General features: G+C 37.4%; 5 protein-coding genes and 1 long non-coding RNA gene across 10 annotated transcripts; 3 read left to right on the top strand and 3 right to left on the bottom strand.

The window, feature by feature from the left end:
• Positions 1-28,175: 28,175 nt before the first annotated feature.
• LOC104092915 (uncharacterized protein At4g14100-like) lies at positions 28,176-30,215 on the bottom strand. The gene is made up of 2 exons (XM_009598610.4): positions 29,195-30,215; positions 28,176-28,481 (listed from the first exon to the last, which is right to left on the bottom strand). Exons 1-2 carry the CDS (start codon positions 29,661-29,663, stop codon positions 28,309-28,311), a joined length of 642 nt encoding a protein of 213 aa, XP_009596905.1. The 5' UTR covers positions 29,664-30,215; the 3' UTR covers positions 28,176-28,308.
• LOC104092916 (uncharacterized) lies at positions 29,224-34,209 on the bottom strand. Of its 3 annotated transcripts, XR_011408880.1 has the most exons (5): positions 33,975-34,195; positions 32,447-32,705; positions 31,888-32,082; positions 30,787-31,282; positions 29,224-29,305 (listed from the first exon to the last, which is right to left on the bottom strand). XR_011408880.1 is itself a non-coding variant. In XM_009598612.4 (4 exons), exons 1-4 carry the CDS (start codon positions 34,064-34,066, stop codon positions 30,887-30,889), a joined length of 942 nt encoding a protein of 313 aa, XP_009596907.1. In that variant the 5' UTR covers positions 34,067-34,209; the 3' UTR covers positions 30,357-30,886. The 3 variants fall into 3 exon arrangements, 2 of the variants coding, with proteins under 2 accessions (XP_009596907.1, XP_009596908.1); XM_009598612.4 differs by lacking the exon at positions 29,224-29,305 and having other exon boundaries at positions 30,357-31,282; positions 33,975-34,209; XM_009598613.4 differs by lacking the exon at positions 29,224-29,305 and having other exon boundaries at positions 30,357-31,282; positions 32,447-32,771.
• A 3,335-nt stretch (positions 34,210-37,544) lies between these two features.
• On the top strand, positions 37,545-40,965 carry LOC104092914 (uncharacterized). The gene is made up of 4 exons (XM_018769713.3): positions 37,545-38,886; positions 39,270-39,425; positions 40,007-40,261; positions 40,534-40,965. Exons 1-4 carry the CDS (start codon positions 38,047-38,049, stop codon positions 40,654-40,656), a joined length of 1,374 nt encoding a protein of 457 aa, XP_018625229.1. The 5' UTR covers positions 37,545-38,046; the 3' UTR covers positions 40,657-40,965.
• A 7,649-nt stretch (positions 40,966-48,614) lies between these two features.
• Positions 48,615-55,940, top strand: LOC104111614 (calcium-dependent mitochondrial ATP-magnesium/phosphate carrier protein 2-like). Of its 2 annotated transcripts, none has more exons than XM_009621350.4 (4): positions 48,615-49,314; positions 54,211-54,996; positions 55,093-55,183; positions 55,367-55,940. In XM_009621350.4, the coding sequence occupies exons 1-4, from the start codon at positions 48,867-48,869 to the stop codon at positions 55,413-55,415; spliced, it is 1,374 nt and encodes a 457-aa protein (XP_009619645.1). In that variant the 5' UTR covers positions 48,615-48,866; the 3' UTR covers positions 55,416-55,940. The 2 variants fall into 2 exon arrangements, with proteins under 2 accessions (XP_009619645.1, XP_009619643.1); XM_009621348.4 differs by having other exon boundaries at positions 48,616-49,314; positions 55,309-55,940.
• Positions 55,941-62,019: 6,079 nt separating this feature from the next.
• LOC104111615 (small ribosomal subunit protein eS27w-like) lies at positions 62,020-64,481 on the top strand. 2 transcript variants are annotated; one of them, XM_009621352.4, is made up of 5 exons: positions 62,020-62,335; positions 63,663-63,702; positions 63,795-63,905; positions 64,014-64,042; positions 64,132-64,481. In XM_009621352.4, exons 2-5 carry the CDS (start codon positions 63,700-63,702, stop codon positions 64,274-64,276), a joined length of 288 nt encoding a protein of 95 aa, XP_009619647.1. In that variant the 5' UTR covers positions 62,020-62,335; positions 63,663-63,699; the 3' UTR covers positions 64,277-64,481. The 2 variants fall into 2 exon arrangements, with proteins under 2 accessions (XP_009619647.1, XP_070033953.1); XM_070177852.1 differs by lacking the exon at positions 62,020-62,335 and having other exon boundaries at positions 63,577-63,702.
• On the bottom strand, positions 63,929-65,300 carry LOC108947782 (uncharacterized). The gene is made up of 2 exons (XR_011408879.1): positions 65,078-65,300; positions 63,929-64,050 (listed from the first exon to the last, which is right to left on the bottom strand). It is a non-coding gene; the product is annotated as an uncharacterized lncRNA (long non-coding RNA).
• Between the last annotated feature and the right edge of the window lie 6,090 nt (positions 65,301-71,390).

Here is a 71,390-nt window from a genome sequence, read left to right as displayed (position 1 = left end):
GGCCAACATCTCGAGAAGCGCCCGAAAGCGAAGGCGATGAGGTAAGCCTACGGTTAATCTTCGAAATGTTGCAGGCTCAACAGGCAACGATAGCACAGCTACAGAATCAAAGCCACGCCCCCAGCAGGGTTGAGCCCGAACAATCCTGAGAAAACATCCGAAGGAACGAACAGATCACTGAGAGACCAGGTTAAGTTGAGCCCGGGGTCAATCCCAAAAAAATGAAGATGCTTGAAGCATTAACGAAGTGGGTAGAGTCAGGCGAGAAGAAAATTGAGGCCAATGACAAGAAGGTGAAAATATACAATTCCAGGGTCAATCATATCTCGGGAGCACCCCCCGATATTGAAAGGGTCAGATTCCAAGAAATTTATCCAGAAGTCTTTTCCTCCCAGCGCAACACCAAAGCTGATCCCAAAGAGGTTTCGTATGCCCGATATCCTAAAATATAACGGAACCACGGATCTGAATGAGCATATGACCTCCTATACATGTGCAATCAAAGGGAACGACTTGGAAGATGATGAAATCAAGTCGGTGTTACTGAAGAAGTTTGGGGAGACTTTGTCCAAAGGAGCGATGATATGGTATCACAACTTACCCCCAAATTCCATTGACTCGTTTACTATGCTTGCATATGCTTTCGTGAAGGCCCATGCCAGGGCCATCAAGGTCGCGACCAGAATATCAGACCTTTTCATGGTTAAACAAAGAGACAAAGAAATGCTCAGGGAGTTCGTGTCAATGTTCCAGATGGAACGGATGGACCTGCCTCCGGTTGCAGATGATTGGGCCGTTCAGGCCTTCACTCAGGGGCTTAACCCCCAAAGCTCCTTGGCTTCACAGTAGCTAAAAAACAATTTGGTAGAGTACCTAGTGGTGACTTGGGCCAACGTCCACAGCAGGTACCAGTCGAAGATCATGGTCGAGGATGACCAACTTGGAGCCTCTTCTGGGTCTGTTTATCCCATCAAGGACGATGACAGGTCTAAGAGAGGCGTTGATCATGAGCCAAGGCTAGTCAGGGATCGATACCAACCATAAAATGTGTACTGAAGGGGAAATAGGTCCGGGCGTCAGCCCACAAGGAACAAAAAGAGAGGTGATCGAGGGCCCAGTAGCCGAGGTCTGATGAGCAAAAATAGTTTTGACAGGCTGCTCGGGAGCAGGGAAGTAACTTATCAGAGTATAACTTCAATGTTAATACTGCCAGCATCGTGTCAACCATCGGGCGCATCAAAGAGACCAAGTGGCCCCGACCATTATAGTCTGATCCTACCTAAAAGATCCTTTTAATATGTAAGTGTTACGGCACTCATGATCACATGACCAGGATTGTCGACAACTAAGAGAAGAATGTCACGACCCAAACCGGAGGGCCGCGATGGGCACCTGATGTCTAACTCAATCGGGTACCAACGTAATGTATCATTCTAATCATACTATCATATGTAAATGAACGGGAAAGGCCGTCATGAGATAACTAGAATTAAACATAAGAGAATACTCGATATGGGATGACCCAACATAATATAGAAGCTTATGCATGCGACATACTGGACTATAATGCTGACATGATCATTTGTATACTCAAAACATAGGCCGACAAGGCCATACAAGTATCCATATACATGACATCTGTCTACAAGCCTCTAAGAGTACATAAACATCATAAAGGTCGGGACAGGGTCTCACCATACCAATTAATACATGTCCAAAATATACTGACCAAATAGGCAACTTCGGAGCAAGTGGAGTGCACCAACACCTTCCGCTGAGCTGATAGCCTACTAGGAGGACTTTCAAACTGTCTATCGGGACCTGCGAGCATGAAACGCAGCGTCCCCGGGCAAAAGGGACGTCAATACAAATAAAGTACCGAGTATGTAAGGCATGACAATAGTATATAAAAGATATGAAAGAAACATGGAGTAAAGAACTCAACTTGAAATTCTGAATAGCTATGTGAATCATGAAAAATTTATAATGTCATGCATGTGCATATAAATGCCATACCATACATAGGTATATGCGTACATAACATCATCAATCCTCTGAGGGTATCCCATCATATCATCTCAACCACTGTGGGAGAAATCATCAACGTATACCAGGTGATCAGGTGGTGGTGCGTATATAATGCCATAATCTTTTCCCATATCCTATATACATATAATATATGCATATATAATGACATCTGGTCATGAGTCAATGTACATGTATAAATGAATGCAATGCATAATGAAGTAAGTCAGTAAAAGTTTTCGGAATGTCATAAGATCAATATGCCTTCGGATAAACTTTAGCAACTTACGTATTTTTTATGATACTCATGAACAGAAGATATAATAATAGGATACATGGGAATCGAGAATGTAGGCACCCCTAGTATTATATGAATAGAGTCATTTATGAAAGTTTCGCGTTTGCACGTTTCGTTTGTATCATATGGATCATATCAAAGGGAAAGAATGGATAGCCTTAACATACCTTAACTCCATTGAATCTTTAATACCTTCGAAGCAATTCTTCAAACAACTCAACTCAATCTACCATAGCATAAGGAGATTCAAAATCAGTGTTGAGTAAAGGCTAAGTCCGCAACTTAAACTAGTAGCCCGTTTATGTAAATTTGGGCAGCATATCCCCTGTAACAAGAGCCTCCTCCAATACCATATACCAACAACAATGACCAGAGAAATCCATAAATATATAATTATCAATAACAAGACACCATATACAACAAGTCACAACTGCTTCACGACGAGCTACAAGCCCAATTGGAATCCGTATACCCCATAACACCCCTTATAGACTTCTTACTTTAACTTACTAGTATCATTAACAAGATAATGAAATCATTCATCAATGATTCCATCCTTATCCCATATATTTATAATAAAGAAAACAATCCACAACTCCAACTATCCTCAATTAGCAACTTTATTCACTAGTTCATATCTAGTCCATCCATTTAACTTAATCAACATCAAGATAACCTTAAGCACATGAAAGAACGCAATATAATTACCTTCTACAATGGATTCAAGTCGAGATACATGTTATATATAGCTTACAACATCCCAACACACCCCAATCACTCCATATCCAAAACGACAACTATAGTAGTGTCAAACACCCCGAAAATGTTACAAAGAACGACTAATCCACCATTTCGCCATTATGTGGTGTTTCTTCACACCATTTCTCCTCCAAAACTCCATTAAACAGTAGCAAAATAGACAGCCCAAAAGCAACACGAAACAGCCCACAAAACAGTCCACTACAAGTCACATAACTCGAACTCATGGCTTCCGATCACCGTCTCGTGAGTTCTAACTATTAGAAAACGAATTTATCAACCTTTATTGATATTTAAAAGCTTAAATACAGAAATTAGGAATATTCTTAACTATTAAATACATTCCAAAACTCAAACTACAAAGAAAAAGAGAGGCGATATAGTGATACTTACATCGTAGGGATCGTTTTAATGTTTTCTCTTCTTGATTTCGTGTATGGGATAATAATCTTGTTTGAAGACCTTGTAGAGAGCTTAAGGGTAAGATTAGGGTGTTATTTGTTCGTGCTCTCTGGAAAAATGGAGAAAGAGATGAGATAAGGGATATAAATATCCCATTTTTTAAAAGTAAAAAAGGTGCTACTTGGCACCCTACCATATAGCACACGAAATTTATTGCTCAAAAAGCTCTGTTACAAGGCAAATCCTTAGTCAGTTTTTTCGCAACTTTAATACGATTTTTTCCAAACTTTATATTTCATATCCAAACATCATATATAGTCATATCATGACTTTAAACTCATTTAAATCATGATTAACAAGTCTCATATTCATCTCAACTTACTTAAGACTTCGGTAAATCTTTCTTATCCTTGTAGAAGGATTTCGTCATTTTTGAGCTTACATTAGATAATCTTATAATGACAGTGACGTCCGAAGTACGGGGTGTAACAACATGTCCCCTTAGAAATATTTGTCCCCCAATGATAATTCTTAAAGGCTTGCGAAAATAGGATGTAACATCATTAAATCACTTTATATACCTTCAAAGAGGATCTCATTTTCAAGCTTACATCAATTGAATTACGGCGTACTTTCACGTACAAAAATAATGAGGTGTAACAAGGAAGTTGCCCGGTTATTCAACAAGGGGCACCTCCGAGAGTTCCTGAGTGATCGGGCCAAAAACCACTTTAGGAATGGGGACGCCAACCAACATGTCAAACAAGAAGAGCGTTAACACGTCATCAACATGATCATCGGAGGGGTCGATGTCCCCCAAGGACCAATGATAAAGCGCACTAAAGTGTCTATCACGAGGGAAAAACACACCCGAGATTATGTCCCGAAGGGAACCATTTAGTTCAGCGATGAGGATGCCGAGGGCATCATGCAACCTCACAATGACGCGCTGGTAATATCCGTACTTATCAATAAATCTCGAGTTAAACGTGTGTTTATAAATATAGGTAGATCGACCAACATTATTAGATCAAGGGTCGTAGAGCAAATGGGGTTGCAGGACCAAATAGTGCCAGCAGTCTGGGTGTTGAACGAATTTAACATGGTATGCGAAACCACTAAAGGGGAGATAACCTACCGGTGAACACCACCGAGACGATCTAAGAGACCAATTTCTACATGATCGAAGGGGACATGAAGTATAACGCTCAACTCGAAAGGTCGTGAGTTCACAACATGAGGGCGGTACCCTCGACCTTACACCAGGCATTGAATTTCCTACACCAGGAGGAGTCAAGACGGTCTAAGGAGAGAAACCGACTGCAAAGGACATATTCACAGTGGACAAGGTAATCTCGGTGCCTGCAGTTTCGACATCAAGGAACGCAGAGCCGACCATAAAGGAAGAAATTAAATAACAATCACTGATGTCGGTCTCGGTCGAACCGGAGGAACGAGGAATAGAAAAGGAGGATAATTACAGAGTCTTGAGATTGTTCATACCTCTCAATGACACCGATGCCACCAAATTAACGGTCAAAGATTTAAAGCAAGTCATATTAATCGAACACCTGTCGGATCGAAGGTATACCTGAGCACTGGGTTAACCCCCCGAGCTCAAGAAAAAACTCATTGATTTTCTTAAAACTAACATAGATTATTTCGCTTGGTCCCATCTTTACATGACAGGGATTCCACCGGAGGTAGCCACTCATAAGCTGAGATTGGACCCAAAGTTCCATCCGGTTAAGTAGAAGAGGAGACCACAGTCCGAGGTCAAGCATGCGTTCATCAAAGGAGGTATCCAAACTCCTTAAAATAGGGTCCATCCGGAAAGTTAAATACCCGAACTGGTTAGCTAACGTAGTAGTGGTACCTAAGAAGGAAATAAGCTAAGAATGTGTGTAGATTACAAAGATCTAAACAAGTCATGCCCTAAGGATTCTTTCCCTTTGCCTAATATCGATCGGATAATCGACACAACGGCCAGACATGAGATACTCTGCTTTCTCGATGCCTATTCCGGGTCCAACCAAATTCGGATGGACCCGGACGATCAAGAAAAAACTTCTTTCATCATTAAATTTGGCACCTACTGTTATAATGTAATGTTGTTTGGGTTAAAGAACGCTGGTGCCACCTATCAACGTCTAGTAAACCGGATGTTCGAAGAACAAATAGGAAAATTAATGTAAGTTTATATTGACGATATGTTAGTCAAGTATTTGTAAGAAGAGGACCATTTGAAATATTTGCAGGAGACCTTCGACATACTGAAGAAGTACAATATGAAGTCGATCCAGAGAAATGTGCATTCGGGGTCGGATCAAGAAAATTCCTCGGGTTCATGGTATCCAATCGAGGGATCAAGATAAACCCCGACAAAATCAAAGACATAGAGGACATCACCGTGGTGGACAACGTCAAGGCCGTTCAAAGAATGACCGGGCGTATAGCCGCCCTGGACCGGTTCATATCGAGGTCCTCAGACAAAAGCCATTGATTCTTCTCACTATTGAAGAAGAAGAATAACCTTTTCTTGGACCCCAGAATTCCAGCAAGCTTTGGAAGAACTCAAACGGTACCTATCAAGTTTGTCCTTGCTGCACACTCCGAAGGCAGACGAACAACTGTACCTCTACTTGGTGATTTCCGAGGTGGCGGTAAGTGGAGTCTTATTCTAGGAGGAAGAAGGTACGCAATTTCCTATTCACTATGTCAGTATAACTCTAGGCGATGCCGAATCGAGGTATCCTCACCTGGAAAAATTGACGCTCGCTTTGCTAAGCGACTCCAGAAAGCTAAAGCAGTACTTTCAATACCACCCCATATGTGTCGTGATCTATTAACCGCTGAGGAATATCATGCACAAACCCAAGGTCTCGGGCTGGTTGGCCAAATGGGTCGTCGAAATTAGCGGGTACGATATCGAGTTTCGACCCCGAACCACCATAAAATCTCAGATTTTGGTAAACTTCGTGGCCAACTTTACGCCGCCTTTAATACCCGAAGTCGAAAGAGAATTACTATTAACCTAGGGGCACTTCGGGAATCTGGACCTTTTTCACGGATGGTGCCTCGAATTCGAAGGGGTCCAGGATCGACATCGTATTAAAACTGCCTACGGGAAATGTAATAAGGCAATCTATAAGAACTATGAAATTGACTAACAATGAGGCCGAGTATGAGGCCATGATTGCAAGTCTAGAATTGGATAAAATCCTTGGGGCCAAAGTGATAGAATCTAAGTGCGACTCCCTTCTCGTGGTAAATCAAGTTAGGCGTTCGGAGTGAAAGAAGAATGAATACGAAGGTACTTGTACAAATTACAGGTAAACTTGCATCAATTCAGGGAATAGACCCTGCAACACGTACCACGAGATCAGAACAGCGAGGCTGATGCATCGGCTAACTTGGGGTCATCGGTCGATGCCTATGAATTTGGTTCGGGAACAGTAGTGCAACTAATGAAGTCGGTAATAGAAGAATGCCACGCTAAAGTAAACTCAACGAGTTTAACTTGGGATTGGAGGAACAAATACATAGACTACTTAAAGACTGGAAAATTGCCTTTAGATCCCAAAGAATCGAGAGCTCTGTGCACCAAAGCTGCTAGGTTTAGCTTGGTCAAAGGGGCATTGTTCAGGAGAACCTTCGATGGTCCGCTAGCCAGATGCTTGGGGCCGGGAGAAACCAAATACGCCATGAGAGAAGTTCACGAATGTACTTGCGGGAACCATTCAGAGGCAGAATCTTTGGTTTGAAAACTAATTAGGGCCGGCTATTACTGGACCGAAATGGATAAAGATGCGAAGGACTTCGTATGGAAATGCAATGACTGCCAGATACACGCCCTGATGATCCATCAACCGGGAGAAATGCTCCACTCGATTTTGTCCCCGTGGCCATTTATGAAGTAGGGAATGGACATCGTCGGTCCCCTACCATGGGACCCCGGTAAAGCTCAATTCATACTATTCATGACCTATTCTTTTTCCAAATGGGTCGAGGCATAAGCATTCTAAAAGGTCTGGGAGAAAGAAGTCATTGACTTCATCTGGGACCACATAATATGTCGATTTGGGATACCGGCCGAGATCGTTTACGATAATGGAAAACAATTCGTAGGCAGCAATGTGAATAAATTTTTCAAAGATCACAAGATCTAGAAGATACTATCAACGCCTTATCATCCTAGTAGGAACGGGCAGGCAGAATCAACAAACAAGACCATACTTCAAAACCTGAAAAAGAGGTTGACCGATGCGAAAGGGAAATGGAATGAGATCCTGCCCGAAGTCTTGTGGGCATACTGTACGACTTTAAAATCTAGCACCAAGGCCACCCCATTTTCCTTGGTCTACGGAGCCGAAGCCTTAATACCAGTCAAGGTGGACGAACCGAGACTCAAGTTCCAGTATCGACCGAAGAGCCAAATGGCGAGGCCATGATCATGAGTCTGGAACTATTGGATGAAAGGCGGGAGGTCGCCTTGGTCCTATTGGCTGCCAGAAACAGTGAATAGAAAGGTATTGCAACCGAAGAGCTAGCCTCCGACACTTTCGAGTCTGGGACTTGGTGTTGAGGAAAGTAATATTACACTCCAGGAACCCGAGCGAAGGAAAACTGGGACCGAACTCGAAAGGACCATATCGAGTTGTCGGAATAACCGGTAAAGGCTCGTATAAACTTAAATCGGGAAACGACGTACAACTATCGAACAACTGGAACGTGACACACTTAAAGTGGTACTTTATCTAAGGTACGGACTCAATTACTTTTTAATCATGTTATAAATCGGACTAGCGTATGGAGGTAATCGACTAAGTATGGATGTGGCTATTAGGTCGGAAAGCGTGTGTTTCACTCTTTTTCCCTTGAACTGGTTTTGTCCCGATGTAGATTTTTCGGCAACGTTTTTAACGAGGCAATAGTAAAACGTGCTAACTTAGATTTGAATACCGGTTTCAAAGTAGAGTCAATGATCGTTTGCTTCAGGTCAACAGTATCTAAGCCCTCACGAGTTTGACCTCGAATACTAGGGGGCCAATACCCTCAGATTAAGGTCTTAAGCAAGGGAAAAAGAAAACTTTATGTGCTAAAAGATAAGACTTGGTTGTTAGGATTCATTGTAAGGGCCAAACGGTCGTATGAACCATGCCCGCATAGTCCACTCTAGCCATGTCACAGGTTTTTATGCATTTTCGATCGTGTACCTTGCATACTAATAAAATGAAAGAAATTTCCACTTCCCTTACACTTTGTTTCTACACATTTTTGCTTTTTCCATTTCGGATCATACCCCTACTCGGGGACTGTCTCCCGATGAAAATTCGAATGACCCGGGCTACCGAATCTCGGAGGCACCAAACCTATTAGACGGTGCTCAAATATGAAAGGATACGACCACCCTAAAAAAGGCTCGGAGACGTTCGAAATCCTTAACCAGAAAGTAAGGCCTTTACAAAAATTTGAAACCTACTAAAAGATTACCCTCGGCAAAAATATTGTCTAAAACCACTTAAGCATCTTGAAAACCTCCGGTATCACCGAGGGTTCGAAGCCATAACCAAAAAAAGTTGCATCAAATCTGGGCTTCGTTCGAACCTCTAAAAAATGAATGCCCCAGAATGACATCTGATTCTCTGCTAAGGAATAAAAAATAATATACAAACAGAAATTGCAAGAAGATGCTGGAAAGTTAAAGACACGATATTTCCAAAAAAACAAATGTTTTTCTATATATTTCAAAACATATTTATAAAGTACCGATAGGACGACCTCAAAATAAACAAAAAAAATACATAAGAAAAAATAAAAACTGGAAAAATACAAAGGCATCTACGCCTGGTCTTCACCTGGGCCCGACTCGTCGCCTGAACCGTTAGAGCCCTCAAAGCCCTCGGAGCCTTCGAAACCCTCAGGCTCATAGAGCTCCTTTGGCTTGTCCTCGAGCTCCTAGCTTCTTCAATCTCGGCCGATATGTCAAAACCTCGGGCATGGATCTTTTCGAGGGTCTCTCTCCGGGATAGTTGCTTTATGTATTCAGTATTCGTCTTTTAGCGTGTCTCGGTTGCCTCCACATCGGCCTTATACTGGGACACGATTTCCTCGGCATCAGTAGAGGTTGTATCCAATTTAGAACTCAGTGCCTCATATTCTCTTCCGAGAGCATCCCGTTTCATGACGGCCGAGCTCAGCTGTGCTCGGAGATCATCATTCAGCCGAGACCACTTATCGGTTTTGTCCTTCGCCACCCGAAGTTGGTTCTCGACCGACGCCATCTCCGCCTTCATAGATTCCTTCTGCGAAGCCAGCAGGTCCATCCTTCACTTTCATAATTCGGTCGTGGCCATGACTTCGTCCATCTCAGCCCACAACTGGTCGATCGAGTCTATTTTCTGTTGGACCTGCGAAGTTGTGTTGTTAGTCACCACGACTAGCTGCTCGTTTTTAGCTTCAAAGATATTTACCTTCTCAACCAGGTCGGTGTGTTCCCGCTTCTGGGTCGAGGCCTCCTTCTGAGCCATTTCCAACTCGGCCTGGAGAATCGGGAGGTCTTTAAGGGCCTCGTCCTGTTGCTCACTAAGAGCCATGTATATGTCCTTCTTCCAGACATGCTCTTTGAGCTCGAACTCGAGCTGGCTAATCTCCAAGCGGTACCAGAGGAAGCTTTCATGGTGACGCACTGAAGCCTGTAAAAAATGAAATTAATAGGGGACATCAAAAAGAAGCCTAAGTGGGATTCACAAAGGGGTACAAAAGGGTTAACACCTGTTGATACCCAATTTTGCCCTCATATTTTTTCAAATAGTATATATACTTTCAAAATATCATTTTTTTAATCATTACTTAATCTACAAGAGTTATACAAGTATTTTTATAATTGTTTTAGGCTTAAAATTGATTTTCTTACATTTAAATTACTTGAATATGCATTATTTACCCCTTAAATTATTTTGTGATGACTCAATCATCCAAAGTTTTCATTTGCACCCAAAAATATGTCTCATAATATTTTACTTTGTTTATATATAATTATAGTTGTATTTTAAAGCTATTTTATACAATTTTGCAACAATAGCCTATATTTTATAATTAATTGCATTTATCATTTTGTTCAGGGTCAAAAAATAATTTTTATTTTTTTGTAATCTTCAACTATTATTTTAAAATATTAAGTCTCACAAATAGTACTTTTATATTTATTTAAATATTTTATTAAATTATTTTTTCCTAATTTCTTTTATTTAAAATTTGGCCCAAAACTAGGCCAATTTTCGAACCAAAAGCTGGCCCAATACTCCCATAACCCAAACCAAGCGTCACTTTAAGCCAACCTGATCGGACCCCTTCAAATAACCCGCCCCGATTCTCCTTTGATCCTGGCCGTTGATATCAAATAATCAATGACCCATAATAAACCAACCCCTTTCCATATATCCCCTCACCCAAACCCTAATCCCATTTTACCCTCAGCAGCCTTCTCTATACTCTTCAAACCCTTTCCTCACTTCACAAACCCTAGCCGCCTCACTCAAATCACAATCCTAATCCGATATCACATGGAAATCTTCCATGTTTCCTTTCCTTTCTTGCATACACGAAGATTTTTACCATCCCTTAAACATTACAATGTGTTTGGTACTTATTTATATATGGAAGTTCATCAACATGCGTTCATTCAACTCCCATTCTGTATTATCGCCATGTTCTTGACTTGATACATTCACCACCAGGATATATGGGTCTGATTCAGTGAGATTTTTTAACTATTTGGTTCTCCATCTTGAACTAGGGTTTACCTAATTTTTCTCCTAATCCGATTCTAAATCGATTCTCTATGCTATTATTTCCTTTATTATGTTTGATTGACCGTGTTTCCTTATTTGATCGTTCAATTTTACTACTATATAAACCCTTCCCCTAATCCCCTTTAAGGGACGGGGAATCACTGTTATTCTCTCATACTCTCACTCACTCGATACTATTTTGAATCTATTGCTCTTGGCCGGCTAAAAGCCAAGGCCGTCGGAACCCTCTCTAATGACCCCTTAGTGCGAGCACTGCTCAGAGCTCATTTGAGGCTCCTGTGAATTCTGACGCACTAGGATTTTGGTCTTCTGGTTGTTCACTTTGTTGGTGATATTCGAGCTGTTTCTCACACTTAGCCTTCTCTTTTATTTGTTTGTTGAATCTGCAAATTGGTGAATGTCTTGACTTTTGCAATTCTATTCACTTTTGCTTATTTCCAGTGCTTCGCATATCCATGTTGTTCTAACCAATATGACTCTAGTATTGTGTTGTAATCATCGGCAATTTTACTTGCATTATAGCTATTCTACAGTTTTGAATCTCCTAGTGTCACAACCTGCCTAATTCTTTAAACTCCTACATGTTCAGCTTGAATGACTTTGTATCTTTAAGTTTGCTTTGTTGTTCTGCTGTTTATTATTAGTTTTTCTCACGCCTTGTTTTGGATTCTCGCATTGAGATTCCTAAGGAATCGTCTCATATCCAGAATTTGCCTTAATGAACTTCTATTGATAACTCATTTTGTGAACTCTATTTTTATATCTGCTTACATGAACCATAATTGTGTTGTAATGTTTAACCAAACATGTGGCTTTAAGAATTGTAATGTGGTGTTTAGCAAACTCTGTGCTCTTTAGTATTGCCTAGGTTCCCAGTTGAATCCTAATATACTTGTTTTTCTATATTGTGCCTGGTTGACTGGTTTAAGTTCTGAAATTTGTCTGCTCTGCTTGACCTTAAGTTGGCAATAACTTCTACCATGATATTTTTGAACTTGGGAACCTCTATGTTACACTCATCACAATTAAGATTCTTATTAGCTGCTATAGACCATGCCTACTTGCTTGTTATAACGACTCGATCGGTCGTTTTGAGATTAAGAACCTTGATCCCTTATTTTCTATTTTCCCTGTATCATCTTATGCTTATGTGACTTGCCGGGAGTTTTTGTTCTTGGTTTCGGAGTGTTTTGGGACACTTAGTCCCTAAAACAGAAGCTTAAGTTCTAGGATTTTGATCGTAGTTGGAACTGTGTGAAGACGACCCTGGAATTGAGTTTCGTCGGTTCCTTTAGCTATGTTGGATGATTTTGAACTTATGAGCGTGTCCGAATTGTGAATTGGAGGTCTGTAGCTGAATTAGACTTGAAATGACGAAAGTTGAATTTTTAGGAAGTTTGGCCGAGAGTGGACTTTTGATATCGGGGTCGGATTTCGATTCCGGAAGTTGTACAAGCTTGAAGCTTCAAAGTTCATTAAGTTTGAATTGGAGAGCAATTCGTGTTTTTAGCATTGTTTGATGTATATTGAAGGCTCAACTAAGTTCGTATGATGTTTTAGGACTGGTTGGTACACTTGGTTGAGGTCCCGGGGGCCTCGAAATTTCGGATGGTTAACAGATCATTTGGAATTGTATTGGATTGGCTAAAGTTTGTTGCACCTGGTGTAATCGCACCTGTGCACTTTGGGCCGCAGGTACGACCCCGTAGAAGCGGCCATAGAGCCGCAGAAGCGATTATGGGACTGTAGAGGATGGAGCGTAGAAGCGGGCGCGCAGGTGCGACCGCAGAAGCGAACTTTGAGGGCTTAAGTGAAGTCCGCACCTGCGATGGTTTTTCCGCAGGTGCGGAACCACAGATGCGGTGATTCCCTCGCAGAAGCAAAATCACTGGGTAGAAAAGGGGAAATTACAAGGGTTTGATCTCATTTTCACTTTGGGACTTTGAGAGCTCGAATTAAGGCGATAATTTGAGGGATTTTTAGAGGAAGCTATTGGGTAATGATTCTTAACTCATTTATGGTTATATTCCACTAATCTATCATTAATTCCATCTTTTAATTAAGAATTTGGGTTGAGAAAATTGGGGAACAAGTTGGAAAGTTCTTCAACCGAAATTTTGGGTTTTGATTGAGAATTTGGTAGCAGATTTGAGTAATTTTGGTATGGGTAGACTCGTGGTTGATTGAGTGTTCATATTTTGTGACTTTTACCCGATTTTGAGACGTGGGCCCGGGTCGACTTTTTGGGGCAATTTTTGAAATTCTTGTTAAAGTGTTTATTTCATTAATTAGATTTGTTTATTATAGTTGTATTTATAGTATGTGATTGTTTTTGGCTAGATTTAGGCCATTCGGAGTCGGAAAGTCGAGGAAAAGGCGTTCTTGTTGATTGATTGGGCTTGGTTCGAGGTAAGTAGCTTGCTTAACCTTGTGTGGGGGAAATCCACTTAGGATTTGGTACTGTTGTGATACTTCTATGATATGTGAGTGTTGTGTACGCGATGTGATGAGTGTGTACACGGGCTAATTGTTATAAAACCCGATTTTTACTTAGCAGTAACCTGTTATATCTTAATTGAGTTATACCAGCATGTGTAGTTATCCTGTTAGCCTAATATCGCATGTCTACGTGTCTTAATTGCTTATTTGAAACATGTACAACATGCTTAGTTGATTTCCTATTTTTCCTTGACTTGTATTTAGTCATAAACTATAGGATTTCTTGTTGTAATTGTTGTTTCCATCGATTTCGAGAGGGACTACGAGGCGGTACCTCGAGATATCCCCCTGCATATTTACTTTTGGGACTACGAGGCGGTACCTCGGGAGATCCCCTTACATATTTACTTTTGGGACTACGAGGCGGTACCTCAAGAGATCCTCTGTTGAGCATTTACTTTTGGGTCTACGAGATGGTATCTCGAGAGTGCCCCCATTATTTATCCCTATGCACTGTGATGGTATCTTTCTGTAGTTTCTCCTCGTTAAATTTCCAGTCTCTTATTACATTGCTAATTTTTCTGCCTTAAATTATTATATACCAATAGGGCCCTGACCTGATCTCGTCACTACTCTACCTAGGTTAGGTTTGGCACTTACTGGGTACCATTGTGGTGTACTCATGCTACTCTTCTGTACATGTTTTGTGTGCAAATCCAGTTACCTCCCACCAACCCTGCTAATAGTTGCGTACTTGCTGCTGCTCCGGAGACTTTAAGGTATATCTTCCAGCGTCCGCAAACCTCAGAGTCCCCATCTGTCCCTTTCATATTGTTCCTCCTTTATTTCTTCTAGTTACTAATGTATAGAAACAGTTAGACAAATTCTTAGAGCTTGTGACTTGTGATTATTGGGTTTTGGGAATATTGTTATACTCGAGCTGTTGGTTACTTGTACATGCCAAGCGATATTTTTCCATTATATAGCTATCTGTTAAAATTAGTGGTTGTTTCTGTCTCTATTTTTTATTATTCAACAATTGTTAGGCTTACCTAGTCGTAGAGACTACGTACCTTACCGTCACGACATCTTACTGAGGGAGAATTGGGTTGTGACACTTGTTTACTCACCATTCTTTGACTATGATCGTGTTAGACCTTCATGCCTTAGATTCCTAGTTTTGAGTCTCTTTTAGGCTAATTCATGCTTTACTATAATCTTGTTGTTCTGAAAACTAAGCATGTATGCTTACTATGTTGATCTAAGTGATATGCCTCATCAACTTTGCTAATGTTGCACATGCTATACCCTTTCACTTGTTATGAACCAATATTGTCAGTCTTTATGCTAAAACGACTCTATTAAGTCGGTTCTCCATTGATCCTTCAGCTTTCATAATTAGATCCCCTACTTGAAATTGCCTTGAGCTATTTTTGACCATATTAATATTTGAAACTTCTTTAGAAGTAGTATGTTATCCTGTGATAATCAACCATGTCCCCTAAACTTGGAAAATGCAAGCAAGAACTTGTCTTGTGTGTGTCCTGCCAACATGTCACATGAATTTGTCTATACATCTTGGTGATAATTAGCTTTACAGTCCTAAAAAATAGGTGTGTGGACTTCATTACTTGTTTAGTTAGTTCAACATATAGTCTGTTGCTTGTAATCATGTGTGAATCCTTCGTTTGGGCTTGGTGTATGTTCTATGTGATGTTGGGCTTGGCTATTGGATTCAGACTTACTGCTGGTCTTATGAGCTGAGTTTTGAGTCTACTGGAGCTGTTGAAGGCCTAGGAAAAGCACTGGGCTATCTGTACCGGGCCTATCATTGGGCCTATAGTTGTCTTGTTCTGCAGCTATTCATATTTAATTTGTTCGGGCTGTAATAACTTGTCATAACGAATGATGAGGAAGTTAATGAAAGTGGCTGAGGTATTCTAATGCTTGCATAAAAGAGTAGAAAACATGCCTATAGGGTCTATGTGTTCTATTTGTTATTTCGTTCAACATGCCTTATATATTATTTAGTTTAGTGTGTTGTACACTGATAGAAAGCATGCCTATAGGAAATCACACACTTTACTTAACTTGTCTAATACTTGTACACCACTCAAAGCATGTTAGTTTAAGCATTTGCTGTACTTGTTTCTCATTGTGCACGTTCAGACAACATGCCTATAGGATGCAATAAAATGTGCTTGGCTAGTCTATATACCATGTCTATAAGGATCCAACTAATCAATCAACCAGTCGCCTCTATTGCTTTTAGTATACTGCTCGTCTAGATATCATGACTATAGGACCTTAATCAATCAATCGACTACTTCCGTTACTTTCACCACACTGCCCCGCCTTAAATGACGTGCCTCTAGAGATAAAGCATTATAAAATCAATTTTAACTGTCAATTATTAGAAATCCTGCCTATAGGATACTGTCACCTGCCTAAGAAACATGTTTATAAAATCAGTGTCGTAAACCTTGAGTTTTCGAACAGCCTTACTGCCTCATCGCACGAACAATATAGATGTCATGCCTATAGGTTTGTGATACTTTAATTTGCAAATTCGTTAGTTTAAAACTGCAACGCTGCCTGTACAACACTGGAAATCAGAATCAGATAGAAACTATGCCTATAGGACTAAATGACTCTAATGCGTCTGAAATTGTCTACTGCCTAACTGCCCGCGTGTATTTGTTATTTATGTGTGGAGGTTAACTTGAGCCTTTAATTGTACTTATGTGTAGTCCTACATGTTTTTGAATGTGTGCTAGTTTTATCATTTTGAGCATCCTAAGTGAAGTTTAGAACCACCCATATAGAGGTCCAAAACCTCCTGGACCATAGGTATGGGATGTGTAGTGGACGCATAGGGTACGACCTAGAATTGAATTAGAGCGCCTTTAGGTAAACAACTTTAACATAGTAATCGGGTAGCAGGAGATGATAGTATGTGTCTGCTGAATAATATGAGCAACCCCTACTTCAAAGGACGAAGTATTATTTATGTTTCACGGGGTGATCCTTTAGGCTAAAAAACATAGGACCTCCCCCCCCCCTCCCTCCCCCGCTTTTCTTTATATATTTATTATTTACACTTAGTCATTTAACATAGATCAATATAGTTATATCTTCGTAGTCATTAAGATTTGTGCCGACTCTCACGTGCCCTGATAAGACTTTTCGACTTCTAAATTTCTCTTTATTTATTTGATCACCTAGTCTAATTACATAATTCACATAGTTTAAAGTTCGGCCGGGACCCACAGTTGTGGACCTCGAAGAGTGCCTAATATATTATCTTTGAGGTAATTTGAGCCCTTACCCGTTCTTTGGTGACACGTACTAGTCAAACAGAGTTACTTGCAAATAGGTGCCCTAACGCATCTCAAAATCATTAGGTGGTGACTCTTCTCTTTTAATAACCATTTAAAAGAGTTTTCCCACGTCGAAACCCACTTTCGTGAGAAAATGGGGCGCGACAACGCCTTATCCGGTTCAACGCCTGTTGCGCCTCGTTGAAGAGACTTGACATGTCCATCTCGTTCATATTTGCCTGGTCCTACTCGGTCATAGACATCAGAGGTAGCTAACTATGCCCACCGGAGCAGACAGGACCCGGGCATCCTCCAGGATTGTGATAATGACTGTTCTCTTACGCTCGGAGCGAGAAATTGCTTCACTAGTTTTGGTCTCGAACTCAATCCACCAACCCCCGAGGGCACGTCCTTCTTTGGGACCTCCAGGTGACCAAGTTCGGAAAAATCCTCTAGTGTGGCCATGTCCATGCCATCGAAAAACGTGTTGAGGGCATCATCTGGGCCCTACGTTCCCTCACTTGACTTTTCTTTGCCCGCTTTGGCCTCTTCGAGCTGGACTCAGCATAGGAGGTAGTCTCCACGATGTCAATGATACCAGTCGACTCCTTCGGAAGAGAAGCGGCCTCTTGGGAGGCCGCAACCTCTATCTCCCCCTAAGGTTCCCGAGTTAGAAGGGGATTGACCTTATGGTCCTTTTTCTCGGTCGGTGCCTGCTCCCTCTCATTAAGGGTCGACCCATGAGCGACAAAGAGGTCGTCTTCTTCGGGCTCATCCCTGAGCCGGTAGAGAGTGCCAGGGTCGGGTACCCTGGACTTGGTGCTCTTCTTGGACTTCCGGACCCGGTGACCGCCCTCTTCTTCCTCTTCGCTTCGAGGTCTGGGGAACCCAAGGACTTTCTCTTTTTCTTCTTTTTCTCCTCCTTCGCGGCAGCCCCGGGCTGTCCCGAAATGGAGGGCTCGGCAAGCAAGGACGGATCCTCTTCCTCATCCAGTGGCCTAAGTTCGGTGGTCTTAGGTAGACCTGTAAGAATAGAGAAAAAGTTTAGCACTATGTAATTTAAAAGCATGGTGGTAACTATTTAGGGAAGAACCTCACTATGAGAACGGGCCTCCTATTTACCCTTCGAAAGTTTTCTCCATGCGCGCTCAGAGTACTACATCTGCTTACAGATCCCCTCGATCCAATACTTGAACCGGGGGATTGCATCAGGAACTTGGGCAATGGCTGCACGACCACAAACACAGGCAATGAGAGAAAGAATAAAAAAAAAAGAAATACCCAAGAAAGACAATACTTACGGGATGCGTTCCATTCCTCGGGGAAAGGCAAAAACTCGGGGGGGGGGGAGGGGATCAGGTCTTCAATTTTCACTCGAACGAACCTCCCCTGCCAGCCTCGGTCTCGATCCTCGTCAATGCTTGAGAAATAAGCCTTTCTTGCTCGGCGAACGAGCTTGATAAGTCCCCTTTGGAAAATTCGGGGATTGTACAGGCGGAGTAGATGGTCGAGGGTGAACTGAGGAGATTCAGTGTTTTTCACAAAATGGCGTAAGAGGATCACGATCCTCCAGAAAGACGGGTGAATTTTCCCAAGGCACACCTCGTACCTTTTGCATAAAATAAGAATTATGGGGTCCACCGGGGCGAGTGTGAATGGGTAAGTATAAAAACTCATATACCCCTTCACGTGAGTGGTAATATCATAATTGAGCCCATGAATGACCACGTCCTTACCCTTATATTCGCAGTCCGCTCGGACCACAGGTAGGGTTTCTTCGGTGATGAAGCATATGTATCTCCATGCTCCCTCGCCTCGGTCTTGTTAACTAGAGGACTTCTCGACCTTGAAGTCGTCCCCGATAAAGCAACCGCCAGGTATGAAGCTCTTCATGGGGGGCTCCCGAGCCACATCGGGAACGACTACCTCGGCATCTATGACCGGGTGGAAAGATAAAGGGGCAGGCTGTTGAGGCACTGACTTAGAAGTTTTTGCCACTATAATCTGGAGAGTGTGGATCTGAAGAAAAATATAAAGATTTGAAGATGGTATGAAGGTATGTGATGAAGGTTCAAAGAAGATGAAGATATGAAGGCTCAATGAACAATGTATAAAGATCTGGAGAAGTTAAAAGTCGTTAGAATGTTCGAAGGTAAAGTCTAGAGTCGGAAAGTGGAAGAAGTAAAGAGGGTTGAGGCTTTTATAGGGGAAAAAGCAATTAATGCGCGACGTTTCGCATTCGAAGACAGCCACCGGATGACTGACACATGTCGGAATTCAGAACGAAGCGACTGATGGGCGTTTCGATTTACCCAGCATTTCAACTATAACGTACGAGGGAAGAAATCGGGGTTCATCTATCGTTTCGGCAAACCTACACTCTAGAAAATGAGGTGACTATCTGTATACGGGTAAAATCGGGAATAGAGCATATCTCGATTTCCCTGTGAAGAAAACGGAAGAAGGGCATGGACGTACGAGACTGAAATCGAGGTTGAAAACCTTTCACATCAAGACCCACGAAAGAAGAACGATGTGTTCATCACCGGGCGTGACAAAGCAATGTTCCCCGAACCCATAACGAGTTTTAAAACCTCGTGAAACACGAAAAGCAGTTACACAAGACGGATAAAGGGTTGTGATAGTCGTACCTGACCGGATATCACGGCACGGATCTCGCTCGATGTCTGTTATGGATTAGTAATTAACGAGAAAGGAAGATTTTTACCCTTTTTAGACTTGTACTAGGGATGAAACTCTCCTGCTATATAATGGGGAGGTTTTTTCTTTTGAGGAACACATTGTAACACGCAAATAAAGGCAATACAAATTTATTTTTTTATTTTCTAACTATTGCAAAAGTTCTTATTTAACTATTTGTTCTTCATCCGATTTGGGTTCGAACCAAGGGTCCGATCAAGGGAAACTATTGTTCAACCTAGGTTTGGGCTAGGCCATAACATTACAACTACTTTGATCATTCATTTTGTCTTTAACTCGTTTATCTAATATTCTTGATTATCTGTATTGAATCAATCTACATATCCTTAAAACCGCGTATAAATTTAATTGTTATCCGACTTAAGGGCAAACACATTGATCTGTTATGACTATTGTAATAAGGAATGAACATGTTACCAACGTTTCAACAAGAGTGTGATCTAGCCCACCAAACTATATGTTAAAAAATATTTAGCGATCCTTTAATTTCTATGATTTATACACTATCATTTTCTTTTCAACAAATGACGTGACAATTGTTGTTGTTGTTAGCGATCATTTGATTCATGAAAAAATTTACACGATGCACAGATTATAATTTTAAAATAGTAATTTTTGGATTATTTTTAGTGTAAATTATTTTTGTGGTAAATGCTTGTTTTATTACATTAAAATAGGATATATGGTATACAATAGTTCTATGTCTATATGGTGCACAATATGAAAGTTAACATTTTTATCTCTGAAAGCCAACACCGTATAAGTTAGAAATCCAACACCGTATAAGTTAACTCATGTTCGATTTAGCATAGAATAATATCGGATTTGTGGAAGAAAATTCTACTGCTATTGTTTGACAAAAAATGTAACTTTCGGCTAAAACAGTAGAGTTTATATAATAATGGGTTAAACTTAGTTAATAATAATATCTCTAGATGTGCGTTCCAAAAATGTAAATAACATTAGACAAATGTGATAGTGGGTTAATAGTAACATGCGTTAATTGTTCCAAAAAGTATGAGCAATAATGGAGGAAGAACTAACAATAAATGACATTTAAGTAAATAAGAGAAGTGGTTCACTCAATAAAGGATGAACTAGATGATTGTCCCTCATAACAATGATGAATGACAGACAAATCCTAAAATGTTCGAATTATTCTCGGATCTAATGAAAAAGTATGGAATAATATGAACAAGAATTTTGATGAAAGATAGTGTTTGTATCTTTATAAGAGAGAGAGAATCTTTTCTTAAAAGTATGTTCTTATCAAAAATGAATGTCACATTCCTCCACTCATTGTCTTTTCTTTCTATTTATATGGGACATATCCCTAACAAACCCTAATAGTACAAGTGGAGAGAATATCCATTAGAATATTCTTTTTTACTATCCTATTCTAAAAACTATCTGTTACAGCTCTATCTGCGGTGCTCGACCTTGACCATTGTTGATATCCCGACCACGAGTCTTGCTGCTTCCTGGTCGACCTCGACTTACTCTTTCCTCAATGCTACCTTGCCCTAAATATTCTGGGGCAGATTTCGACCTATACAGGTATAACTTATACAAGATACAGAAAAACTAACAAATTGCAGTAAAACATATTGTTGAATCTTAATTGTGGCCGAGGGATGGTAGATGTTAGTTCGAACAAGGTCGAACATAACCTACGTTTAATTATGGCCGAGGGCCAATAGGTGTTGGTTCGAACAAGGTCGAACATAACCTACGTTTAATTATGGTCGAGGGCCAGTAGGTGTTAGTTCGAACAATGTTGAACATAACCTATGTTTATTTATGGCCGAGGGCCAGTAGGTGTTAGTTTGAACAAGGTCGAACATAACCTACGTTTAATTAAGGCTGAGGGCCAGTAGGTGTTATTTCGGACAAGGTTGAACATAATTTACGTTTAGCTATGGCCGAGGGACCGTAGGTGTTAGTTTGAACTAGGTTGAACATAACATACATTTAGCTATGGCCGAGGGCCAGTAGGTGTTAGTTCAAACAAGGTTGAATCATAACAAAATGTTAAATTATGGCCGAGGGCCGGTAGGTGTTAGTTCGAATAAGGTTGAACATATCCTACGTTTTAATTATGGCCGAGGGTCGGTAGGTGTTAGCTCGAGCAAGGTCGAACATAACCTACGTTTAATTATGGTGGAGGGCCAGTAGGTGTTGGTTCGAACAAGGTCAAACATAACCTACGTTTAATTATGGTCGAGGGCCAGTAAGTGTTAGTTCGAACAAGGTCGAACATAACCTACGTTTAATTATGGCCAAGAGCCAATATGTGTTAGTTCGAACAAGGTCGAACATAACCTACGTTTAATTATGACTGAGGGCCAGTAGGTTTTAGTTCGAACAAGGTTGAACATAACCTACGTTTAATTGTGGCCGAGGGCCGGTAGGTGTTAGTTCGAACAAGGTCGAACATAATATACGTTTAGAAAGATATGCTTCTAGGTGCAGAGTTTGTCGACATCGTAAGCTTTAAGCATTGTTGCCTTGGTTGTGCATTTGGAGAAATAGAAATAAACTTCATGCATTGTTGCTTTGTTCATACACTTGGAGAAATTTACAAATTTTTGGGTGTTGGATGACATTCCAGTCCCAGTCTATCTAGTCCCTTCATTGGTCGACCTGGAGAAGGCTTGAGAGGTTGAGCAATGAACTAACCGCCATGTGCCTCCGTCTTTGCGTACTTCTACTTAAAGTGTCCCCTTCGTCGCCTCATTAAAAACCTCCTTGAGAATACCCAATTGGGACAAAGCTCAAGTGAGGAAAAAAAGAGTACGACTTGGGGGACGCTTTATCTCTTAGAAGTTGAAGTACTTGAGGTGGGTAATATTTCGGTTGTTCGGTAGTAGCTTTCCTTCCATTGTTTCTAGTTAGAATGACCCTTTGTTCGTTGTTGCTGTGATTTTGTACAGACCGTCCCAATTTGTTTCTAGTTTGCCCTCCCGTGGGTCTTTGCTTGCTTCTGTTAGCTTTAAGCACGTAGTCCCCGACTTTGAGCGGCCTAACCTTTGCCTTCTTGTTGTAATAGCGTTTTGCTTGTTGTTTTTGGGCAATTATTCTTACGTAGGCCATGTCTATTCGTTCTTCGACTTCATCAAGTTCCTGCCTTCTACTTTCATCGTTCCTTGGTCTTCTCTCGTGGGAGTATCTTAGACTAATCTCCCCGACCTCGACCGGTATTACTGCATCAGTCCCATAGACTAAAGAGTAGGGCGTCTCTCTTGTACTTGTCTTCGGCATTGTTCGGTAGGCCCACAATACTTCTGGTTATATTTCCGGCCACAGTCCCTTGGCGTCTTCGAGTTTCTTCTTCATGATGTTCAGTATCGATTTGTTGGAGGACTCCGCTTTACCGCTGCCCACGGGGTGGTATGGCGTCGAAAGTATTCTTTTGATATGCCACTTCTCAAAAAATTCAGTGACCTTCTTCCCAGTGAATTGGGGTCCGTTATCGCAACTGATCTCTTTGGGGAGGCCGAATCGGCATACGATGTTTTTCCATATAAAGGCAATCACTTCCTTTTCATGTATTTGGGCAAACGCTCCTGCTTCCACCCACTTAGAGAAATAGTCAGTTAGAACTAGAAGGAATCGTACGTTACCTCGCCTTGGTAGGATGGGCCCACAATATCCATTCCTCATTTGATGAACGGCCAAGGCGAGGTGACCGGGCAGAGGTGTTCTCCTACTTGGTGAATCATTGAGCGTACTTTTGGCATTTCTCACATTTTTTCACAAAGTCCGCTGCCTCTTTTTTTATGGTGGGCCAGTAATACCCTACCCGTATGAGGCATCTAACCAAAGCCCGATTGCCGGAATGAACTCCACAATGGACTTCATGGACCTCTTCAAGGACGCGCCGCATCTGATTTGGGCCCAAGCATTTCGCTAGAGGGCCGTTGTTCGTTCTCTTATACAGGTCGTTGTGGATAATGTTGTACCTGGCTGCTTGCATTCTCAGTTTCTAGGTCTCTTTTTTTTTCACCTGAAAGTACGCCGTCCTGCAAGTATGTAACAATATGGTTGCGCCAGTCCTAAGTCAGGTTTATGGTTCTTACCTCAATTTGGTATATCGACGAGTTGAGAAGGTGGACTACACTTCTATCTCCGGTTGCAATGTTTTTGGTGGTTACAGCTAGTTTGGCGAGACCATCCACCTCAACGTTCTGTACTCGTGGGATCTGGTCGAGTTGACATTCATCGAACTGGGGCAGCAACTTGCAGATTTCGGTTTGATATTTCTGTAACCTTCGTTCCTTGATTTGGAAAGTCCATATGACTTGGTTGACTACGAGTTGGGAATCGCAGCGTAGTCTTAACCGTTTCTACCCATACTTGAGTGCTAGCCTTAACCCTGCAATTACAGCCTCATACTCGGCCTCATTGTTAGTCATATCTAGGCACTTTATGGACTAGCGAATCACTTCGCCGGTTGGGACTTCGAGTACGAATCCCAGTACGGACCCTGACGCGTTAGACGTGCCGTTTGTGTACAAAACCCAAAGGTTCTGTGTTTAGGGAGAAGTGTGATTGGCTTCTCTTTCAACTTCAGGCATTATTTTTATGCTGAAGTCCGCGACGAAGTCAGCGAGGACTTGCGACTTTATCGATGTTCGCTGTTGATATGTGATATCGTGTTGGCTCAGTTCGATGGCCCATTTGGCCAACCATCCTGACAGCTCGGGTTTATGCAAAATGGTCCTTAGGGGGAAGTCGTGACGACCGAGATGGGGTGGCACTGGAAATATGGTCTAAGCTTTCGCGAAGCTATGACTAAGGCCAGAGCCAATTTTTCGAGGTGAGGGTACCTCATATCGGCGTCGACTAATATTTTGCTAGTGTAATAGATGGGAGACTGCATACCTTTATTTTCTCGAACCAGGACTGCGCTTACAGCTACTTCGAATTCAACGAGGTAAACGAGGAGACGTTCCCCTGGCTCCGGCTTTGAAAGCAGTGGTAGTGATGACATGTACGCTTTCAACTCCTTCAGGGCCTGGGCGGACTCAGAAGTCCATTGGAGGCCGTTATCCTTTTTGAGTACGCAGAAGAATCTGTGACACATGTATGATGATCAAATGGCGTTATATGATATGTCTTGGTCCATGATGTGGAATATGGTCTCCAAAGTGACGCCACCGGCTAGAACGGGGAGCGTGATTTCGCCTGATGTTCGCTCAATTTCATTGTTAAACCAGTTAGCGTGATGCAACGCGACACTATCTTATCTTCGAGTTTCATTTGTGCAAGTACTCGAGGATGGATAATGCACGCGCCTCTCCCATCATCTACCTTGATGCGTCTCACATCGATATCTAAAATTCGTAAAGTAATAACAAGGGCATCATAGTAAGGGAAAACCAAACCATTGGTATCTGACTTATCAAAGATGATACTTTCTTCGAGTTCGTCGTACCGCTTGTGGGTGATTGACCGTTTGAGCTTGTGGGTAGTGGTGAACTTTATGATGTTGATGGAAGCATCTTCGCCGCCACCGATGATCATGTAGATGGGGCGGGTCGGTGAGTGCAGTTTCGGAGGCCCTTGATGTTGTTCGCATCCTCTGGCAAAGTTGGTCCTTCCCCGGCCGCTCATCAACTCTTTGAGGTGTCCCTGTCATGACATGTTTACAACCTCCTGCCTTAGGGCGATGCAATCTTTGATTTTGTTCCCTCGTTCTTGATGGAACTCGCAAAGGGCGTCCGATTTTCTAGTACTCGGATTTGACCTCATCTTTTGTGTCCACTTCACCTTTGGTCCGAGCTTCTCCAAGGCGTAGACTATTTCTGTAGGTGACACACAAAAGTTGTGAGCGGATAATAAAAGAGGCATATCTCTTTCATTCTGATGAGTCCCTGTCCTTGATCTGGGTGGGCCTTCTTCATGGCGGGAGGAGGGTGCAACGACTGCTCTGACATATGGTTGATGTCGTTCCCTGTTGGGTCGTGAAGCAGCGAGGTCCCTTCTGGTATTATTTCTTTGATCTTTTCTGGATTCGGCCTATACCGAGGTCAATCAATGAGTTGGTCCATTGAGGTCGTCCTCATCTGCTCGGACCTCGGCACAATATGCATTGTGTATTTCGTCCCAAGTGGTTGGGGATACTTCATTAGTCGACTCAGTAGCTTTTTAGTCGCCCTCGAACCGTCCCTGCTCAGCCCGTTCTGGAAGGCTGTGACTACCATCCCTTCTGACACGTTCGGTAGGGTTATCCTTACTTAATTGAAGCGGGTAAAGAAGTCCCTCAGTCACTCTCCCGGAGACTGCTTAATAGAAAATATGTCGTTCACTCTTGCCTTGGCTTTCTTGGCCCCAGCATGGGCCGTTACGAACTTGTCGGCCATCTCTTCAAAAGTTTCAATGGTGCGCGCATGTAGTTGTGAATACCATGTCAACGCTCTTCTTGTGAGGGTTTCACGGAATTTCTTCAACAAAATGGAGGATACTTGTTCTTTGGCGAGATCATTGCCTTTCACGGCGGTGACGTAGTGAGTCACATGATCCTCAGGGTCAGTCGTGCCATCATATATTTTTAGGTAGGGTGGCATTTTGAAGGTCTTCGGTATGGCATGTGGGGATGCATCGTCGTTGTATGGCTGCTCGACAAATTGGTTGGCGTCTCTCTTCGGCAACAGTTTGGGGGCACCCTATATTTTATCGACCATTTCCTAGTGTTCTTTTATCTGATCTCGGAGTACCTTGTTCTCGTTCTCCATTTCCTCCATCCTTTTCAAAATAGTTGCAGGAGCGTTATCACCTGCATTATCAATGACATTGTGAATAATACCTATTGTTGGAGGTGGAGGGAGTTGGTCACACTGTTCGTTCGCCTGTTGCACAGTGAAAATACTTGCATTTTCCACAGCCGCATCTCAGGTGGACTTGCTGAGGACGCCAGTTAACGCGTCGGTTAGCCATGCTTCAAGGAGCTTTTTTACAGCTAGGGGCGTCTCTTCCCCCACAGATGTGGAGGCTCCCTTACCAAGATATTTTGTGATGCTGCAGTGAGGAGGGGGTGACCTATCTCGCCTAGGGAAGGCATTGGGCATTGCATCTTCGTCCGCTGTTTCACAGCTCTCATTGATGATGTTCATGAGGTTGGTTGGGAGGTCACTTATTATTTTCGTCCTTTCTTCTATGTTGCCTGCCATATTGGATTTGTGCATACAAAGAAAGGAGATCTCATTCTTGCTTCTTCTTCTTTTTTACGTTAGCGATCCGTATTAGTTATAGATCTAGAAGAAACTAAAACTTTAACTAGAAAATCCCCACAGACGACGCCAAATTGTTTGACCAAAAAATGTAACTTTCGACCAAAACAGTTGGGTTTATATAATAATGGGTTAAACTTAGTTAATAATAATATCTCTAGATGTGCGTTCCAAAAACGTGAATAACATTAGACAAATGTGATAGTGGGTTAACAGTAACATACATTAATTGTTCCAAAAAGTATGAGCAATAATGGAGGAAGAACTAACAATAAATAACAATAAATGACATTTAAGTAAATAAGAGAAGTGGTTCACTCAATAAAGGATGAACTAGATGATTGTCCCTCATAACAATGATGAATGACAGACAAATCCTAGAATGTTCGAATTATTCTTGGATCTAATGGAAAAGTATGGAATAATATGAATAAGAATTTTGATGAAAGATAGTGTTTGTATCTTTATAAGAGAGAGAAAATCTTTTCTCAAAAGTATGTTCTTATCAAAAATGAATGTCACATTCCTCCACTCATTGTCTTTTCTTTCTATTTATATGGGACATATCCCTAACAAACCCTAATAGTACAAATGGAGAGAATATCCATTAGAATATTCTTTTTACTATCCTATTCTAAAAACTATCTGTTACAGTTCTATCTGCGGTGCTCGACCTTGACCATTGTTGATATCCCGACCACGAGTCTTGCTGCTTCCTGGTCGACCTCGACTAACTCTTTCCTCAATGCTACCTTGCCCTAATTATTCTGGGGCAAATTTCGACCTATACAGGTATAACTTATACAAGATACAGAAAAACTAACAAATTGCAGTAAAAAATATTGCTGAATCTTATTTTGGGATTATTTTCCTAATTCCGATAAACATGCCACCCCTAAATGTAAGATCAATGTTAATGCTCGAAAACTTAAAGACTCCTCTTTAACCTGTACTGTTGTAATTTGTTCTTGTTTATACTAAGTCTATACAAATTGTCACAACAACAACAATAACACACCTAGTGTAGTCCCACAAGTGGGGTTTGGAGAAGATAGAGTGTACGTAGTCCTTACCCCTACCTTTAAGAAGTTACCCCTACCTTTAAGAAAGCAGAGAGGATATTTTCGGTAGACCCTCATCCCAGGAACAAATTGTCACCAAGATATAAATTAAAGTGATGGTATATATATACTTTCTATACACAATAACACTACTAAGAAATCTTAGTTCCACCTTCCGATTCGAAGCAACATAACATGGAAAACAATGTCCAATCATAGGATCACTCGATTAATAGGTCAATTCTCTGCTACCTCCCCGTTCACGACATCTCGGAAGTGAGAGGTACCCAAGTTTTCTAGCAAAGATATACTTTCTTTCTCGACCTCCTTGAAGCAGTAAGCAGGGGCTTGCCACTTTGAATCCTCCAGCACTTTCCCCACCTCAAATGTCATTATATGTTCAACCAAGCCTGCATTGTTTCGCATATTTCAAGCATTAATTAAACTTTATCATAAAGGAAAAAGAATAAGAGAGAAAGACGGCTACATTACGTTTCTTACATGAATGTTTGATTTTTTTTGGGTTCGGACCGTGGAAGCAGTCATTAATACTTGTATTAGGGTAGATTGTCTACATCACACTCCTAGAGATGCAGCCCTTTCCCAACCCTTCCCCAGACTTAACGTAAATACGAAATGCACCCCTAGAGATGCAGCCATTCCCCAGACTTAATGTGAATACGAAATGCTTTGTGCACCGCGCAAGTATTAGTGGTAGGATGTCTACATCACACCCCTTAAGATGCGATATTTTCCCAGACCCAGCGTGAATAAGGGATACTTTGTGCACCGGATTGCCCTTTATCAAGAGCAGTACGAGCGTCGTTCAGCTAAAGAAACGGTTGGAGTGTTCATCCTAATGGCAAAATTCCAGTAGCAAAACTTTGAAAGCCTTACCACCTTAAATGTGTCAAAAATTGAAGTTTATCTCATTAGCGGTAGTGAATATATGCATACAATAGTGAATTTCACTATCGAAAAGAACGGTCCTCTTTATCATACAAGTAGTCTTAGAAGAAAATTTTATAACCCAAGTTTCAAGCATAAAAAAACTAATTCTTCCCTAAAATAGACGCCTACGAATTCAACAAATTATAGACATTAAAGAATAATATTTGCATACCATCATAAAAATGCCAATAAACAGGAATCTTGGTAACAGCATCCTCGTAATACCGTAGGAAACCAACCTTGTCCCAAACATTACAAAGGAATCCATCCTTGTACTTTTGTCCTACATAATTTGAACCTTCAAGCCAATTAGGTCTAAGAATTCCCACTGGGAAATGCCTAACAGTACACTCCTGAGTAGAATCCAAAGTGAAATAAAAGGAAGTACCATTTTGCCATTCAACACCATACAAAGTCTTTCCCAATTGGTATTGGTTTATATGCATGTACCTTTTGTTTGGCCAATCGTACCAAAGGTCCACTTTCCTAAGACCTTGAGTGTAGTTCATGATTGTAATGGCGTGGAATTGGTGAGGCCATGGCTCGGGAATTGGGTCTGTGGATTCTGATTCAAATGCAATTGAAGGAAACAAGAGAGTGTATACAGTGACAAGGAAGATGAATTTGATAGGAGGGAACATTTGTTCTTGTTCTGTGTTTTTGGTTTTCTTCAGGGGTATTCAAAGATAAAAAGTAAGCAAGTGAATAAATAAATCAGCTAGAAAAACTTAGAAGCAAACATGTGGAACATAAACTGCGAAGTAGATAAGGTCCATGTCACTTTATGGTGCTTCATTTCTAAAGGAAATTGAATAAATTTTATTGAAGAAAAATATTTTACCAACACCTAAATACTTGTGGTCAAAGTATCAAATTAGTAATTTTCTATGAAGTCAAGAAATATAAGTTTACCCGGTAAGAATAGAAGAATAGTATAAGGTTTGACTCCATTACAAAAAAATATTTTAGGTTTTCGGTTAAGTAGTAAGTGGAAAGTTTGTTTTTATTTTTGTTTTTACTCATTAACTATAGCCTTCCACCTCAAAAGTTACGAGATTGAGCAAATTGTCTACAATTTTCAATGCATTTGGCATAAGCTGATGCTGTGAGAATAAAAGTAATTTTATAAACTATACATAAAATGATATAAAATCACTGACAAAGTAATTCAAATCGGATATTCACTTGCAGGACAGAAAATAAAAACTAATGATACAAGTGAAAACAAAAAGTGGTGGTTAATTTTTTTTTCTTAACGTTCTACCGTATATCATTCTTCTTCCACGAATCCGTTTAATTTTTTAAAATTAAGAACATGTGAAGTTTCATTGAAATGACTCGAAACAATTTAATTATCATAAAAGCTACGACATGAATTTAGTATATGTCAAAATCCCAATCCCTATCCCATTTTTTTACATAAATTTCCATTCTCTTAACCTCAACATCACCGAATTATAAAGAACATATTTCAATTACTCAAAAAGGCATGCTCTCCTGCAGAGCTACAAAAAACACTACTAGAAGTACCAGAATGCTGCTCCTCTAATCTGTACTATCCAAAAGTAACAAATGGTACATGAAACTACAGACAATCTATCCAGAAGTGGATTGCTAGAAACCGATTTTGACACATCCCCAGAATTTGAAGACTAGGTAAATCAATTTTAACGATTTATACCGATAGCTATAGTTTCCCATAAGCAATATCAATTTTCAGTAGACAGTTGGGCAGTAAGCAAAGGCAGATTGTAACATAATTACCATGAAGTAGTATTCTTGCTTCAATCTGTACTTGATCACATTCTTGTTCCAAAGCAAAAGAAAGTGAGCTGATTCTGGAATTAGTCCTCAACACCCACTTTTAGAAGTTTATCTCACGTCTCTCAGCAAAAAACTTACCACTCACGACCTGGTCAGGGAGAAGAGCAAGCCAGACTGCAGTATCAGCAGCGTCTTCTGGAGACGTATGTCCAGCCCACTCTGTCATTGCAGTCTTCACCCAACCTGGGCAATAGCAATTCATATATATCTTATGACCCTCTGGCCTGTCTGAAAGTATTCTCGCCATTAGCCTGGTGTAAGCATTAGCTGCAAGCTTTGACAATGAGTAGTCAGTAAACACTTGCGGCCACCCCCCAGATATCCAAGTCCCATCTTTTACTTGTCCCAAAAACGTGTTCACGGTATTATCAATCAGTTCCTCTGACAAGGAATTCACATCCTCAAGTTGTTGTCTCAAGCTGACATTTGCAATTCTCTGGTTGGCATCAAGCAAAAGTACATCATTTTCAGATGTGAAGGAAATAAAGCTGTTTGCATGTTAGAGACCTCGAGCAGTTTTTTGTTTTGATAACCGTGGTGTCCGGGCTAGCTTGCGCGCACCTCGACTAATTCCACGGGATACCTGCTATCTCCCACTAGCAACAGGTACCATGTAATCTCATGTAGTTATTGCTTTTGACGAATTGCAAAAATTTCCTACGAAGCACTATAATGAGAGTGAAGTATTGATCAAACTTGGTTTCAAAGTAAACAAATGAAAAGTACTCTTCCGCCGCCCCAAGCCCCTTTTAAATAGGTGTGTATGAAACTCATAATCAACGATTCCATTTTTGTTAAGAGAACCCATAACGCACAGCATCCCTCTCTATACATAAAAGGGAAACTTATGTAGACCATATATAATATTTTCTGCACTCAATCTATGCCATGCCAGCACAGGTACTATAATGAAAAATCATCCTAAAGAAACAGATTCCACTTTCGGAACCTTGAGAATTGCAAAAAGATTTAAAGCAAGATGAAAAGGACAAATAGAGTGAGAAGAATAACAAGAGTGAAAAGGAATGCTATGGCACTTACATTCCGTCTGCCATTAAGTCTTCCCAATCGTGAGGTCACATTAACAATACGAGCACCAAAAGGAGAAGGCCTCATTAATGGAATCATAGCTTTAACCATACTTTTGGTGCCAAAGTAGTTGGTCTTTATAACGGTTTCTGCAAATTCAACTGAATTATCTGAGCCGAAATTGAAGTTGACTCCTGCATTATTGATCTAAACATTTCCATATCATTAGCCGAAGGGCCAGATTCGCCAAAAACAGTGAACAAACAAAACAACAACAACAACAGCAACAACCCAGTAAAATCCCATAAGAGAACAAACAAAAATGATAACAAAATGAAAGCAAAGCAACGGTAACTATAGCATAATGGCCCCCCTCTTGCTTCTCTTTACCCTCCACCCCCCACCTAAAAAGAAAAAACAAAATTGAAAAATAAACACAAAGAGCACATACAGACAAAGAAGTACCAGAAAATCATGCACCATTTAAATATCAGTAAGTTATTGAAAACCAGTCTGGTTGCATATGCTACCAGTGCTAGCCCATAATGAGAAAATAAAGTAGATGGAGTACCAGTATATCTAAACCGCCATATTTTTCTTTTATCCAATCAGATAATGATTGAATTGATGCTGGGTCCACAATGTCCAATTGATGAAATACCACATTCAAACCTCCTTCTTGCATGACTTTTGCTGCTTTTTCACCAACACGAGTTTCTCGCGATGTAAGAAGTACCGTTAGGCCATGTGATGCCAGTTGGTGAGCAATTTCAAATCCAATTCCTCTATTTGCACCAGTCACAACAGCAATAGAGTCAGATGACCACCATCTGTAAACCATCTGCCGTCTATAAGTGTAATGCTCGGAATCGACATCTTAAGACGAATCAATTTGACTGAATGAACCATATAACAGCTCGATAGTTATACAGTTGATATGGTGATTATTTAGATCTTCTAACAGCATAAATAGTCAAAAGATTATCAAGACGCTTTGCTAGGGAGTATCATCTTGGTTCACTATCATGACTAATTGGAAACTGAATCAAAGAACTGATCATTTGCCCATGTACGGACAGTATACGTGTATTATGATTCACAGGAAGTCTAAAATCTGTTGCAGAGATGAAGTACAAAACCACCTTCTGGATAATGTAAGAAAACTAATTGCAACATAAATAAAATAATCTTCATAGTTTTTCTAAATATGTTATTAGGACGATTTTATAATCAACAGGCTCATTTTTCCATCTAAAATGCTGGAGCAACCATGCAGAATAAATGCAGTGTGTATAACAGGATTAGGTTTCTATTCATTGAACAAGGTTCCTAAATTCCTTCACGCCAAAGGTTCTTAAATTCCTTCACATTGTTGCAAGTCTTATCTCATAGTAACAAAAATAGACATTAACAGAATGATATGACGGGCACTTTATCAGAATCCAAAACTGCATCCAGGTAGTTGAACTTGCAGTGCACAGCTGTTTACATGCGAACAATCGTCATTTAAAACACCTCCAAGATAAACAAATGTGCGTTATTGAGTATCTCATGCACGTTTATCTGGAAAAGCCTTCCTAAGTGTTTCGAGCTTATGGGGGTCACTTATTCCAACGGACAAACTTCTGTGTAAAACATATTACATGTAGACCAATTATGTAGCAGTACATTCGAAGTTAAAATGCTTCAGCATATCTCGTTTAAGCTTCAGAGCAAGTATGCAAAATGAAACCATCCCCAAAATCATAAGAAGCTAAAATTGAATATGCTAGAGACTGCTCCATCATCTACACACTATTTCCTCTTCATAATTTTTCTATCTAAGTAAGGGACATCTATTATCTTGATTTTTTGTTAAATCATAGGCTTAAACTACAGGGGAAAATAGGCTCTTTTAAGCACTTAACAATTAAACACTTTGAATGATTATGTTTGACCCAGTTAAGTACAAAATGCAAAAATGTCAAGAAAACTTTTTCATGGATCAAAAGACAGTCCAATTAGACCGTAATTAACACTTCCTTAATATGAAATAGGATCTTAAACAAACATAAAGAGTGAAATTTGTGGAAACTTAAAAGTGAAAATAAAAATCGGACCTTTGGTGATCAGAATAAGGAATGGTACGGAGAAGAGATATTTCTTGTCGTCGCTTCTCTCTTCTCTCTTGCGCTCTCTCCTTTTTACCCATTAATTCCTTGTTCAGAGCTCTAGCTATTCTACTCTCTTGTTTCGCTCAGTACTCATTTCCAGATTTTGCTTTGGTTTCAGACTTTAGAGCTAACCCTCGCGTTCCTACGGTGCTACTCTTTCCGTAATAATGAAATAACATATAATAAGATATTTGTCCTTCTTCAATGCTTTTCTTTTAAAGCTTGGTTAGACGTCTATTAAATCGTATTGTTACTTTAAATATAATATGTATTTTGATTATTACTTGAATTTTATTGTATCGTATCATTAAATTCGCGTAACGGTAAAATATACCATTTTATATAAGGATCGATTTGGTATGAACGCGTCATTATCTTGTCTTTTTCTCTTATCTTAACCTTAATTATTATTAAATAATTTTATTTTCTCATTTACCTTATCTTTTTATATAATAATTTTACCCTGTATCATAATTTTTCTTTAAAATATTACAAGTTTATTCTTTCATATTAATGATGCGTGATATCATGAAACAATGGCAAATAATACAATTTATACAAATATTGTATTAATCAAACGATACGTTACAATACAATATGATACATCATGAAATAATATGTAACAACCATGTTAAAATAAAATTTAAAATAAGATTTACCAATTTATTTAGTTTAAACCGGACATATATCCTATTTTTAATTTAATAAACTAAATATTTAACAATAAAAATATATTTATCGAATAATTCTATTTCTATTATTTAATTTTTATATCATCATTGCACGCTATTATAATCTTGAATAATTTATTTTCCAACCAAATAATTTTTGTGTTAATAATGCGTTAGTATAAAATAAAACTCTAAAGTAACACATTTAAAAAGTACGGAGAGAGAGATTGATAAATTATTTCACTTTCAAGCTGAATACATAATTATTAATTTAGCTGCTTGCAAAAGCTATTTGTAAATTACTTTAAGAAGCTGCTTAAAAACCTGCCTATAGAATAGTTTGTAAGCTTCTCACAGTCACAAGCTACTTGTAAGCTTCGCTGCTTGCAAAGTAACTTGTGAGCTATTGCAAATAAATATTTCTTTTTTTATTTGGGATGATATAAATTGGATATATTAAAAAAAAATCACTATTAACTTTTGAGACGAAAGGGATAAATTAGAAGTTGTGGAGCGACAACACATTGTATTTGTCTATGTTTTATTTTCTTCCTTTGCCAGGGCTGTTTGCAAGTGACACGTGTCTTCCTGTGAACACCTATCTCTGTTGTTGCGGTCTCTACTCTCCACATCTCCTTAAAAAATCAAAGTTCAAAATTTCTAGTTTCGACTTTCGTTTGGGAATTCCACGGTATGCATTTCGAAGAGAAAAGCTCGTCCGTTTGGGATTCTTTACCCTAAACACCATATCAGGTTAGTTTCTCTTCCTCTCTTTTTGTATGATGGGATAAAGAAATATGAATATCATGCTAAACAAATTTATCTTTCATGTTGTTACGTACGCTTCCCTTTTGATGCGCTTGGTATGGATGAAAAATACTTTATGTGGAAAAACTTTTACCTTGGTAGATTGTTTTATTACTACTACTAGCATTTTCCAAGTTTTGGGCTGTAGGTGACACAGTAATTGTATAAGCTAGAGGATAGGGTATGATGATAGTGTTTTGATAGTATTATTTAATTTTGAAGTATTATTATTGATAATTATGCCTAGCAAGTGATATGGAGTAAGAGTGGAAATCTTTGTAAAGGAAAATGACTCCTCTCATGTCAAGAGGATGAAAGTAGCGAGATGGATGTGTCGGCATACTAGGAGAGATATGATTAGGAATGGAGATATTTGGGACAAGGTGGGAGCGACCTCCATGGTGGACAAGATGCGTGAAGTGAGACTGCATGTGAAGAGGAGATGCACAGATGCCCAAGTGAGCAGGTGCGAGAGGTTGGCTATGGTGGGGCCAAGGAGAGGTAGATGTTGGTTAAAGAAGTATTGCGGAGAGGTGATTAGGGAGGACATGACACTTTTTCAGTTTGCCAAGGACTTCACCCTTGACAGGAGGGTGTGGAGATCCAGTATTAGGGTAGTAGGTTAGTAAGTAGTCGAGCGTAATTCTTTTACCTATATTGTTTTTATATGCCTATAGTACTAGTGTATTCTCGTATTTCCTATTCTTAAATTTTTAATACTACATTCTATTTCTCTTGCTTCAGTTATCTTTTTTCTGGCTATGGCTACTGCTTCTCTTTACATGAACTAGTAGTGGTACCCGCGCGATGCGCGGCCAATATTAAAAAATATTAATTAAATTAAATTGTGATCAGGTTTGTTTGAACATATTATATCATATTGCTTTAATAAATTTCAATTGTCATCTTATTTATCAATATGATATACCCAATAATAAAATCGCTAGTAAATTAAAGGGACTTATATAGTCATTGAATAACTTTTTTGTTTTATATTTTTCTTTATTCTATTATCCAATGTTTAGTATTTTTACATTGTTAATAGAATTTTTTATTAGCATATTACTTTGTTTAATATTTTTGTTTGCTCGCTTTCTTTTTGTAATATAAGAGAATATATATATATATATATATATATATATATATATATATATATATATTATTAATATTAATTTTTTTTATTTTATATTTTATTTTGTTGTTGTCAATAATATTATCTAAATTTTAATGAATAAAATCTCTATTAAATTAAAGGGACTTATATAGTTATCGAATAACTTTTGTTATTATGTATTTTTCTTTATTATATTATCCAATATTTAATATAATTGCATTATTAATAGAATTTTTTATTAGCATATTACTTTGTTTAATATTTTTGTCTACTGCTTTCTTTTTATAATATAATAGAAGATATATATTGTATTACTCTTGAAATATTTTTTAAATTTTAAATTTTATCCAATTGTTCTGCAGAATTTATATGAAATTTAATGAATAATTTAAAAACTCCAACTTGAAACTACTCTCCAATTTGAATGGACAGTGTTTTTTTAATTTTCGTTTTTTATTATAAAACATTTTATTTTATTATTTTATAGATATTTAAATTCAAAAAATTAACCAATAACTAATTATTAACTAAATAACTAATTATTAACTACTTATGCCATGTGACTTTTTTCTAGGCTGCCACTTGGCTTAAGCATAGGGCTTTTTCCTCTTCTTTTAATAATATATAGATTTTATAGATATTTAAATTCAAAAAAATAACCAATAACTAATTATTAACTACTTATGCCATGTAGTTTTTTTTCTAGGCTGCCACTTGGCTTAAGGAGAGGGCTTTTTCCTCTCCTTTTAATAATATATAGATTTTACTTTGATGTATTTCTTTATCTAAACTGTTGCGATTATGCTTTTCTTGAGCCGAGTGTCTATCAGAAATAACCTATTTCTTTTGCTTCAGTTATCTTTTTTCTAGCTATGGCTAGTGCTTCTCTTTACATGAATTTTCATTTGCTGTATTTACTTATCTAAATTGCTGCGATTATGCTTTTCTTGAGCCGAGTGTCTATCAGAAATAACCTCTCTACCTTCACAAGGTGGTAAGGTTTGCACACACACTACCCTCATCAGACCCTACTTGTGAGAAGATAGTGGGTATGTTATTGTTATTGAAAATGACTACCCTGTTCCCCATAAGTGGGAAGACATTTTCCATATATTGGTGCAGAACATTTTCCTTGTAGAAGTATTTCCACAATTCAGAGTATCAAACATTGGAAATATCTCATACCAAGACACCCTTTGTCTATCCATAGCATCACCTGATGTCTTTTTGTCAGCAATAACAATATAACGAACAAGCGTCTGTGAATCGAGTAATCTGCGTAGGAACTATTATTGTTAGATGACAAAGCTATAAAACTTTCTTAACTCACAAAACTTCTAGAACTTAAACCCATGGATTGCTAACATGTTGAAATAGTGCAGTTCTCAGATATCATAACAAGAAATGAATTGGGAAAGTGAAAAAGATGACGAGCAAATTAAAGTGTCAGCTGCTTGTGCTGGCAGTCCTACTGCTAATAGCGATTAGCCCAAGTTTACTAAGAAATGAAAACAAGGTGAAAACTTCCGTTTTCCGATCACCAAAATTTGTGTTGGAAACTGGATTAGTATGTAACAAATTTTACTACAACATAGCTTTCCCGAAAAGCCATATTGCTATCAAAAGTTTTAATGCTGAAGTAGTTGATGAGGCATGGAATCCAGTTCCTCTTCATGAAACATATCTCCACCACTGGCTTGTTGTAAGATATTATCAACGAAAAGGTGTTAAGGTGTCAAAGTACCATGGCGATCTGAGGTTCCAAAACTCTGATTTTATTATAGCGAGTAACTCAGGGATGTGTGAAAGGGATCTTTATCAATATTTTGGCCTTGGGTCTGAAACTCGTAAAACAGCAACATATGTTCCAGACCCTTATGGTATAGAAGTTGGTAATCCAGGAGAAGTACCTCCTGGATATGAGGAGAGATGGTTGCTTAATGTGCATGCGATTGATACACGAGGTTCTGAAGATAGGCTAGGATGCACAGAGTGCAGGTGTGATCTTTATAATGTTACAAAGGATGAGTATAACCGGGATATAGGACCAGATTATATTGGAGGCTTGAGATGTTGTTATGATGAAACAAGATGCAGAGTTGGAAAAGGGTTTGAGGGTCTCGAGAGAAGCTTGTACCTGAAGTATACTATCAAATATGTTGACTGGGATGCTTCCGTTATTCCTGTTGAAATTTATATACTTGATGTTACTGATACATGGAAAAAGCCAGAATCAACAGGACTTATGTCAAGACATCACTGTCAGGTGATGAACATTTCCGCTTTGTGCCATTCATTTTCAGTTAATCAATCAAATGTGCCTCAATCCCAAAATAGTTGGGGTCGATGATATGATCATCTTTATAATATCTGTGGAGCATTTCTGGTGGTTTCTGCTAGAAGTATCTCCAGCATGAAAGGAAAAACAGAGTTCTATCATTTGAACTTTGGTAAATGAGAATCGATGGATACCAGGAAAGATTCACATCGACCTTCACATTTTTGCTATTATCTTCATTTATTATCGAGTTCTCGGGATTATCCAATATGAATGTAGAAATGCTGATAATCTGATTTATAAAGTTACATAGTTGCTTTTGATTACTGAATATTTGCAGCCAATAATGTGGTTGAACTTTTCTGATACAGATTGAGTATGACGTTGAGTCATGTGCTACTGCTGTTGCTAATGCTGGACGCGTGCATAAGAAAAAGATAAGTGTAACTTTGCCTAATGGTGGAGATGTTGTTTATGGAGTTGCTCACCAGCATTCCGGTGGGACTGGTTCAACTCTCCGTGGCGAGGTAGTACTTTGAGATGTTAGAGTTTGTTTCCTTGATCCTGTTAGCTTAGGATCTAGTTTATTGCGTGACTCTCCGTATTTCTAATTGGTTTCGTAGGATAAATTCTTTCTCAATGATGCATGTAACTTTGGACTCTATCTAAACATGTTTCACAATCTCAATAGTTCCTGCTTCAAATGTATTTAGGTGATAAAGATAATTCAAATATTCTGCTTGTTTATGTTACAAAACAAGTTTGTGAATTGTTATCTAGAACCTAGAGATGGTAAAACCATTGCTTGCCCTCCTCTTAAATGGCTGGGGAAAGCTGTATGACTATGACTATTTTCATTGATCTGTAGTAACTTTGTAGGGAAATTATGCAGCACTGTTTCCTCCCTACTTCCGCTAAATATGGTATCTATGCTTACTGACGTTTCACAATATTGTTTCAGTACTATGGTTAGCGAAGGTTTAAAGATAATGATGTGTCACATATCTTTTTTGAGTTTGTCTTGATGTTCTTGTGATTGTTTCAGTACTGCAAAGGAAAACATATGCGAATGATAAATTCTTTTTTGTTCTCTGCTCAATTTGCTTAGGATGGACGGGTTATATGCTCATCGCTTCCAATCTACGGGAAAGGAAAGGAACCAGGGAATGAAGCTGGTTATATTGTTGGGATGTCCACTTGTTATCCGAAGCCTGGCTCTGTCAAGATATCTAAGGGAGAAACTCTTACTTTTGTATCAAAGTATAGCAGTGCCCAAAGGCATACAGGAGTTATGGGCCTCTTCTATATTTTGGTTGCTGAACCGTCACAAAAGCGCAGCTCTATCCTGCATTCTACAGACAGCGTAAGATCTTGGTTCATGTTAATTACATCCAAAAAATACAATTTATCTTTCTGACATTCATTTTATTATGTCAATGGTGTTTTCTCAAGTTTGTGTGAAGCAGTCACTAATGCTTGCATTAGGGGAGGCTGTCTACGTCACATCCCTTGGGGTGTGACCCTTCCTAGGACCTGTGTGAATGCGAGATGCTTTGTGCACTGGGCTGCCTTTTTATTTTTGTTTTCTCAAGTTTCGTGAAAGATCCTAAACTTGCCGTTCCTTTGTTTCTGCAGACTGGTGAAATTGTAATATTACATAATGCTGTTTGGGCCATAGCAGGGTTTGGAATTGCAGCACTTGTTGCTGCATGCAGCTGTAACTTTTCAAAGTCGGAGCGGAAGAGAGGAAGGGTATGAATCTATTCTAATGTGAAGTTCTTTCAGTCCAATTTCTGGTGACCGGTATAATATACAATGTGAGCTAGATTTTGTCGGTTCAAGTTGGTCCTTGGTGCTGATGCAAAACTTTTGCACAGTTTAACTGAAGGTGTTTTAGTGTATGGGGTGATATAGTCTCTTGCTTTTCTAGCTACCTATAGCATAGCATGTCTGTATATCGGATAGTGAATACTTTGTTTCCTTAAGAGTATTTGTATAGAGTTTCAACTTCGTCCAAAGCTAATTCAGTTGTATCTGCCTTTGAGAAAAAGCCTGAATCAGGCTTTAGATGGTGTTTAAGATAAGACAATATCCATGGGAAGAGGTTTGATCAACAAACTAAATGCAGATGGAGATCTTCTTGTCTTGTTAAATACCGTATAACGCGCTTTTTTGCATGCTCTATATGGTCACATGTTCAACAGCTATTGATTGTTGCAACAAAGATTGGTGTTTGTTAGTAGTAATTATTTTCCAGCCAATAGCTTTGTTTCTCAACTGTATTTGACATGGTCAACACATATGAACATGATAAATGACTCTCATTTGCAGAATATAACAAGCCTCTAGTGAATAATGGAAGTGCACTAGGGAGACTTTTTCAAGGTGAAAAGTTAACCAGGAATTAATATTGTTAGCTCGTAGTCATACTGATAAAAGATCTTTAACTACTCCAACTACTTTGTCTTGATGGTTATATCTTAGAACCACTTTTTCCTTGCTAGTGTGATTTAGTGGTTAGTAAATAAAATATCATTAAGTGATTGGGGAGGCCAGGCCGACATTAACAACTCGTATTATATAGTATTGTTATTTTAAATACAATATTTGTTTTAATTTTTTTTAAAACTTTATTGTATCATATCATTAAATTTGTCGTTATATAACAACGAAAAGCGCCACTTTATGCAACGTCCGATTTGATGCTCTTCCTTATTATTAAATAATTATATTTTGTTCGTTATCATACTTTTTTATGTAATAATTCTACCTCGTACTTTATCTTTTTTTTTATTATATTGCAAGTTTATTTTTCATATTATTAGTGCATGACATCGTGAAACGACGGCAAACAATACAATCTATCCAAACATTGTATATATCAAAACGATACTGTACAGTACAATATAATACAATAAAATATAATACCATACTATACATTATGAAATAATACATAACAACCATCCAAACAAGCGGTAAGAGGTTGTTTGGTTCAATTGTGGGATGGAAAAGAATATCTCACGGTTGGATTATCCCATAGGATTAGTTATTTCACTTTTTATATGGGATAACTAATACTATCATGATATAAAATTTATCCCTTAAACACTAATAGTCAATAATCAAATATGGGATAGATATAATTACAAATTCTATTATGGGATTACTATTCTTAAACTGCAAAAGTATTAAGCGATTTACTTATGTGTCCATTTGGTACGGGCAAGTTGGTTAGAAAATCACAATTTAAAAAGAAAATTGACATTAAGAGCTCAAATAATTAGGACCGAGTTGTTGCGAAAAATATCGTCTTTATTACAGCTAAAGCGTTTAGCACGTTGTACGCCATCTGCAATCCTGCCATTGGTCCACTGTTGCTGCGTTTTCTGCACGACTCTCACACTTTGTAACAAAGCTAAATTAATGCTAGTCGATGTAACTGGGCGTTTCATCTTTTTCTTGGCGATCTCCTCTTTTTGTGGAAAAGAGAAAATAAAACTAGCTTTTAATCCAGAAAGCTCTTACAACTTGTTTGGGTCGTTGTTACATGTCGTTTTATAATGTATTGTATTGTATTATTTAAGGAATATAATATTTGAATCGATTATATCGTTTGCCGTCGTTTCATGGTGTCCCGCACTAATAATATTAAATATAAACTTGTAACAGGAGCGTATCTAGGGGGTTTACATCGGGCACGTGAACTCATGCTCCCCTCCCTAAATCATGTATAGTAATGTTATATTTTTTTTATTCCTTTTTAAATATATGTGTGTGCACCCATGCTCAAAGTATTACTTATGATGTGATGGTTATTGGGTGTATCTCTCTAGGTGAGGTTGTGAGTTCAAATCTTATGTCAATCTTGTTATTTTTTTCTCTCTTTTTTCTAGAACTAGATGCCCACGGGAGATGGGCGTGTCTCGCGTTATTTTTTACGTATTAATTAAGTACTTTTTCTTTTTATTTCTTTTTTGTTTGGTTTATTCTTCAAAATTTTCACACATTGAAATTCATATTCTTCTTTTGTCATTGTAAAATCTTATATGATTAAACAAAATATGTATATTATAACTACTAGTAGTGTATGATGTAGCATATAGTCAATGGGTTCAACTGATCCCAATATTTTCAATATGAAAAATAGATATAGATGTAAGAAAATTACTATTTAAAAAAAATTGAACTTATAATTCCAAAAGTGTAATGGGTGCGCAATCGTAAGAACTAAAGGTTGAACCCACAAAATTTATATTCCGGATCCACCTCTTCTTAATAGTGCACCCATCCTGTCAAAATCCTGAATACGCCTCTGACTTGTAACATTACTAAGGAAAAATATGATACATAGTAGAATTATTGTATTAAAAAGTAAGGTAAATGATAAAATATGATTATTTAATAATAAGGAAGGGTAAAATGAGAGAAAAAGGCAAAGTAACAACACACCACGCCAAATCTGTCGTTCCATAAAGTGACATTTTTGGTCGTTATATAACGACGTATTTAACGATACGATACAATAAAATTTAGTAAGTAACAATCAAAACAAACATTATATATAAAGTAACAAGACGATACAATACAATTGGTAACAACCATCCAAACAAGTTGTTATTAGTCAAGCTAATTCTTCATTATTCATATGTTTCAAAGACAAATTGTTCACGAGGAGAAGTGTAACGTGTGTAATAGAAAATTATTTTTTTCCTTAAAAATATTTTAATACTCTTAGCGTTTTAATTTTCCAATGTAGAGTCGATGGTTTGCCCGATATAATCGGATTTGATTTTTGCTATATTTTTTAGTAACTTTCGGTACAGTTTCATAGCGTCTCCACTCCCTAATCTGCTTTTCCAACATAGAGTCTCTACTCCCTAGTTGATGTTTTTAGACATAGGGTCTTCACTCCCTAGTCGCTTTTCCAACATAGGGTCTCCACTATCTAGTTGATGATTTTTAGACATAGGGTCTCCACTCTCTAGTCGCATTTCCAACATAGGGTCTTCTCTCCCTAGTTGATGATTTTTAGACATAGGGTCTCCACTCCCTAGTCGTTTTTCCAACATAGGGTCTCCACTCCCTAGTTGATTTTATTTTTAGACATAGGGTCTCCACTTCCTAGTCACCTTTTCCAACATAGGGTCTCCACTCCCTAGTTGATTTTATTTTAGATATAGGGTCTCCACTCTCTAGTCGTTTTTTCAACATAGGGTATCCACTCACTACTTGATTGATATTTTAGACACAGGGTCTCCACTCCCTAGTCTCTTTTCTAACATAGGGTCTCCACTCCCTAGTTGATATTTTTCCAACATAGGGTCTCCACTCCCTAGTTGATGATTTTTAGACATAGAGTCTCCACTCCCTAGTTGATTTTATTTTTAGAGATAGGGTCTCCACTCCCTAGTCGCCTTTTCCAACATAGGGTCTCCACTCCCTAGTTGATTTTATTTTAGACATAGGGTCTCCACTCCCTGGTCGCTTTTTCAACATAGGATATCCACTCTCTGGTTGATTGATATTTTAGATATAGGGTCTCCACTCCCTAGTTTCTTTTCCAACATAGGGTCTCCACTCCCTAGTTGATGATTTTTCAACATAGGGTATCCACTCCATAGTTGATGATATTTTAGATATAGGGTCTCCACTCCCTAGTCTCTTTTCAAACACAGGGTCTCCACTCCCTAGTTGATGATTTTCCAACATAGGGTCCCCACTTCCTAGTTGATGATTTTTAGACATAGGGTCTCCACTCCCTAGTTTTTTTCCCAGCATAGGGTCTCCACTTCCTAGTTGATATTTTTAGACATAGGGTCTCCACTCCCTAGTCGCTTTTACAACATATGATTTCCACTCCCTAGTTGATGTTATTGTAGACATAGGGTCTCCACTCCCTAGTCGTCTTTTCCAACATAGGGTCTCCACTCCCTAGTTGATTTTATTTTTGACATAGGGTCTTCACTACCTAGTCGCTTTTTCCAACATAGGGTCTCCACTCCCTAGTTGATTTGATCTTAAATGTAGGGTACACCATTTCCCGATATCTTTGCCAATATAGGGTATCCCATTCCCTGGCTATATTTTCCCAGCATAAGGTACATCAATCCTTAGTTGAGACATCCTTTTGACAATAAATGAACACAATCCACATAAAAGAAGAAGAAGATATTTTCAGGGTACACCACTCCCGACCTTTTATTGCTTTCAATAAAGAAGTAGTTTAGAATTTTGTTATAATAACTTACGAAATTTTTCTAGTGCAAACTGGGGCAGAAAAATTTCGTTCGATTGTTTGTTTTGGTGTTTGAGTAGGTTTTATCTCGAGGCACATGGTTCGAGATGACCAAAAGAAGAAGTCTCAATTCAGAATAAAAGAAAATAAAAAATAAGTGAATCCAAAATGCAAAAGCAATTGAAAAGATGTGGAATGCTAAGACATGACTGAAGCCACGAGCATTGGAGTCCCGTTTTGATTAGAAGAAGCTATAGAATAATGAACTGGAAACTACAACTAGCGAGCATCAAGGTTTACATCAGAGTCTGCATGAAGAACCAGTCAAGACTCAAGATCAAGCTTCTGAAGACTCATAGATAGGAATCTTGTAACTCATAATTGATAGGCTTATTTAGTTTTTTTTTATTTTGATATAATAGCAGTACCGCGGACCGGAGCCTCGACGGAACCTAACTCGACTCCTCAACTCATTATTCCACCATTCTTCTTGAACTACACGCGACCTGATTCCCCAATAACCCGGAATATGTAGGCTGTCCAAAATCAGGACTCGGTTGCACCCTATCTTTTATTTCTTTTCCTTTTGAATAATGGTTTGGTCAAATATTAGTCACGTGGCTCACCTAGTCTTTGCCTGAAAACTCTTCATGTTTCCAAGCAAAGAGGGGCAGTTGTGAGCACCTAAGTTTTGACTATATTTGAATTTTTATCACCTTCTACTATGTAAATATTTTCAGAATTTAATATATATTTTTTTAGCTTTGTTACACTTTTATATATATATATATATAAATTATTAATAATTTAAAAGGTCAATTATTACTATTATTATTATTATTATTATTATTATTATTATTATTATTATTATTATTATTTTTAAATAAAATGAATTAAAAACCAAAAATAAATATATATATTTTTTTATAAAAACAAATTTCAGATGGGAATTAAAAATTAAGAAAAGTAGAAATATAAAATTAAAAAGTAAAAGTAAAAGTAGGTAGAAATTATTTAATAAAAAACGTAAAAGAAAGTGACAAATTTAAAAAATAAAAGTAAAAGAATGTGGAAATTTAAAAAATAAAAAGTAAAATAAAGTTGGAATTAAAAAATAAAAGTAAGGTTATCTGGTTTTTAAAAAAAAAAAAGTAAAAGTAAGTGGAAAATAAAAAAGAAAAGTAAAATAAATGGGAAATAAAAAAAGAAAAGTAAAAAAGTGGAATTTTAAATATATTAAAAGTAAAAAAAATGAGAAATTAAAAAATAAAAGTAAAGAAAAGTGGGAAATTATTTTTTTTTTAAAATAAGAAAAATGGGAAGTGGAAATTCTTTTTAATTAAAAATAAAAAAAATAAATAAAAAATAAAAATCTCAAAATTTCGAAAATCTTTTCTATAAATAGAAGAGAAATATGATGAAAAGGGTAGGGAGAGAAAAAGGAAAAAATAGTGAGGAAGGAATTGAGAAAAATTTATTTTCTTCTTCTAGGATAAGAAAATTTCTACTCGTGTCATTCTTTCTTCGGCTTTATTTCGAAAAATCCAGCAGCTTCACCACCCCAAAATCACCAGCCATTGACCACTTTTGAGCCATTATTAAACCCTCCCCTCCCCCCCCCCCCAAAAAAAAAAAACTCCAAAAATAGCCACTAAATCGTCAGTTTTGCAAGGTCGATTGAGGTTGCAAGTTGAGATTTGCCGCTCGAGTTTTCCGTGGTCCGAAGGATCCAGTTGAGAGCTATCCGATCATTGAGTGGTTGTAATTTAAATCCACAATCATCAATACAAAGGTTCACTTCTCTTTCTATTTTATTTTTCTCATTAATGTTTTGAGTCACTCTGTTTTAATTTAACTTTGAGTATGATATGATCGAGTTCGCATCTGAGTGTGCTAAGATTAATTTGTTCTCATGTTGAGTATTTGTTAAGATTAATTTATTATCCTTTTTAGTAGTTCATATGGTTAATTTTATTGATGAATATGTATTAATTCGTTACTTTTCTTGTTTATTCAATGAAGTAATGGCTTTCCATTTTAGCATGCTTTAGTTTCATTTTGATATCCTATCTTAGTTACTAAATTGGTCCTGCCTGTATCTATCTATTCCTGCCATAAATTTAGTCTAATTTCAAATATTGGTTAGCAGTAAAATTATAAGAGATTAGGTTGGACCATGATTGGTGTAAGACTTTAATTGAATTTTCCTAACGTATTTATGGGCTAATTGTTGCACATGACCAAAAACAAATAAACATTCACAAGCTAGCCAACTTTTTCCATAATTAATTTACTTCATTTCCTCCATAATAATATACATACCTCATGGCCTTACAATAATGTCAAAATTAGTAATTGAATAATATTCGAACACCGTAGCTTGATTTAGGTGCGATTAATAATAAATCATCGTAACTATGGGTACGGTTCATGTGACATAGTCATGATACGTAAACCCCAATTCAAGTGTGCGTTTCACGCGACTTGACCATAACTTCAAATAAAAATAAAAATAAACATGTTATAAATCGCGGCTGCGTTTTACGTGGTGCGGTTTGCAATGTGTACCAAAACGACAAGTTTGCAACATCGCGACTTGTTTAAATAAATTCCATAAATATTAAAAGGCGGTAAAAGACAAAAATGCACAATAGGTTTAAAACATGTAATAAATCAGATAATTACGTCAAGTATTAATTGTTAAGCGACCGTGCTAAAATTATGGAACTCGGGAGTGCCTCACACCTTCTCCCAGGTTAACAGAATTCCTTACCCGATCTTCTGTGTTCGCAGACCAAAAATAAGAGTCAAATTTTCTCGATTTGGGATTCTAAAATAAACCGGTGACTTGGGACACCATAAATTATTCCAAGTGGCAACTCTGAATTAAATAAATGATCTCATATCGATTAATGTCACTTTAATTGAAAAAACTCCCCTATCACTTATCCCTCGGGAAAAAGGAGGTATGACAATTCCTTTTTTTTGTTAGGAGTTTTATAGTTGAGAAATTCGAAGTCTTCTTTTGGACCATAATATGAGATAAAATGCATACACAAGTTTTTGGAATATATATAACACCAAAATGCAATATGGGTAAACATTTTTTAATATTATAATTTTTTCGGTAAGAAAGTTTCGAAACTGAGCTTGTGAATTACGGCATGAAAAGGAAAGCATCAAGAAAACTCCATACTCTTTTGGAAAAATTAAAATTGACCATTTATGCATCTGTGTGAACTCGGCCATTTGATTTTTTCTTCTTTTTTGTTTGACTTGAAGAAAAAAAAAACTATATATTTTAATCTTAAATTAGTTAGCACACATCAAGTATTTATGCCAATTCAATAAATATAAGATATATGTATATTTTTACTTTGATTTATTGATTCTTAAAATTAATTATTTAATTAGGAATAAACACGTGATGCACAAATTTGTGACCTTTTTTATACATAAGAAAGAAACTTCAAAATTTGACCCGAAAACTAACTACAAGCAAACCGGGTCAATTAATCGGATCTCTCTCAAAGAAGATCCTCCACAAATATTCTCTTCTTCTCCCCTCTTCCAAGTTCCAATAACACCCATTTCCTTTTGCTCACTGTAAGCAATCTATTTCTTCAAAGTAGCGTTCTTTTTTCCCTATTAGATCTATAATTATAAAAGATCCATAAAAAAAAATCAATCTTTTTGCATATGCTGTAAAGAAATCCAGAACCAATATTTGGGCATGTCAGTGGCTGGAAAGGCCGCCGTAGAGCATGTGAATTTTCCGGGAATGGGTACAAAGGACCGGCCCGGATGTTGCAACCCGGTGAAGAACCCCGGCCCGGTTTCAATGGACCATGTTTTATCAGCACTAGGTGAGACCAAAGAAGAAAGGGAGTCAAGAATCAGAAGTTTGTTCAGTTTTTTCGATTCGGACAATGCGGGCTACTTGGATTATGTAAAAATCGAAAAGGGTTTGTCTGCTATGCAAATTCCAGCTGAATATAAGTTTGCTAAAGAATTATTGAAGGCATGTGATGCTAATAAGGATGGGAGGGTGGATTATCAGGAGTTTAGAAAATATATGGATGATAAAGAAATGGAACTGTATGGGATTTTTGAGGCTATTGATGTGGAGCATAATGGTTGCATCTTGCCTGAAGAACTGTGGGATGCCCTTGTAAAAGCTGGTACTTTTACTGTCAATTCCTTTTAAGCCCTTTAAGTTCCTGTTTCATAGAATATTCTCTCTGTTTCAGCTTATGTGTCTTACTTTCCTTTTTAGTTTGTTTAGAAAAGAATGCCACTTCCTATAATTAGTAACTCTTTAATTCCAGTATGGACTATGACATGTTTAAGATCACAAGATTCAAAGGGCATTTTGGTGCATTATACACATCTTAAGTTTAAGACCACAATATTCAAAAATCTCTTACTAACATATAAATGAAAGGAGGGAGTAGTTATGATATTGCTTTTTTTTTTTAATCATTGGGAGGATAAGTGGTGTGGATGTAGAACTGTCTGTTGTGGTTCATAAAATGAATACAAAAATCTATCTTATGAGAATTTGCATTGTTGAGGTCTTAGAACTAGTGTGATAAGTCCTGATTGTTTGATCAGATTCATTTTTGGAAGTTTTTGAACCTTGAATGGCTTTGCTGCGCAAGTTGAAGTTAAGTGATCAGCTGCCAAGCTGGACTTGTTGGAAGTTTGTGGCATGTCAGTGTGCAGTGTTCTGATACCTCTTGTTGAGTCCAGTGATACCCACAGGAAAAATAACCACAGTTAGTTAATGAGAATATACAAATGAATGAAACCGAGATTTTACGTGGAAAATCCTTCTCAAATTATGCACTTGTTGCACCAATATCAACATGTAAGTCTCAACTCTCATGTATCATCGAGAGATTTTACTACCAAAAGAAGAAACTTTCCTCATGTACCTAATGCACCAAGCTTCCTTCCACCAAGCTCTTATGTAGAACTTTCTTGTGTTGCAGTACTCGAACTTTTCCTCTTAAGAAGCTTAATCTGGCAATTTTCTCTGCGATCTCGACATCACATTCGAACACGTCTTCCACTAGTTGCACCACTGTATAAAGCTCTGTCGTTGAGTAGATATGTCAAGTCGTAGTAGAGGGATCTCATCATCTTCTATCCATCGTAATCTCACAAATGATTAGGCATATAGGGATTATATATTTCCTGTCCACCTCGGTGTTGTCAAAGGCTCACTTGAAGCACGCTTAAGCTCTGAAGCTTGGCGCAAAACAGTCTAGCGCTTCACTTAGCCGACACTTTGGTGCAACTACCAAGGCGCACCGCACATGCCTCATCATTAATGGGCCTTGTCCTGAAGAGCCGACATTAACTAATAAATATTTCACTTAGTAGTAAAAATTTTCAAATTTCGATGTGTTATTTATGCATATAATTATTATTCTTGAGTTACATATATATTTTTTATCTTTTTTTTTTCCTTATCAAACTTTGTTTTGTTTTCTTCTTCACTGCGCCTTATTCACTAAAGCCAACGCTTTATTTGCGCTTTACGCTTAAATCCCCGAAAAACCTTGATGCTTTTTTCGCTTTTCGCCTTTGAAAACACCTGTCCACCTTACACTTTATTCTTAAAATTTCAAAACAAATACAGTGAACAGTGTCTTGTGCTTGAATAGTTGTCTGTAATTATGAATAGTGACATTAGGCATTAATACCCATATATGTGAACAGAACGAATATGCATCTATGCTTGGATGTATCAATGATGCTCACATCTTCAATCCCTATACAAAATTCTCTTCTCACTCTGATACTAGCTGTTGAGACTAGGAAAATAAAAAGTTTCATGATAAGCTTGCATCTCAAATTAATTTGTTTGTTTCATAAGTTCCTCATCTTGTAAATTTTCCTAGATCTGGATATTTAAGTATTTTTTGTGGCTAATTCTGGGGCACTGGAGATTGTGGTTCCGTTCTTGGCATTTTGCTGAATTTGGTTATGAAATTGGTGGCTGAATTGTTGAGTCTCTTTACCCGGGTGGGGTGGGGGTGGGGGTGGAGTATTGATTGTCTGAGACAAACTCAATGAATAACTTTAGAATGCTGATCCACTAGTCTGGTTTGGCATTTCTCACTTTATTTATTTGTATTTTGATGAATAATGTACTTTAATCACAACAGTATGAGGGCCCCACAAGGGTGCTACCATAACTTTACGAAATTACACGTCTATGGAGTTTTAGAAATTAATAAAATTCAATAAGCCATTTACATCGCCTTGATTACACACACAAAAAAAAGGTGTGTAAGCAATTATGGTATAAAATCTGCACGACAATCAAGAAGTGACTTATAACCTGTTTGGCCAAGCTTCTCCAAACCCAAAGCTTTTTTCCCCTAAGTTGTAGCGTTTGACCAAGCTTTTAGAAGGAAAAAAAGTGCTTTTGAGTAGAAGCAGAAGCAGTTTTGGAGAAGCGGAAAAAGTAGCTTATTCTTAAAAATACTTTTTTGAAAAGCACTTTTGAGAAAAATACACTTAGAAGCACTTTTTAAAAGCTGGCCAATCACTAATTGTTGTTCAGAAGTGTTTTCAAATTAATTAACCAAACACAAACTGTTTCTCGCCAAAAGCACTTATGGAAAAAGTATTTTTGAGAAAAAACACTTCTCAATATAAGCTGATTTTAGAAGCTTGTCCAAACAGGCTATTCATCAAAAACAATCAAAAAGTGATTTTCCCTCATATTATCTCCTAGTTTATTCCTTCCATAAGCACCAGATATTGTGTAGGGGATTTGTTTCCCTAACTTGTTCTCGTGCACCATATTTGAGCTTCGACTCTGTGTCGGCTGCAATCAGAGGCTGCCGCAATCTATCTTCCTCCACACTGAATCTCATTATTCATTTATCCAGTAGATGCGATTTGATTTCTGAAGTCATAAGTTCCTTGCCTTATGGCATTTTTGTTTTTTGAGAATGGCAACAAAAAGAATTACTCCTATAATCCCAACCTTATGGCATTTTCTTTAACTGGTATCATCAATTTCTCTTGTAAGATGATATTTGAAGCCTTTAGTTTTGGAATAAGTGACAAGAGTGGGTTGCTCTAGTGGTGAGCACCCTCCACTTCCAACCAAGAGGTTGTGAGTTCGAGTCACCCCAAGAGCAAGGTGGGGAGGAGTTCTTGGAGGGAGGGAGCCGAGGGTCTATCGGAAACAGCCTCTCTACCCCAAGGTAGGGGTAAGGTCTGCGTACACACTACCCTCCCCATACCTCACTAGTGGATTATACTGGGTTGTTGTTGTTGTAGTTTTGGAATAAGTATCTTGGTGACATTTATGAGGGCAAGTTATCTGCTCATCATACCTTATCACTTGATTATCATAATCCTTGTTATCCTTTTTTTTTGAGTGGGATAAGTTGCCCTTCTTAGCTGACTTGTCGTTGTGGTACACTTGAATGCAGTTTAAACAAGGTAAAATGAGTACATCTGTGTAAAATCACTTCAGAGCAAAATGATGCATTATGCTATTTTAGTTGTTTTTTGCTTTCGAATGAGCACGATGTTAATGTTTATCTGTTTGCGGCACCAAGGTGCTCACTTCTCTAAGTTCAGATGGCTTCTGATTTTTCTTCAATTCAGCTACTACTGTTTCACCGCTGTTAGTCTGATTTGATGATGCTCTTGCATTTCTTTTGTGGTACCTGTGACTAAATCAATTTTTCTAGTTGCTAATTTGGATTCAGATATGGCTATTTATGGAATAGTGCTCGAGGAATCTTTACAATTCTTAGATTTGGAAATATATGCAGAGTAGATTGTCAACGCATATACTGAGTTACATTATGTTCTTTACAATGAAATTAGTTCTTTCAACTCTTTCTTTCCTTCCCGCGCTCTAGACAAAGAATTAGGCTTAGATGAGTTTGAGATTGCAGCTATGTAATGAAGCTGGCAGCATAATCGGGTCAAGAGATGGTGTTTGGATAATTTTCTGGTTTGTTTTTTTGAAACAACTTATGTAAGCATCGGGCAAATTAATTGTGTATCGATTGGTTTTTGAAAATAATGAACAAAACAACACAACTATAGGCCTTGCTCCATACCCATTTGGCTTCATTTGGGCCGGTTTCACTCTAACACTCAATAATTTGTCTCTTAAAATAAATGTTCTCAAATATTAGAGATTCTCTAACTCTCGTGCTTATCCCGAACTGACTCACAAATCTCTAAACTAACTAAAAAGACATTTGATAAACTTGGGACTACTGTCAGTGTACCAATAAGGTTTGAACCTTAATTTCAACTGGTTGTTGTGCTTAAATTAATTTTGTTTCTTGAAAAGCTTTTTTGGTTGTTTTTTTTCCTTCCAAAAACAAGATTTTTTTCCAAACCATACAAGATGTTAGATGTTTGATTTTTAAAAACTTTTTCAATGCAAATGGCGCTTCTATTCGAGCTTAATTGGTCCTGAATTTGCAGGGTAGAACAAAGTGTTATCCTTGTATGAGCTTCCCAATTAATTTTGGGAAATTGAGAGATTTCTTGTGCAAGAAATTTGGTAAGGTGCCTGACAATTAAGTCCTTCAAACGGTGCTTCTTGTCATAATTCCTTTTCTTTTTATGTCCATTTTTCTAACAGATTCAGAAAATTTGCTTTATTATTGTTAGTTTTCTGTATGACTCTGTTGATACTTTGTCCTGTAATTAATGTTACTGATTGGCCTTGTTAAATTTTGTGACACAAAGCGTACGGCTTTTCAGTATATTTTGGCTTCCCTGTCATGTATTAAGTTACCCCGCTCTCCTGGTCCATTTTTCTCTCTGTCTGCGGAACAAGTATTTTTTTTAGTTTCATGCTTCCTCAATAAACGGGTGGCCCGTTAAAGGGGTTTGCATAACAAATTAGTTCATCCATTTAATATCTACATGCTAATTTCTCCTCTGCTATTCCTCAGTTATTTTGCTATGTGATTCCCATCTTTCAGAATCTATTTTTCTGGCTAGAAGAGTTCTCCATACTCATTTCCATTTCTTTAGTTGTCTTCCTCTTATAAGCTAGGGCAGTTTCTTTCTTGCAGGAATAGAATTAGATGATGATGAACTTGCACGTTTTGTGGAGCATGTGGATAAAGATAATAATGGAATTATCACTTTTGAGGAATGGAGGGATTTTCTTCTACTCTATCCGCATGAGGCCACAATTGAGAATATTTACCAATACTTGGAGAGGGTATGTCTTGTTGATATTGGGGAGCAGGCAGTCATTCCGGAAGGCATCAGTAAGCATGTTCATGCATCCAAATACCTGATCGCAGGGGGTGTTGCAGGAGCTGCTTCTCGTACTGCCACAGCACCTCTTGATCGCCTAAAGGTCATTTTACAAGTGCAGACTACTCGTGCTTCAATTGGTCCTGCAGTCAAAAGCATATGGAAGGAAGGTCGTTTATTGGGGTTTTTCCGTGGCAATGGGTTAAATGTGATGAAGGTTGCACCTGAAAGTGCAATCAAGTTCTACGCTTATGAAACCTTGAAAAATGTTATTGGTCGTGCCAAGGGTCAAGACCAAAGAGATATAGGAACTTCTGGTCGTCTTGTGGCGGGTGGAATGGCAGGTGCAGTAGCACAAACTGCTATCTATCCGATGGATCTCGTTAAAACTCGATTACAGACTCATGCATGTGAGGGTGGAAAGGTTCCTAATCTGCGAAAACTATCAAAAGATATTTGGGTACAGGAAGGACCTCGAGCATTTTATAGAGGATTGGTTCCATCGTTACTTGGAATCATCCCTTATGCAGGCATTGATTTGGCTGCCTATGAGACTTTAAAGGATTTGTCAAAGATTTACATTCTTCATGATAGTGGTACGGCTCTTTAACTTGTTCCTTTTCAATTGCTACTACCTATTTTCTCCAAGATAATGAAATGTAATTTTTCTAAGAATTGTGCATTTGATGCAGAAGCCGGCCCTCTCGTGCAGCTGGGTTGTGGGACAATTTCAGGAGCCCTCGGAGCAACATGTGTTTATCCTTTGCAGGTTGTTCGAACCAGGTAAATCTGCATTTAGATTCTTGGGGTGCAACAACTGTGATTTTTTCCCCCTATTTGGACTGTGTAGCTCTCGGTTTATCATGTGATGACCGTTCTTTTTTCCTCTTAATCTGTATTCTTGCTAGAATGCAAGCTGATGCTGCATATGAAGGTATGTCTGATGTGTTCCGCAAAACGCTTCAGCGTGAAGGTTTCAGGGGCTTCTACAAAGGACTTTTCCCAAATCTTCTAAAAGTTGTACCAGCAGCAAGCATAACTTATCTCGTGTATGAATCGATGAAAAAGAGTTTAGATCTTGATTAGCTGGTATAGAGTCGGCGACACACTGAGGTTCAAGCTGCTGATCCTGAGGATGATGATGATGATGATAAATAAGATTATTTAGCTCATTGGTGATATGATTTTCAGAATCATACACTTGATTTTTGAGTCCCCATTGGATATCGACGGGGATTATAGTTATAGAGTTTTCTTCTTCAGATTCAACCGACAAATGACTACGTTGGCAATTGAGAATAGTCCTTCTTTACAATGTATGCCTGAGCTACTGGAAATATCCTTTCTACACTTTTGCCAAGTAAATGCAAAATGAATACAGTGAGATGTAGACCTTGAAATTTTTTGCTATATGGATGATAGCATGGGAGTGAGGTTCTGCTCTCTGCCCTTCTTTATGTAGGCTTTAGGTGCAAATGAAACTGTTGTAATTAAAGTATTAGCGCTGGTAAAGAGGAAACTTTTTCTTTTGTTGGGACAACGTGTTTTGTTGTAAACTATTTCTGAACTAAACACCTAGAATTAAATTATTTTAGTTTTTCAAAATACTGAAAACTATTCCAAGTTTTTTCATTGTTTGGAAAACAAAAAAAGGTTCTAAATAGTTTCTTCCAAGAAATTGAATTTCTATATATATATATATATATATATATATATATATATATATATCGTATAGTGTATATAAAAAAATTATTTAAATTTTATATATTTTTTCGGCTACCGAATGTGAATACTTTTTGGCGCGGGTTAAAAGTGAAAAAAGCCCTTTATTCTTTTTGCGTATTTACTGGCTAAATAAATATATTTAGAAAAGATTTACATTTAGAGATTTTGGATTCAATGAAACATCGAAATTTGTTATAAATTATAATCTATATAATAGAAGCATAAGAAATAAAAACAACATCAAAATTTTGCACAATTTCACCGTAAACCATTTCTCTACGGGTCACAATATTTAAAGCCCTAAAAAATTCTTCACATCTTGACATTATTGTATGGAATGAAAATTACAAACTACAATGCACTTAATAAACGTGAAAGAGAATCACTCCTCTGTAATCTGCCCGCCCGAGACCAACCCAAGTGTATAGAGTGCAACAAGCATTTCGATAGCAATTACTTCAAGAGGGATTTGGTAGCTCATAAGCGATTCTATGGTCACAATATCATTTACATTTATTTTTAAATTTCTCGCTATTTTTGAGATTTCTTTTGGTAACTATTATTGACTTTTCATTGTTGGACGACTTTAGTATTTCAACATACATATTTTACAGTAGCGATGGATTAAGAAGTTTTTCAGAGGCAACTTATTCCATGGTTGCAGACGGTAAAGGTATGCTAAGAGGTTGGCGACTGATGATGTTCTATAGATATGCTATTGTGGGCTTTTCGGAGGCTATTCACATTTTGGAAGGATCAAAATTAATTGGTAGGCCTAATGAGAATGTATATACTTCACCGGGCTAGACTTGTGTACTCATCACAGTTATTGTAGCAGGTGGTGTCATCGGTTAGAGTTGACCTTATTCGTGTTCTGATGTGTTCTATGAGTTACTCTCCTATGTCAAGACGGGTTGTGGTACTGTTGACTATTTACATACGCTGCGGTTATGTTTGCGCTTTGTAGCGAAATTTGAGCGAGATTGCTCTTGGGGTGTTGAATAGTTGATTGTGCCTTGGTTATGGTCTTCTTGTTTCTGGTATATAGTGATATATATATCTCCATGATTATGTGTATGGTGAGGTTATATGGCGATTTGATGGCTTTGGAACGACTCTTGGCACGTTCTAGTACGAATATATGTTTAAATGGGGGAGAATATAATGATCCGACCAGTCGTTTTGAGCTTTAGCATTCCATTCGGTGGTTTGGAACTTTGAGTTGCTTCATATTATGTATTATAACTTGCGTGTATGGTTGGTTTCGGTTTTCGAGTGGTTCGTGATTGATTGGAAGAATGATTCTCATTTTAGAAGCTTTAAATTGGAAGAGTTGATCAAGATTTGATTTTTGGGTAAACGGACTCGGAATCGAGTTTTGATTGTTTTGATAGGTTCGTATGATGATTTTGGACTTGTACATATGTTCGAATTTGGTTTCGGAGGTTGCTAGAAGAATTTGTCACTATTTGTCGAAAGTTGGCAACTTGAAGAGTTTAAGAGTTCATAAGTTTGACCAAAGAGTTGACTTTGATATTATTGGACTCCAATTTGTGTTTCGAGACTTTGGATAGGTCTATATAGTTGAATTGAACTTGTTTGCAAAATTTTAAAGTAGTCCGGAGTGTTTAAGTGTGATTCAGACACTCTTTTGAAAGAATGAAGATTTAACTACTTAAGAGAAATTTTATTCGGTTAGAGCCTCGATTCTTTGTTATGATATTTCCGTGGGTGTTTTGAGGTTTTGGATAAATTTGTATGATGTATTTATACTTGTTGGTATGATTGGATGGGGTCCCGAGGGTCTCGGGTGTATTTTGGAATATTGGTTGAGACTAGTTAAGTTAAGGATTTGAAATTTGACCATGGTCAATATCGGATCAAGATGATCTATTTTCGGTGTTTTGAGTGCGCGACTAGGTTCATGGCGTGTTTTATGATTGAATGCATATATAGTTTGTGTCCGCGAGATTTTTGTGTGCTAAAACGAAAATTTTCTTATCGCTAATTTTTTTTATCTTGCGTACTATTGAATTTTTCAGATTTCTTTTAAAACTTCAAAACATCATATCTCCTTCATTTTAAGGCCAAATCGGGTGATTCAAGAGGCTATCTTAGGTGTAATCTCGCAAAGATCGTGTTGGGATTATCAAACGTAAGTTTCGAGATCATCTAGGACTTGAATAGAGTTGGGACAATTGCTGTATATTTTTTCTTGTTTCAGAATTTAGTTACTTTTTCTCACAAGGTTTTGGAGCTCGGTTTTGAGCGATTTTGGAGGGAGGTTTTACTACTTGGATTGGGGTAAGTACTTTTGACTTGGATTTGTTATTATTTCATGATTCCAACCTCGATTTTAGTGTTTGATTAATAATTTGAATTGGAGAAATTGAGGATTTTAGTAAAAACTTTCTAAAGAATAAATTGATGGTTTGAAGGCTGATTTGAGGTCAAAATTGAATGGTTTTTGGTATGATTGGACTCTTATCGGAATGAGTGTGAAATTTTTAAGTTTTGTCGGGTTTCGAGGTGCGGGCCCGGGGGTTGACTTTTTGATTTTCGTTAAAGATCGAAACTTTATTATCCGAAATTGTGTCCTATGGTTTTTATTTATGATATTAAGTTATTTTGGATAGATTCGAGCCGTTCTGAGGTTATTTTACATGAGAAGGGTTTCTTAGAGTATTGATTTAACTTCTTTGACATAAGTATCTTGTCTAACTTTATGTAGGGGAAATACCCCTTAGGATTGAGTTTGATTGTACTATTTGAATTATGTGGAAGACGTGTACATGAGATGGTACCTTTTGTAGGAATTATGTGTTGTTGATCATATAGGCAACATCGACTTAATAAAATTACTGATCTAAAGTCAAATTGCAAAAAGAAGTCTTAAAACTCTTTTAACATGATTTATATTTATGCACACACATATGCAAAATTAGTGTTGACTTCTTTTTTCTTCAAATACTTTTTTTTATAATTATTGTTACAAGACATAAGGCATATAACTTCACATATTAATATTATAAGTTAATAAACTGTTAATCATGTGTTTGCAATATGTTATCTTTATCTTGTTGCAAAAAACTTTATTCACTAATATGAAAAATAAAGTAATTTAATTTCAATTTCTAAAATATTTCTATTTTTCAAAAATATGCAGTTTTCTTTTTATAAAGATTTGGGGATTTAAAATTTTGGAGACTTTAAGCAAAGTTTTACTAGTCTTCTCCATCAACATTTGTTTCTACACTAGTCTTTTCGTGTTCTACATGTCTATCATTTAACAACTAAAAATTGTGCAGCCAGGAACTTGATATGATTTTCTTTGTCACGGCGTAAATCTTAATGTTCATACGATATGATGTAACTTTTCATTTAGTAGTTGGGAGGGAGTTATTTGAGAAAGATAAAGTCTGAATTCGTTTGGAATTGCATCATTGGATGATTTAAGTTACTGAAATTTAAGGCGTTTGGAAATCAAAGATATATTATTGTAAAATCGTCTCAATCTAATTGTGAACGGAAGTGATCTTACAATCCTACTATTTTGCCAATTTATTGACCTTTTTTGTATTTAATCTATGTATTCTCAATATAGATGTTATGTTACGAATTCAAGAAAAGTTAACTACAAATAGCACTAAAGAAATAGGAGCAACTTATACCAAGAATTAAGGGTGTACAAACCGAACCGAAAAATCACACCAAATCGAAAGTTAAACCAAACCGATTAAAAAATCTGATTAAGTTTGATTTGATTTGATTTGGTTTGGTATTGAGTAAAAATACCCAAACCAAACCGACATATAAATATATAATTTTTATATATACTTTTAAGACTTTTTATAGAATTTTCTTTAAAAAATGTCTAAAAATATTTACAATTCACTTATGGAATGTAATATTTAGTTAAAATATGAAATGCTATATATTTATTAACTTTAAATAATGGGTTGTATGATCACTTTCTTATCAAGTGTTAGTGAAATGCGTCTATCTCTTTGTTCTTCCATATTTATATGTCAAGATCTATTAAATTCCTATATTTTTTTCGAATTTAAAATTAAATAGAACATATCATTATATATGTTCATATTTATTTTTATATTTAATTATTAAATTCGGTTAACCTTGAAAGTACTATACATCAATGTAAAATTATTGTTAGATGACTAAAAATAAATATCATGTGTTACTAAGAAAATTCTTCCAAAAAATATTTTAATAGATCATATATTTGTCAATTTTTTTAATTTTTAGTAAATATATATTTACTTATAAAAAATTTAATAAAGTAAGATTGAAATAATAAAAAAAAAATCAAAAAATCCGACAAAATCGAACCAATCCAAATCGACATAGTTGGTTCAAAACCGAACCAACCCGGTCCATGTACACTCCTGCCAAGAATAATATTTTACTTTTATTTTGGAACTTTACCTTGTTGATTTTAGGTCTTCAGAGAAGTGACTAGTCTTTCAAGCTCCATTATTATACTTAGACTTTATTATAACATTTCTAAACTGAATTTGGCTCATGTTCTTTAAGTGTAAAATAACTAAAAAGTGTTTCTTTTTTTGTTTGTTTAAATCTTACCATCATTTAGTATGATTCTAAGACCTAAAATAATCCTATTTCATATTCTAGCTCTGCAAAACACGTGCCATTCAAAGCAATTTCTTTTGTTGGGACATTGTGTTTGTTATAAAATGTTTTTCAACTAAACACCTTAAATGAATTTTTTAGTATTCCAAAATCGTGAATAATTGCTCAAAGTTTTTTCATTTTTGGAAGAAAAAAAATTCTGAAGAATTTCTCCAGGAAAGTAAAAATTAATTTTATTTAATTGAAGCTCGTTCTTGTCTTAAAAAAATAATAATGAAACTCTTCTTAAATTGTGAAGCAAATGCTACAAGATATTGACAGCTTGTTTGGATTAGACTGGACTTGCATACGCTTTATTCTTGTTGGGAAAACTATAATATATAACTATCTCTCGAAAATAATAGCGGTAATATATATATATATATATATATATATATATATATTTTTTTTTTATATTAATATACAATATTCATATTTTATACATATAGTGTAAATATTTTTATATTTTGAGCCGATGGTCAAATGTGTAACTTTCCCTTTATTCTTTTTACTCGTAAATAAATATATCTGTTGAGAAGATTTACTTGCTATATATTTTTATTGTATTATTCGGAAAAAAAAGTTATTTACAATATTTATTATTGTTGGGCCGAAAAATTATGGGATTGTTACACACATGGACTTTTTCGTATATATACGAGATTTTAAACTTATTTACCCGGTTTTGTCTAAGTTTTCATATTTACAGAAAGTAACTAAGGTCTTAGATATTTTGTAGACTGTTTCTACACTCACATACAAAATATACACAATTTGCTTATGTCTTATTTTTTAAGGTTCAATTTAAAATCCAACCAAGACCACCTCGAATCTTCACCAAATTCTCTCAAAATTGAGATATAAACTCCAAATAGTATTCTCAATAATTTGCAACAACATCCGATCCAAACAAATAACGATTTAATCGAACCCAATTTTCGAATTAAAAGCTTTGAAGTTTCTTAAAGGTTGTCAATGGAGTTTAAATTCAAAATTTTATGCTTAGTTTAATCAATGCATAAATTTTTTTATGCTTATGTGCCACGCCCAATGCATGTGCCAATGGTTTAATCTCTTCATTAATCAACATAATGCAAAACTTTGGACCATTTTTATCGATGAGAGAGTAATAAAGTTGTGCCAACTATGTTCTTAGTTATTTTTTGTTACTGATAGTAGGATTTCCATGTCTTCTCTTCATTCATGACTCTTTAAAATCAAAACTTGTTATTCTATATATTTTTGGTGATTGGTTATGTGGGGCTGGGGGTTGGGATACAGTGTATTGCTGAGAGACGTACCGTGGGGTGGGTAGAAACCTGAAGGCTTAGGATTGATTGCCAATTAAAGCCCTATAGCTGAGGGATATTAACTTGTCAATAAAATGTATATAATTGTTAAATTGTATATCAATTTGTAATTAAGTTAAAATTAAATATTGGTAAAAATCTCTTACACAAATAGCTTAGAGGCCCGGTAAGCTATAAATTGTCTTTTCTACTAGAGAGGCAAAGAAGGAACAGTGCTACTGAGCTAGGGTTTCCGCGTTGGGGGTTACAGGTAACTCCTGGGTTCTGATCATCAGTGAATTATGCTTTTCGTTTTGGTTCCTGTTCGATAATCTGATAACTTTGAAATACTATCTTTTTTCAATTGTTGTTTGTATTCGCATTGTCCTTATCGAGGATAAAAATTGATCTTTTTAATTTAATTTTATCGGTGTTTGTTTATGACTTTTTCACCTCATATGCATCACAGTATACATATATCCACATATACTTTTTTCTCTGTCTCTTTGAGTGTCTCTATCTGATAGTTTGCATGCGTGATTATTAATAAAATAGGGATATATTAAAGTTGATTCCTAAGGTTTTATTCTTTTAAGTGTTTAAGCATAATATATGTATAGTGGCCATAATTTTGTGATAAATTGTTTGAGGGAGAAAAAGAGTACTGAAACTTCGGTCATGAACTAAATTAATGTACAAAACTTGCCATGTAAGGAGGCTTTTTGGTATGAGTTGCACAACAAAAGGTCTCTCATCTCTTGAGCCTTCAAAGGAAATTCATCATATTTAACTCGCAGTAGTTATAATGGTTATATTCCTAGGGAAGTGAAACTGTGAAAGTAATTTCAAGGGACAAGTAATACCAACCAAGCCTTCAAGTTTATTCCTATCAGTTTTGCAAGTAATACCAACTGGTTCTGCCTATAAGCTTCATATAACCAGTTCAAGTCTGTATTCCTATGAGCATTGAATTCGTTGGGACATACTCACATTTACATGTCCTACATTAGCAGTCGAGTGTGCATGCCTAGACCAGTGACCTATTCATACCAAAAGAGAGTTATATTCATTTTTACACCGTGAAAAAATGACAGCCAGGTGCACTAAGCTCCCGCTATGCGCGGGATCCGGAAAAGGGCCGGACCACAAAGGTCTATTGTACGCAGCCTTACCTTGCATTTCTACAAGAGGCTGTTTCATAGAGTCTTGTTACACTGTGAAGAATTAACAATTTCATTAGGCGGTGTCAAGTGGGCAACGGGCAGGGGAGCATGCATCGTTTGAGTACCGGGTTCATATGATCCCAATACTTTCAACACGGAGCATAGACCTTAAATCCTGGATTCGCCTCTGGAAGGGGTTCCATCTCATTATGGAATGGGCTAGAACATAGGGAAACGGTTGGAAAAGATTCGACTCCAAGTAGTTCAAGACCTGACCACACTTGGTGATTGATGAGTTATGTCTTTCATGCTGTTTTGTTTCTTGAAGACATGATTTGTTGATTCCGTGGCCCTCCTTTATTTACTATTGCAAGTGCTTTTATGAATGTGTAAAGAGATAATATCTCACGTTTCTTTGTTTCTATTGATTGACAGCAACTTGCAACATCTGTGACAAAAGCTCCAAGACAAAATGGTGAGTGACCACTTGAATCTCTTTCTTTTGGACTTTGACATGAGTTACTTGGCAATTGTGGTTTCATGTTCTTTTCCTGTGGCCTTAATTAGGGTATTCCAAAGATATCAAACGACATTGACTTGCTTCACCCTCCTGCTGAGCTTGAGAAGCAAAAGCACAAGCTTAAGCGTTTGGTCCCATCACCTGATTCTACTTTTCTGGTATCTACCATTAATCACTGATATTTTGGATTTGATTGTGATCTATATATATGATTTATGCCTTTTGTCTTTGTCCTTGCTTGTGTAACTTTTGATCAACCGTTGCAGGATGTTAAATGTCCAGGCTGCTTCCAAATGTAAGTTCCTGAAAAAGAGCGGTTAAATTCCTCGTGTTATAAGTTTCCATGTAGTGGTAAGGTACTAATAATCGATCCAACTTTTACAGAACAACAATTTTCAGCCACTCGCAAACCGTGGTTACATGCCCCAACTGCCAGCAAGTGCTCTGCCAGCCAACTGGTGGACGCGCAAAACTTACTGAGGGATGCTCTTTTAGGGTTAAAGAGAAGGCTATGATGGTCGTGGGTTGATATTTGCTAGAGGTTCTGGCTAAGCTGTGACATTATAAATTAGGTTTTTGAAGAATGAGTTGGTTAAGAGAACTTTTCCTTTGCTCGGTAGTACTTTTTTGTTTTGAGTTCTGACTTTGATGAATACTTTGGCAATCATATTACTCTTACCACATTTTGAAGTACTTAATCTTCTTCCTGATCTTGATTTTAACATTTTTCAGAAGATACTCCATGTTTGTTTGTGCTTTTATGTTTTTGGTATTCATGTTTAATGCTAGAAATATGTCCTGTTTTGAATTTGAAGCGCATGGCTGTTCCTTTGGATAAAATTAAGTCGAGTAACTTGCTTTGAGTCCCTATTGCAAGATAAACACGACGTTTATACTCTACTTTTGACTGGTGCAATGTGCCATGAAAATTGCTTGAATCCGTCAGGAGCTTGACTCACTCAATCCAAGCCTCAGAATGTTTCTAGCTATGTTTGGTAAACCTTTTTGGGATGTTATGTGTACTTATAAACTAACCGCAACTTTATGGTATCGAGTATAACTGAATAAAGAAGTATGTACAGGAGATTAATGAATTCTTGTGTGATTGAAGCTGTGTAACGTCTATTTGTTCAAGTTACTGGTTTTAACCTGGACAGTTTCCAGGAATATTTGTAAGCGCCACTAGTTTTATAGTAACGCAGTAAGGCAACATGACACACTGTTTAAAGAGTATTTTAACACAACATTAACATACATTACATATAAAATGGGACTTCAAATCCAGCTGAACAATGCAAAAGGGACATGAAAAAACAGTAAAAGAAAAGACCTGGAAGAAAGGCATCACCTTCCCTTTGCCTTTATGACTTGCCTGTGAGTTCTTCGCATCCACTCAGATCAGATGCAGTGAAGGCTAATAGTCTACACAGAATGGTTTGAAGTCACCTTCACTATCATCCCATCCTTGGTTTTTATCAAATCTTTCTTTCTCTTCTTTCTCCACATCTTTTTGTGCTTCTTTCTCTTCTTTTTGCATTTCTTTCGAGTCTCAGAGTCCAAGATATATTGACAGTGGAAGCCAAGACTTTCTCACCATAATAAAGAAACGACAAATCTGGAGGGTCCTCCCTCTTAGCAAATTGTTACTAAAGACGAGGAGACCTATTCACTCTCCATGTGTGGAGAAAAAGCAAAAGATTAAACAAAAGGATAAAACTACCGATTGGTGGAGAATAGAGATGAGAGCTAAAGTTAGCTGACAGGTGGAGAAGTGGAGTGTGCCTAATAAAGGTGCAATTCAAAGGATAAAATAGCGTGAAAAATGTTGGACATGCAAACAATTATATAGCAAGTAGCAAACTTAAAAAAGTAGAATACGGTATAATGGAAGATATAGATATGCCTTTCTCTTTATAGATTACAATCACTTTGCACCGTCCACTTTGTATCTTTATAACAATATTTCATTATAAAAGTTAAATTTTCTTTGAAACCAATCTTTCATGTTATATTGTTATATATATTTTTTATAACAACGCTTCAATATAATAATAAAAAATATTCAGAACAATAAAACTGTTATAAAAATATTTGACTGTATTATCAAATTGTTGCGGAGAATCTAATGGAACCCCATAGGCCATAGCGACTATCTAGGGCTGCTTATCGGGCGGATTGGGCGGTTATTTACTCTTAACGGTTTGGCTTATCGGTTATCGGCTTTTAAATGTATTAATCCGCTAGCCACCCGATAAGATATCAGGCGGATTGGTATCGGTTTAGCTCTTATCGGACGGTTTATCGGATTGTTTGCTTACCGCTGTGACTCAAAATAAAATTTTTATGCTCAGCAGACTACATTCCAGTCTATAGAATATGGCACCTAAGAAGAGAGCTAAATAGTAGAAATATAGAGCTACATTCCAGCGTATTTTCCAGTAGAATCATCTCTGGGGATGAGCCTATTAACAACTTATAACTATCAGAAGAAATAGAAGAGAACACTGGGTATAACACATGACATCAAAATTATCTAATAGTAACTAACTGGAATAGTAAATTATAACTAAATGTCTAATAGTAAATTAGTAATAGATAGAGTATTGGAAGTGGAAGAAGGGTTTTTGATTATTTTATATATATATATATATATATATATATATATATATATATATATATATATATATATATATATATATATATATATTCTTAACGGGTTAACGGATTATCCGTTAAGAAAATTAAATAATCCGCCCCCAAATCGATAAGCCGTTAATAAAAAAATTTTAATCCGTTCCCCGTCCGTTAAACCGTTAAACCGATACCAATAAGCCATTAAGCTTCGGTTTCGGTTCGGTTTTCGATTTCGGTTCGATTTTGAACACCCCTACGACTATCCATTGAGTGGTTGGGAGATATTGTCGGCCTTTAGAATCTAAAAATATATGGAATTGGGAAGTGTATTGTTAGTTCATTTACTTTTAACGGTTTATAAAATATTTACACAATCAAATGAACACTCAACCGTAGATAATCATAATATATAACCCACAGACCACCATGGGTTTGTGCATGTTTGACTAGATAGCTTCACTAAGGCCAAGGCCGGCTCTAAGGTGAAGCCAGTTAGGCCACTGCTTTAGGCCCCCAAATTTGGGGCACCCATTTTTAGCAAAAATAAGTTACAGGGGTATAGTTTTGTTTTTCCTAAATATTGAGAAGATGAATTTAAGAAAGATATAAACATAAAAAGTTTTATATGTATAGAACCTTTAGACATGAATTTTATCATTAACAGTGTAAGATGGGGAGTGCAGACACCATCGTAAGTAAATTAAGTTTCTTTCTCATTTATTATGCCTTTGTTTCTTATGCCAATGCCTCAACTAGTGCTGTTGAACAACATTAATTGATTTTAAGGTTCTTATTACTAATTACATTGCTCAATAAAAAAAAATTATTTTTCACCACTAAAATGTAAAAATCGAATTTGATAATAATGGTGTAATTTATAGAAAGAAAAAAATTAATAAGAATATCGATAATCACAAAGTTTCTTGTAAAGTTGATTGCTTCTTATATGTAGTAGACCAAGCTAAGTTCACTTCACAATACATTTAAACAATTTGAAGCTTATATTATTCAATATTTCTTAAAACATAATAGTCACTCTAATATTAACGATTTAGACTTACTTTCTGAATTAAAAGTGTTAAATGATTTAAACTTACCTAAGATCAACAATGTCTCAAGAAATATTAAACGAATTCGCTATATTATCAATTGAAAAAGAATAATTACAAGAAATCAATTGTAATAAAAAATAACTTTGCATCTTACAAAGCTAAAAAAAAATAGACTTCAAATAAATTAATTTTTTTTAAAAGTTTAAGTCCTAAATTAAATTTTGTCTTTCGGCCCCTCGTGTAGTTGAGCCGCCCCTACTAAGGCAGAAGGTATATTTAAGGCAATATTTAGAAGCATACCGACAGCAAAAGCACACACTACTAAAAAACTGTCAAAAAGCGTCCAGAAAAATCGACCGAAATCGGTCGGAATCGAACAAAAATTGACCGATTTTCGACCATTTTCAATTAGTCGAAAAAATAATGGTCGCTAACAGCTATCGACCGCACACGATCGATATTTCCGACCGAAGTCGGTCGGTAATTTTTAACGCACTTTGACCAAATATTTTGATACAAAATAAACTTACCGACCGAATTCGGTCGGTATTCTTGAAAATAATTATTAATTATTTTTAAAATTGGCGATCTATAACAACCCAACCAGTCGTTTTGAGAATTTGCACTTCGCTCGGTATTTTACGGGCGTGAGTAGCTCCCTATGATGTAATTTGATTTGTGTGAATCATCAATTTTGGTTTTTAGGTTATTCGGGACTAATATGAAAAAATGATTCTCAACTAGGGAGCTTTAAATTTGAAAGAGTTGACCAAGTTTGACTTTTTAGCATTTGACCTCGGATTGGGATTTTGATGGTTCCGTTAGCTTCGTTGGGTGATTTTGGACTTAGGAGCGTGTCCGGATTGTGATTCGGAGGTCCGTGGTTGAATTTGGCTCGAAATGGCGAAAGTTGAAATTTTGTAAAAGTTTGACCGGGAGTAGACTTTTTGATATCGGGATCAGATTCCGATTCCGAAAGTTGGAGAAGGTCCATAATATCGAATGTGACTTATGTACAAAATATGAGGTAAATCGGACGCGATTTGATAAGTTTCGGCATCGATTGTGGAAGTTTGAAGTTTCAAAGTTCTTCGATTTCGAGTTGAGGTGTGATTCATCATTTTGATATTGTTATGTGTGATTTGAGGCTTCGAGTAGGTCCGTGTTATGTTATTGGACTTGTTGATATATTCGGATGGGGTCCCGAGTGGCTCAGATGAGTTTTGGACGAGGTTCAGATCACTTTCGTTGCATAGTGCATTGTTGGCTGCTGGTTCTGGTGTGATCGCACCTGGGGCTGGTTTTGCACAAGTGTGATGGTCGCATAAGCGACAAAGGAGTCGCAAGAGCGAAGGTGTTGCTGGGAGTAGGAGTCCGCAGAAGCGGAGGATTTATTTGCATCTGCGAAGGCGCAGATGCGGTGCGAGAGGCGCATGAGCGAACTTAAGCGCAAGAGCGCAAATTGGACTCGCACCTGTGTGTGCGCAGCAGCGGAGTTTTCACCGCAGGTGCGAAGGAAGACCTCCAGTGCTTCTCAGTAGAAGCGTGTTTTGGTCGCAAATGCGACGCTGCAGAAGCGGCTAATGTGCCGCAGTTGCGAAAGTGCTGGGCAGAATGATAAATACAAGGGTTCGCGATTTTGGCTTCATTTTAACACTTCCAAGCTCAGATTGAGGCGATTCTTGGAGAAATTTTCATCTTGTGGATTGGGGTAAGTGTTCTTTGCTCGGTTTTGGTTATATTTCCTTAATCTATCTTCATTTTTTGTATTTGAATTGTGAATTTTAAAGAGGAAATTAGGGGTTTTGGCCTAAAGTTTCATAATGTGAATTTTTGAGTTTTGAACATCGAATTGGAGTCGGATTTGAGTGAAACTAGTATGGTTGGACTCGTATTTGAATGGGTTGTAGATTTTATAAATTTTGTCGGGTTTCGAGGTGCGGGCCCGGGTTGGGCTTTTGGCCGGTTTTGGGCTTTTGATTTAAGATTTGATCTTTTTCGATCGGGATTGATTCCTTTAGCATTGTTTGATGTACTTGAGTTATTTTTGGTTAGTTTTGGGCCGTTCGGAGGTCGGAACGTGCGGGATGGCATCTTTGGAGCATCGTTTGGCTTGCTCGGCATTGGCATTGGCTTGTTCGAGGTAAGTAACTCTTCTAATCTTGGAGCTGAGGCTATAAACCCTGAATATACATGTTATGTGTGCCGCGCCCCATTTTCTCGCAAAAGTGGGTTTCGACGTTGTGACAACTCTTTTGGATGGGAGAAAGAGTGCTAAAAGAAGAAGAGTCACCACCTAATGATTTTTAAGGTGTGTTAGGGCACCTATTATATAGATAACTCTGTTTGACTAGTCAACGCCACCAAAGATTGGGTAAGGGCTCAAATTACCTCAAAGAGAAGGTATTAGGCACTCTTCGAGGTCCACAACTGTGGGTCCCGACCGAACTTAAGATTATGTGGATTATATTTAGGCAACATAAACAAAGAGAATAAGGGTCAAAGAAATTTATTATAACACAAGAAATAAGGATTACAAGGATATAACTATGACGGTCTATATTAGACGACTAAAAGTATAAAGAAGAGGGGGAGGGGGGGGGAGGTACTAAGTTTTTTAGCCTAAAAGATCATCCCGTGTAAGATAAATAATACTTCGCAACTCCCTTGAGGTATTGAATTACTCATATTATTCAGCGGGCACAGACTATCATCTCCAGCTAACAGATTACTATGTTAAAGTTGTTTACTTAAGCGCTCTAATTTAATTCTAAGTCGTGCCATATGCCTGCACTGCACGTCCCGTACCTATGGTCCAGGAGGCATTGGACCTCTATTTAAGGTTGGTTCTAGACTTTACTTAGGCTTCTCAAAATGATGAAACTAGTCGACATACAAAACAAGTTGGAGTTCATGTAAGGACAGTTAGGGGGCTCAAGTTAGCCTCTACACTTAAACAACAAATGCACGCAAAACAGGTTCTCACATTAGGCATTAGACAGTTTCAGAACTGAGACAAATTAAAGCCATTTAAACCCTATAGACATGGTTTGTATATGACATTGGATTCAAACGCGCATGCAGTTTCAGATGCAAGACGCCGCTTTAAGCTTATAGACATGATCTCTAGGTGATTTACGCAGTAGGGGGCAGTGAGAACCATAAAAAATATTCAGAATTACTCATGTTTGATCCTACGGGAATGCTCTCTAATAATGGTATGGCTAAGCAATGAAACACTGTTTGAAAGTTCGGTATTGACACTTTAACGCGAGTGGTAATACCCCATAGGCAGGATTTCTAACGATTAACAATTGAAACTGATTTTTTATACTTACCCCCTATAGGCATGTTTTCTAGGTGAGCAATATGATAACACTAGAAAATTAACCAATTAAAGTCCTATAGGCGTGATTTCTGGATGAAGATCAATAGAACATAAGCTAGTATAATCCTATAGGCATGGTATCTAATGAATATGCTGCAGTTATTGAAGGAATGGTTATTGACATTTGTTTCCTATAGGCATGTTGTCTAGTATCACATGGCAGTAGACATAGGAATAAATAAAGCACATATGCATTGATAGTAGACAAGTTGTGTGAGTGTGTGATTCTCCTAATGGCATGATTTCTACCAGTGTACATGGAAATTGAATAGCATATATGACATGTTGGATAAAATAACAAGTAGATCATACGAACCCTATAGGAATGATTTCTACCCTTTCATGAAAACATTAGAGTATGCCCATTTCTCCGATTTTACTAACACCCCAATTGTTTATTATAAAATTATTACATACCCAATGATGAATGTAATTACAAAATATTATACAAGCAATAATAGTAGGCCTATAGCAGACCCAAAAGGAGATACCCAATATTGCCTGGGCCTTCAACAAACGTTTTCCTCACAAATAGCATACCCAGATCCCAACAAGGGACTATATTCATC

The sequence above is a fragment of the Nicotiana tomentosiformis genome, chromosome 6, assembly GCF_000390325.3.
Source record: "Nicotiana tomentosiformis chromosome 6, ASM39032v3, whole genome shotgun sequence".
NCBI lineage: Eukaryota > Viridiplantae > Streptophyta > Magnoliopsida > Solanales > Solanaceae > Nicotiana > Nicotiana tomentosiformis.
Note: the sequence above shows the minus strand (reverse complement) of the source record. Positions and strands in the feature narration are given on the sequence as shown.

Bases quoted from the DNA above. Each gene is read 5' to 3' on its own strand.
- LOC104092915 (XM_009598610.4), bottom strand. From the start codon at position 29,663: ATGTTCCCTCCTATCAAATTCATCTTCCTTGTCACTGTATACACTCTC. The intron at 28,482-29,194 runs GTATGCAAATAT...GAAACAATGCAG, and splicing joins TTATTGGCATTTTTATGATG to GCTTGGTTGAACATATAATG.
- LOC104092916 (XM_009598612.4), bottom strand. From the start codon at position 34,066: ATGGGTAAAAAGGAGAGAGCGCAAGAGAGAAGAGAGAAGCGACGACAA. The intron at 32,706-33,974 runs GTCCGATTTTTA...GATGGTTTACAG, and splicing joins CCTTATTCTGATCACCAAAG to ATGGTGGTCATCTGACTCTA. The intron at 31,283-31,887 runs GTAAGTGCCATA...GATGCCAACCAG, and splicing joins GACTTAATGGCAGACGGAAT to AGAATTGCAAATGTCAGCTT.
- LOC104092914 (XM_018769713.3), top strand. From the start codon at position 38,047: ATGACGAGCAAATTAAAGTGTCAGCTGCTTGTGCTGGCAGTCCTACTG. The intron at 39,426-40,006 runs GTAGTACTTTGA...CAATTTGCTTAG, and splicing joins GTTCAACTCTCCGTGGCGAG to GATGGACGGGTTATATGCTC. The intron at 40,262-40,533 runs GTAAGATCTTGG...TTGTTTCTGCAG, and splicing joins TCCTGCATTCTACAGACAGC to ACTGGTGAAATTGTAATATT.
- LOC104111614 (XM_009621348.4), top strand. From the start codon at position 48,867: ATGTCAGTGGCTGGAAAGGCCGCCGTAGAGCATGTGAATTTTCCGGGA. The intron at 49,315-54,210 runs GTACTTTTACTG...TCTTTCTTGCAG, and splicing joins GGATGCCCTTGTAAAAGCTG to GAATAGAATTAGATGATGAT. The intron at 54,997-55,092 runs GTACGGCTCTTT...CATTTGATGCAG, and splicing joins TTACATTCTTCATGATAGTG to AAGCCGGCCCTCTCGTGCAG.
- LOC104111615 (XM_009621352.4), top strand. The intron at 63,906-64,013 runs GTATCTACCATT...CAACCGTTGCAG, and splicing joins CACCTGATTCTACTTTTCTG to GATGTTAAATGTCCAGGCTG. The intron at 64,043-64,131 runs GTAAGTTCCTGA...CAACTTTTACAG, and splicing joins TGTCCAGGCTGCTTCCAAAT to AACAACAATTTTCAGCCACT.